General features: G+C 35.3%; 3 protein-coding genes, 1 long non-coding RNA gene and 2 pseudogenes across 4 annotated transcripts; 2 read left to right on the forward strand and 4 right to left on the reverse strand.

Moving 5' to 3' along the window:
- Positions 1-7,662: 7,662 nt before the first annotated feature.
- On the reverse strand, positions 7,663-39,310 carry LOC113772941 (annotated as a pseudogene).
- Positions 14,320-32,282, forward strand: LOC113772940 (disease resistance protein At4g27190-like). Its single transcript, XM_027317438.1, has 8 exons — positions 14,320-14,405; positions 15,380-15,442; positions 17,426-17,481; positions 20,181-22,988; positions 29,538-29,627; positions 30,046-30,874; positions 31,002-31,058; positions 31,863-32,282. Exons 4-7 carry the CDS (start codon positions 20,193-20,195, stop codon positions 31,040-31,042), a joined length of 3,756 nt encoding a protein of 1,251 aa, XP_027173239.1. The 5' UTR covers positions 14,320-14,405; positions 15,380-15,442; positions 17,426-17,481; positions 20,181-20,192; the 3' UTR covers positions 31,043-31,058; positions 31,863-32,282.
- Positions 39,311-43,539: 4,229 nt separating the features above from the next.
- LOC113775641 lies at positions 43,540-45,644 on the forward strand. The gene is made up of 3 exons (XR_003468911.1): positions 43,540-43,652; positions 43,967-44,175; positions 45,174-45,644. It is a non-coding gene; the product is annotated as an uncharacterized LOC113775641 (long non-coding RNA).
- A 279-nt stretch (positions 45,645-45,923) lies between these two features.
- LOC113773158 lies at positions 45,924-46,901 on the reverse strand. Its single transcript, XM_027317721.1, has 3 exons — positions 46,588-46,901; positions 46,130-46,198; positions 45,924-46,009 (listed from the first exon to the last, which is right to left on the reverse strand). The coding sequence occupies exons 1-3, from the start codon at positions 46,897-46,899 to the stop codon at positions 45,935-45,937; spliced, it is 456 nt and encodes a 151-aa protein (XP_027173522.1). The 5' UTR covers positions 46,900-46,901; the 3' UTR covers positions 45,924-45,934.
- Positions 46,902-47,002: 101 nt separating this feature from the next.
- Positions 47,003-48,843, reverse strand: LOC113773936 (protein FAR1-RELATED SEQUENCE 5-like). Its single transcript, XM_027318530.1, has 2 exons — positions 47,181-48,843; positions 47,003-47,022 (listed from the first exon to the last, which is right to left on the reverse strand). The coding sequence occupies exons 1-2, from the start codon at positions 48,841-48,843 to the stop codon at positions 47,003-47,005; spliced, it is 1,683 nt and encodes a 560-aa protein (XP_027174331.1).
- Positions 48,844-56,306: 7,463 nt separating this feature from the next.
- LOC113773937 lies at positions 56,307-67,976 on the reverse strand (annotated as a pseudogene).
- Between the last annotated feature and the right edge of the window lie 4,113 nt (positions 67,977-72,089).

Consider the following 72,089-nt stretch of genomic DNA (forward strand, 5'->3'; position numbering starts at 1 on the left):
TATTGCATAATGGTTGCCTCCGTCCTTTGCTGATTTTGCGCCATGGTTGTCATCACTTGTTTCATCATCTCTTCCAAAGATGTACCAGAGCTTGGGGCCGGAGGTGGTCGGGGTTGGTACTGCTGCTGGTACCCTGGTGGCTTATTTGGCACGAAATTAGACTGCCTGTTCGGTGCATAGTTGGGCTGCCTATTTCCTCCATAACTGAGATTCGGGTGGTCCTTCCAGCCGGGATTGTACGTATTCGAGTACGGGTCATAGGCTCTTCTTGGCGCGGGCGCGTGGCCAGCCATGTTCACCTGTTCTGCAGTCTCTTCCTGAAGCATTGGGCACATGTCTGCAGAGTGTCCCATACCCGTGCAAATCCCGCACACCCTGGCCTGAGTTGCTCTCTCTACAGCCATTTGCCTCACAAACGAGGTCAACTCAGTTAGCTGCTGCTGGACCGATGGTGTCTCTATCTCGTTCACCTTGCGTATTGGGACATCCTCTCTCGTACCAAATTGTTGTGAATTTTCTGCCATCCCCTCTATTAGCTCCCGTGCTTCCTGAGGGGTTTTGTTCACCAGTGCCCCTCCACTTGCAGCATCAATTATGCTCCTATCTCTGAATAGGAGCCCCTCATAAAAATACTGAATGAGCAACTGCTCACTTATCTGGTGCTGGGGACACTTGTGCAACAAATTCTTGAACCGTTCCCAATACTCGTAGAGTGACTCCCCTGGATGTTGCTTGATCCCGCAGATTTCTTTTCTTAGGCTTGCAGCCCTGGACGCAGGGAAATATTTATCCAAAAATTTCTTCTTCAGTTGGTCCCATGTGGTGATGCTACCTGGTGGCAGGTAGTACAGCCAGTCCTTTGCAGAATCCTTCAAAGAAAAGGGGAATGCCCTCATTTTTATCTGCTCTTCTGTAATGCCCGGGGGCTTCATGCTATTGCATACGACATCAAATTCCTGCAGATGCTTATACGGCTCCTCACCTGGTAAACCATGAAAAGAGGGTAAAAGAGAAATCAGTCCAGATTTTAACTCGAATGAAGTGTTTTCACTCAAACTCGGGAAAGTAATGCACAAAGGCTGCTGATTTAAATTAGGGGCAGCCAACTCCCTTAATGTTCGTGCATTAGCCATGGTGATTTCCTCTTGCTCTGAGTCACTCGAAGTATCACCAAATGAATCTGTTGGTTCAACTTCCGACTCAGGTCTCTGAGATGTAGCACTGGAGTGCTCCTCTCGGAGCTGTCTGGTCTCTTTTCTTGTCCTACGCGCAGTCTTCTCTACCTCAGGGTCAAAAACCAAATTACCTGTACGAGAAGACCGCGGCATACACTAGAAAAAATACCAGAAAATTAGCGCGAAAATGAACTTAATAAAGAAACAAATAATAACGCCAGTCCCCGGCAACGGCGCCAAAAATTGACAGGTCGTCAGCCTGTGCAATAATAATAATAAATATAGAACCTAGATACCACTAAAAGCAGTCAATAATTAATCCTAGGTACTGGAGCAGGGACTCTAGGTGTGCAATGGGTTACTTGATTCACCCTGTTCCCGAAGAGTTTGCTTAACCCGATATACCAGAATTAATTAGTTGACAAAAATTACTAAATAGTAGACAGTGGCAAGTAGGGTCGTTTCCTCAGGGACTGGAGATATCTGTCTCTTTTAAAGTCCAATTGATAAAGGGGGATTTCACCGGAATGAAACTAAAAATAATTAGACAATTTAACTAAAAATGAATAAATAACTAGCACAAATATAGCAGGAATTTAATCAGGAATAAATAAATTCTAGCCAAGGATGCAACTACTCAGGCACAGTCCATTTATCCGATCATTGATGCAGGAGAGGTTCACTTAATTTATTAATAGGCTAGTTATAGTCTGACGACCAATTTTTCCTTAAATTATTGATAACCAAGGTACGACCGTTGATTACCCCTAATCAGCAAATACTCCTAGGTACGACCATAGGAATTAATTTTCCAATTGCATTAATAACTAGAAAAACCTAGCCCTAATCAATAACACGCTACGAGGGTTATTTAAATTAGATCGCACGTTCCCCTAATGTGTAAACACACCAGTTGCCACTAATATTAATCAATCAAACAATTACGGATTTAATTGACTAAATTGGCACGAGATTAATATATCACATTGAACATCGGGCCCTTGACATCCAATTAATAAAATAATCCCATGAAAATTAAATCAGACAACATGCAAATATTAATAGATAAAGGAACACGTGAAAACTACTTAGATCTCACAGATTTTCGAGACTGCGCCGTCGAGTTGACCCTTGACTAGATGGAAGACTTAGCCACGCCGCATAATTAAATCACCACACGAATTAATGGATTGCAAAGGCAGAGCGTTTTTTACTAGAAAGCAAGGAATAAAAGATGTTTTTCCCGTTGGGGAATTTTGTCGAACACCTGGCGTGTGTCAGAGGCCAGTCAGAAGAAGGAAAAACTAACGCTACACTAAAAGACTAAAACTAGAGATCTCCCTGCTACTCTACGTTATCTCTATTTAAGCAATAAAAGAAAGATGACTAAAGCCTATCTAGGTGGTCCCCACACATGTGGACAAAGCCTTCAAAGTACTTCTTGCCCCAAGTCTCTTTCCGTAGCTTTCTTTTAAGAGCCCAAATGACTAGATGCTTTCCACTAGCTTGTGGTCCCCCACCAATTCAAGGGCCCAAGAATTAAAGCCCTTAGAAGTCTCCCTATTTTCCATAAAGTCCTTCCTTTTTTATGGTTTTCTGCTTCATTCCTGAAATTAAGTTCAGATACCAAATATGAGTAAATATCAGCAATTAACACAATATTTATCAGGGATAAAAGGGGAATTCAATAATAAAATTACTAACAAATTGTACCCTATCAGATCTCTTTTTTTTTTTCAAGAGATTTTGGATTTTAGATGAAGACTATATGATGAAGAAGAAGAGATAGGAAAACTGATGAAGAAGAAGAACAGAAAGGGCGACGTGTGATGGAGAGAAAGAGAGGGTAGAGGAATTTTGTATGTGATGAGTAGGTCCGTCATAAATGTTGTCCGAGGGAATAAGTCGAAGGTTTTGTCCAAAACCTCCTAATTTGATCGGGAATGGGATAAGTCCCATTTTTTAGAAATGATTCCAAAAATTGCATTCCAATAGGTTTAACCCAAGCAACAAATAAGGGATTTATTCCATTCTGTGATTTCCAAACTCTTTAACCAAGCAGCCCCTTATTTTTCTTAATGAAGAGTTTATAGAATACTGTATTAAAAATTTTTGTCCCTGCATCGAAGGCAAAGCACTTTAATCCTTCATCACAATCTTCTGGAACCTGCAGTAATCTTTGCTACATGGCATCTGTACTTTTATTGTTTTCCACAAGTCAATGGTGATTATAATTCTTGACAGCAAAAGGAACCTGCATTTTTTTTTTTGAAGCTGTAGAACACGTATTCTCTTTTTCTAAATTACTAGTCTTTTGCCACCACCCATTTGCGTGGCTCTACCCCGATTTGAGTGTGGGAAATGGTTAATATTGAGCTCTCCAAATTGTAAAGTTATACATTATACTCAAACTTCGATTACTGCAAGTACACGGGTGGTATAAGAGCACAATGAATATCTGAATGTCAATTCCATAGTCACTGGGAGAATTATGAGTTTAAATTTCCCCTACTCACTGAGTTGATCATAACGAATTGCACAAATTTGAAGAAATTCTGTTCCGGAAAGTTGAATATACCATTGCTCGAGAAAGTCACAACGTGCGAAGAAAAAAATAATTTTAAAGCTCATGTGGATTTAAAGATATTAATATCCTTGCTCTATTTTCAACCAATCCTTCTAATTTTGTCTCACTTCACTAGACTTATTTCCCCTAGAGTTGAGAATGTATATTTTAAATAATTATTGCTAAGCATATTATATTTTACAAGATCAAGAGATTTTATCCTTTATTGATCGCAATATGACAACATTATCGGCATATTAAGGTACATACATTTCTATATGCTTACAAACATCTTTTCCCTTTCTTTATAATTACAAGCCGGAGTAAATATGCTTTTGATCTATATGAATAAATCAATGAATGGTATTACATAACTGTGGAATCTCATTGATTACAAAATTATATGAACTCTCACGGAATTTTCCATTTGGATGTTAAGGTAAATACCTTTCTATATGCTTACAAACTTTATGTTTTTCCTTTCTTCTAATTTTGTCTTTACTTTTTTTTCATTTTTTTTGAGGTGAATGGAAGTTAAAATTACAAGTTGCAGTCTGTATGCTTTTGATCTTCTATAAATCAATTAGATTCTATTCTCATGTAGCATTATTCACTAATTCTTACTGTCTATGAACTATACTTCTATATTGAGTTCACATTGTTGGCTTTTTTTTTCATCTAAATAATACTATTTTAGAGTAAAGCTAGGCTGTTAAATCCTATTTTTCTCTTGGTTTTGCTTTTTTTTTTTTTGGCAATGTACACACTTTTATGAATTATTTTTCTTTCCATTTTTTAAAAAATAATTTCATATAAAAAATAATAATAATTTCCACTATGAAAATTGCAGCCTTTATATTTCAGCTTTCAAAGCTCTAATCTCTTCAAAGATATAAAAGTGAATATTCCATGTAGGAATCGGGGGAAAAAAAAAACCCTGAGTAGAGAAAGCAAAAATTAAACTAAAGCTGTAGGAGTGTGATGGCAGATTGATGTGGGAATTCCAATGCATTACCATGTACATTCGTTTTGGACACTATGACAGAGTTGTAATATTCATGCCTCTGTTTTCTTTCACAGAATAAATGTGATCCAATAATGTGGTCTAGTTATTATAGTCTTGACTGACTGGTGGACTGGGCTATCGGATATGGATGGAGATCTCAATTGGATTAATACAATAAGTGTGAAACTTATAAACGCATTATGTTTTGCCCGCTTTTATCATTGATTTTCAAATAATAAATGTATTATATGTATTTTATCATAACTTTGGAAAAATAAACATATTGTACCTATTGTATCATGAACTTTAGACATAAAGGATAAATCTATTCCTGTGAATTTAAAGGTACAGATATCCTAGTTCTTTTTCGTCTCTGAATTTGTCTTTCAGTTGCTACGCATAATTCTTGTGGAAATATCATTCAATTCCATATTTTTGCTTGGACAAGTTTCTCTTTGTGGCACTTTACATAGTTCTTGTAGAAATATCATTCAATTACATGTTTGTGCTCTGACAGGTCCTTCTCTGGCAAAAGAATGAGGTTTTTTTTGTTTAGTTATTTTTGAGTGAGAGTGTAATAGAGCTTTGAACCACTAGGATTGGTCCAGTAGCCATAGATGCATGTACTCCTATGTGTATATTTTTTTGGCTACCATATGCATGAATGCTTGTAATTATGAATGCATCAGTTACCATTAGTTTGTTAGAGAATATTAATTGACTAGGTTCAAATTTTTAGGCAAGCCATTAAGATTTTTTCATCTAATGTAAGGTAAGCCCCAAAAAGTTTTTCACCTACTTATACTAACTTCCAATGGACTATAATTCACATTTGTGCTAGCGGTAAAGGGAGTTCTCGAATTGTTTAACCATTTAATGCAACACTGCATTTTCCTTCCAAGAGGAAGAAGCTCTACAAGCATTTCCAAAAACCATATAAGATTGACTTCTTACATGAACATGAATTCCTGTGGCAACCAATGTTTTCAGAACTGGACTAGCCAATGAACCGGAGAAAGGACCAGTTCGCGGGTTGATCGTCCGACCGGCCAGTTCACTGGTTCACTGTTTTTTTTTTTTTTTTGGTGCATGCAACTTCAGTTAACATCTTTCTTTCCGGAAACAGTTGACTGCATACGGCTACAAGCTTAAACTTTGAAGGCTGTTGTCCAAGAACATGGTACTAGCTATTGTCAGGCCCAACTTGGTAATGATGCAATTCAAATTTGAGATGGGTCTACATGAGACTTCAGAGGAATGTGGAACCTTCTTGAAATAGTACTAAAAAATATCCAACTTGATATCCTCTATCAAAAGAATCTAGAATTTGTGTTTTCAAATTTGATATCCAGCCAGATACCAAATTTGTGTTTTCAATTCGGCCATTTTACTTTCTCACTCAGTCCATATTCATTGGAAAAAAAAAAGAAAAGAAAAAAAATTCTCCATATTCACATTTTTTGTCCACTAGAAAATTGTTATTAGCATCCAATTATTTATCAATATTCCCTTGTTTGATACTTATCTACTAGTCAGATAGGTAACAATATCCTTATTCAATCTTACTACCTATGATATTGTTTTGAGATTGTAATTGAAATTAAAATTTTTAAGTATTTTGTTTATTCACACAAATAAAAAAAATCAAGGAGTTATGATGTAAAGTACGAATATGTACAATGTAATTATAAATATTTTTTAAAATAATAATTATTTATCAATTTTTTCCCTAAATACTTGTCTACAATGTCGATTGAGCAAGAATATCCCTACTCAATCTTTCTATCTGTTATTGCATTTCAGCCACTATTTTATTATGAGATTGTAACTGAATAAAAAGTCTGAGTATTTTTATATATTTTCACAAATTAAAAAATCAAGGGGATTACATTAATAATCAAGGGGAGTACATTAACCAACATTGATATACCAACAATGTATTTATGATGTAAGGCACAAGTTTTTCTGATGTAATTAAAAAATTTTAAAATAATAACTTATCTAAACAATTTAATTTAGTTACTAAATTAGACCTTGTTTGGATTGTCATTATTTTAATTTTTTTTTATTTTTTTCACAAATCTATTTCTTGATTATTTTTATTCTACACACATTAAATCGTTGTCGTATATTTTTTTACAAAAATTAAAAAAATAATTTGAAAAAGCTATTTTATTAAAGGATTTTTCTAACGGTTGCCCTAACACCTTTAATATTCACCTAATTTATTATATATATATATACATATACTAACAATTATTACTATCTTTGCATTTATATATTTTTTATATTTAATCTTACCTAACTTTCTTTGCATTTATTCACTGAGGAGAATCCGTTGAACTGAAGCAAACAAAGAAATAAGTTTGATGTGTCTTGGGGTATTTTTAGTTTTTCACTTAATAAGTTAAGTAAATATCAACACAAAGGCTATGGTTCAATGGTAAGGGCTCCTTGTAACAAACGCTATTCTGGTGTTCAATTCTTGGTGGTCGCAATTTCGAAATTTATTTTGAAAAGTTTCAAAAATCGCCGGTTCACGGTCTAAGCGATTTTTCACGGTACGTTCGAGTCATCCGGTTTCCAGCAGTTTTTCATTACTCTCCAGCTTTAGCACTAGACCGGACCGATGACATGTCCGGTTCGCAGTTCAATCGGTCGAACCAGCTGGTCCGGTCCGATTCTGAAAACATTGGTGGCAACCCACTTGAAAGCACTCTTCTTCGAAGATGTCAAATGCTAAAACTCCCTTGCGCTATATTGAGTTCACATTGTCAACTTTGTTTTTCATCTAAATAATACTATTTTAGAGTAAAGCTAGGCTGTTAAATCCTGTTTTTCTTTTGGTTTTGCACTTTTGCTTTTTACATACAGTGTAAAAGAAAATATTAAGCCACAATGTACAACCCTGAGCTCACCTAAGATGGAAAAATTTCATTACTCGTAATTTGTTCAAAGAGCCACAAGAATCAAGAATTCAACACGAGATACATTATCCCCCTCCAGTTGAAATCAACATGCGATTCTGCTCGACATTTTGCCATCTAACAAGTGATCTCAAAGGGAACAACTCTTTTCAGATGTATTATGAGTAAAAAGGATCAGCATTCTCTTGTGTCCATTGTATAAACAGGTATCTGCCATGTCCTTGTACTCTTTTTTGGATCATCTGTGAGGCTCAGATCATTGTCGTCTTCCATCATGATTAGTCTCTCTACCATAAAGAGTTGATAGTTGTTTTCGACCACTGGATCCAAAATGCTGCTGTTATTTGATGGGTATGCCAATTTGTACCTGAGATTTAGGAAAAGAGATGTGTTAGTCATCCCAGGATCCATTAAACTTGACTTCATAAGGTCAACCACAGTCTAAGCAACAAAATTACAGAAATCATGAAGACAGTAATAACCAAACAGTATTACTAAACAACATAAGCAAAGATGGCTAGATCTTTTTGTCGAACTTGGAGCTTGGTGTAGAGAAAAAAAACAAAAAGAGGAAAACAAGGATTGGGAAAATTATCTTACCCGATGTATTTACGGTGTAGTTGCATAGTCATATTCATATAAAAACCAAATATGGCTTATTTAGAACGAACCTTAAATTTAGCTTAGAAGACCTCTGACAAGAAACACATCCCATTAATGCAAACCACGCATAAAAATACAGAGGAGGAAGTATAATAGTCTTCTAACGCAAAAGATGTCCTGATCAGGAATTTTATTTTTTGTAACAAGAGTTGAACCAAATAGGACAGTGAAATAACATTAGGATCGTCAACCAACTACTCCCTCCCTTTTTTTATAACTGACGTTTAAGAAATTTGCTCTTAAGTACTTTTATCTGTCGTTTTATTATCCCCATGCAGCATTAATTATTTTTTCACAATTTTACCCTTTTATCTCTCTTTTCATAATTGGTGGGAGTTAGTTTGCATTGCTTTTGGCCTAGTAAAACAGCACCATTTAATACTCTAGTGAGAGAAAATATGGGTGAATTGGACAATTAATGAGGGTACAAAAGGAAAGTAGTGTATAGATTTAAACAATGAAAAACTTTTCTTAATTGGTGTGCAAAACCTTAAACGTCAGTTATAAAAAAAGGGAGGGAGTAATAAATTGGATAACCAGAAAGTCCGAAAACTAACTTCAAGACCTACAGCTAATTTTTCTTTTGACACGTTGACTACGCCAACAGGATGACATTATTCTTATTTAAAAAAAGGACTTTGCAGCTGATTCTGCTCCTCTTACCACTTCTTCCATCTAACATTACCATCCCCACCCCACCCCACCCCCCCCAACCCCACCTAGAAGAAAAGGTTTAAGCAACATTGGAAGCAATAGTAGAGGACAACCACAATAATAGAATACCACTTCTTCCATCTACCTCCCACTCAGATTATTATGCATTCCAACTACTACTTTTATCATCCACATCTTTCTCAATCTATAGCTGGTCTTGATTTTTTTTTTTTTATCGCAACGATAATATCTTTATAATTTAATCTATCATATTCTAAGGGGAAGGGACCATACGAGTGCATGGAGTCACTGAACTAGGCAAGCCACATATAGTGATCACTTGATAGGAAACAAAATTTAAACCCTTAACTTTTCACCCATCAAGATCTTAGATGTCTTGTGGTGACCAATAGTCTAAATGGCTGTTGGCCTATAGATGGTCTTGATAGGCACTTGTTTTTGAATAGCTGTACAATGGGAGACAATAAAATATTGGAAAAAGCGTGTAACTTCTAGCTGCTGATTCAAACATAGAACAGGAGAATATCGGAGAGAGATGACAGGTTGTCGAAGCCTGTGCAATAATAAAACCTGCTCAAACTAAAAGTAATTTCTGTAGATAGTGGTAAGCAGGGTCGAATCCACAGGGACTGGGAGTAATTGTTTCTTTTTAAATTCACAGTGACAAGGGGGTGTTTTCATCTCAAGGGTGACAATTTAAGCAATCCAACTAAAAGTAAAATAATAAAAAATAAAAAAAACAACTAGAAATTAAATAACAATTTACTAAAATCAAAGGATCTAGCCAAGGAATAACTTCAGCAATGGTTCACCTAATTGATCATCGATAAGCAAATGCAATTCCAATTATTTATTAATAAATAGGTTATAACTACCAAACAAGCGATGGCAGTCAACCCCTCCTTACTGTGTCGGTGATCAAGGTACGCCCGTTAATCATTGCTTTAATTGAGAAATAATTCTAGGTACGCCCGTAGAATTTAATTCCCCAACTGCCTTACGTATTAGAGGAGCCCTATTCTAACCAAATAATGCACTACCAGGGTTATTTTAGATTAGCCCGCGTATCCCCCTGACACGATTCTAATCGTGCCAGTTGTCACTATTTTGAGGTAATTAAACAATTACGGATTTAATACCCCAATTAACAATAGATTACCCAATCAATTAATTATCCGGATCCAAGACAACCAATTAATTAAATAACCATAAGCTTAGCAATCAAGGAATATGCGAATACCAATAAATAAAAGAAACAGATAAAATTAAATCGATCTCACAATTTTAGGCGATCCAAAGCCTCCGTTGTTCCTTGACTAGACAAAGGGATTTAAATCATCCCTTGTCTACTCCTACCGAGAAGAAAAGAAAAGCAACTAAGAACGAAAGGAAAAGTCATCATCCAATTTGCTTGTTCCTAGTTGCTCCTGGCAGACGCAGGAGCAAAAGCCACTACAGGACGAAATACTAAGGAGAAAAGTTAAAAGAAAAGCTAAACTCCTATAGTGCTTGTTCTCTGCACAATTTATTCTAATTCCTATCCCATGCCTCCTTTCATGTGCGGCGGCTCCTACCAGCAAGAAGAAACCCTTTAGCCGTCCTCCCTTCGCATCATTTACCAAAATGGACATGACATCTTCTTTTCCAAAAATGTCCCTGGGCCAAACTCTGTTATTCGGACTCTTTTTCTATCAAATTGGCACTTGTTATCATATTTTCGTTCTACTCCCTGAAATAAATGTGAAATATCAAAAATGAGTAGAATCTAGAAATTAATCCACATCAGGTCAGATAATAGGGGAAATTAATAATAAAATAAATGATAAAATTGCAACCTATCAAGAGAGTATGGCAAACCAGTTCAAAGCAATCGGACAAGCTAATTTCTGTGAAATTCAACTACATAGGAGTTGCTTTTATGTCATTTTGCATATAATAGTACCAATACTAAATCACTCACAGTACAGTTAGATGAGTATTTGTACGTTAGATAATTATGCGAAAAGCCATCAACGGGTAATGCTACCTGCTCAGAGCAGCTTAGCACAACCAAACAATGATTTGATAGGAAAAATTTTCCACCTAAAAAGTGACTCATGGGCAGAATGAAAATTGACATCAGGAACAGTAGTCTTAGAACTCATGCAACTACCAAGGTAAAACAATTTCTCTTAATATTTGATAAGTAAAAGGCTTTTTTTTTGTCCTCTTGGTTTAGGGGAGGTGCAAAGGATACAAAATTTTGATATACTATTACTGCATAGTCAACAATCATAAAATGTTCAGGAGGATCAGAGTGGAAGATAGAATACCTCAAAGCAAGAGGAGGAAAGAAACCTGATGGGGACCCTTTTTGCAATTCTGCAGGAAATAAATTATGGACAGGTATCCCCGTTAAGATGAGGATGCAAAGACTGTCACATGCCCTCTGAGCTGTATGCTGTACCCTCTTTAGCTTTAATACGAAGAACACAAGACACACCGACTAAGAAGAATGGCGCCAAACAGTAATAAAAAGAGTTCATCCTGGTGGGACCCCTTTTGCAATTATGCAGGTGTCCCCGTCAAGATGAGGATGCAAAGACTCTCACATGCCCCCTCCTGAGCTGTATGCTGGACCCTCTTTAGCTTTAATACGAAGAATACAAACCACACCAACTAAGAAGAGTCCTCACTAATTACCATGGCTTTTGAGGTGTACTGTGGACTAAGGGTTGTAAAGTTAATAGTCGGGTTTCTACCAACTGACAAAAAAAAAAAAAAAAAGAAGAGTGGCGCCAAACAGTAACAGAGGACCACTGCTTACCCCAACACTGGTGTTCATTTACAGTCATGTCTAGAAACTTCACTGTTAAACAGGAGGGGAATTGATATAATTAAAAACTATTACAATTTCTCAACCTGTTAATGAAAAGACAAATGTACCTTACAGTTAATTTCAGTTGTCAAGCAAGCTTTTATGACATTAGTCTTTACCCTGCCATGGAGTGGTGAATTGTAGAAATAATTAGTCTTCTTAAGAGTTCAAAGGATGCATGGTTTCTGGGGTTGTACAAGTAATGGCAACTCGAGGTTTTGTTTTAAATATAATAGACATCATTAAAAAGTTAAATTTTTTATCATAGGAGATAGGAAAAGTTGAAGTGCGGAGGAGTTATCATAACTCATAAATGAGGGGCTTATATAATGACACGTATAGATTTTAACCTACTATTTTAGGTTTTTACGAGAACACGATTGTGAACGTTAATTTAGTGCAACCAATAATATATTTTTTTATATAAGTTTCATAATTTATGTAATTTACTCTTTAAATAACATATCTTACTAGGTTTTTAGTAAAAAAATATCACTTTTTTCTGAACTTACCAACTTTTATACAAAACTTACCACATTTTGAAAAAGAAAATTCCCATAGAGGAGTGGACTGGGGGAAGGGGTGGAGCTTAGAATATATAAACAGGCTTTTAGTATATCTAAACAATTGCAGAAGCCTTGTAGGATATATAAAGCAAGCTAAAATTAATTGCTTAGTTTAGCCATTGGCCACTTGTCATTAGTTAACAACCGCAGCCTTGTTCTCATTAATGGTGGAAGAAAAATATGAGAGAACCCACCAAAAAGATATGGGAACCCAACCTTAATGGACAAGTTTAAACTAATAGGTTTCAAACCCTTATTTAAATATTAAGCACTCTTTCTCAAACTCTTCAATCAATGTGGGATACAACTTCCTACCGATGAACCTAATAAGTAGTTATTTTAGGGATAATTTCAGAAACCTCCCCTGAGATTTCTGACAGTTTTACTGGTCTCCTCTGAGATTTTCAAAATATCAATTACCTCCTCTGTCAGATTGATGGGGCCTGATTATTATAGATTATATGGTGAAATGACTTAATTACCCCTATAACAAACGTGATATTTCGTGATTATGTTAACTGAATTAATTAAATCATCATTAAGTGTGCTTAACTGAAATAACGGCCATATGGGTAAGTCATTTCAGAAACCTCCCCTAATTAGTTTTAGGGGAGGTGGTTCATATTTTGAAAACCTTGAGGAAAGTCAGTAAGACTGTCAGAAACCTCATCCCTTATCATCACTAATCATACATGGGTAACTGCCCTTTAGTTGCGCACAACGGATCTTCTGTCCCACACTCTGTGCTACTCTCTGTCCCACCTTTTATTATATTGCTATTTCTCCTACATAAACATCACATTTTAGTTCTTTTTTGTTTTCTTAAGATCCAATAACTATTATTCTTAATGGCTCTAAATTACTCTAAATTGAAAAGCAATGTTGTATGATATTTTTTTTATTATTCTTTTAATCAAACATGCAACATTATTTAGATTGTTTCTTACATTAAAAAAATTAAAGTATTGTAAATTTCGAAAACAATGTAATAATACATGGCTCTTAATGTAGATTAATGATCTAATATTAGTGAGCGACATTTTACAAAAATATGAAAGAAAAATAATTATTGTGATTATATTGATTAAATGTTTTAATTTGCGCAAAAAGAAAAAAGGAAAAAGCCAACAAATACAAAAGCCATCAAAGTTACCCATAATTATCATATAACCGCTTGACCAAAAAGTCACTATTCATTACCCAACCCTCTCTTTTATTATGTAGATATAAGATGTTTAGATAGATATTATAGATAGATATCAGGGTTGCTTTTTTATTTTTTGGGGAAAAAAAATTTTGAAGATAAAGCTCCCTACAATCAGATTCAAGAAACCAATAGGAAAAGTTTGTGGGGCCGGTAGTGGGGATATACACATATGATAGATCCGAATCGACTGACTCCAATGACAATTGCGGGAGAGGAGTGCTGAAGTCATCGGCTGCTGGCTATTTTGTTGCCTATTGCCCTCAAAGTTGCTGAAAATTACGTTATAATCGCTTGACAAAAAATGGACTGTTCATTGTCCAACTCCCGCTTTTATATAGTTAGATAGATAGATATCTTAGATTATGGGCCTACCAAAACTTTCGGGGATTCTTTGGTCATTCTCTTATTTTTGAGGCTATTGGGTTATTGATTTGTTCCTGCAATACAAAATAGCAGTCGTGCAACACGATTTCCTTCGGAAAAGTAGAGCAGTAGGACAAAGAACAAAAGCAACGCGGTAATACAGCCGGAGCAATGTCCTTATTGAAGGACAATTATTGTGCCAGCAGAAGTGGGACTGCCATTCCCAGCTGTATCAGACAGTCATCTTATCTTCCCCTATAAACTTGCCCTGATGTTCGTTGGAGTTTCCCAACTTTCTCATCATTTTACCTATTGCTGATTCAAGACTTCCCCTATTTCTCTCACCAACTCTCTGCGTGTGATCATCACGTTGGTTTCTCAATTATTCAAACAAAAAGAGGTAAGTAATTTATATTTTCCATCACCCCCTCTTCGGTTCACAGCTATAAAGTATGTCTCTTTTTTTTTTTAGCAGTGTGCAAGCATAAATTACAGTTATGCTTCTGCATAATTTGCCATGATGTTTATGCATATTTTAAGTAGAATATAAGAACAACAAAGTACGGCAATGGCCTTATTTTTAGGCACCATGACTGCACTTCAGATACTTACACAAGGAACCCAAGTTTTTTGCCAAGTTTATCTGCTACAAGTTTTTTAAAAACTTTAGCTACAGTAATCTCAAAAAAGTTCTCAAAATTTTTAAACTATACACTTCAAAATATTCAAAAATCTACACATTTCAAAAATTTTTTAAAAAACTTCTACAGTTACAGTAAAGTTTTAGACAAACTCCCTAAAAACTCACCTTCCAAACAGGGTCAATATCTAAGGGCACGAGGTGAAGATTTCAAGGACGGAGAAAATTTATTACTCTTTTAAATGTTATTGTGGTAGTGTTTCCGTTTGTTGATTTAGTATCTATACTTACTATGCTATTGTCTGTAGTGCACGATACAATTATCATTGGCAATTAGAGGCCCTTGATCCATCTTACATGGCCATCCCGTACCAGTTAACACGACAGTTTGCCCTACCAAAGTAACTCTCTTCTGGTTTTTCCATCGTCTAGAAATTACGGGACTAAAATTTTTTTCAAGGATTCTTTGCTCCACCAGTCCATTGTTTGGAATATTTTGTTACCTTTTTGAGAGGCTTTTGGTTATTGACTAATAGTAGTCGTGCAACATGATTTCCTTCAGAAAAGTAAAACTGATGAGAAAAAGAATAAAAGTGGTATTTACCATTTCAAGCTATATTAGATAGGCATCTTATCTTCCCCTGTAAATTTGCCTTCACGTTCATTGTTGTTTCTCGCCTTTCTCACCATTTTACCGATTACTAATTCGGGACTTCACTCGTGTAATCTCTTAGGAATTCCCCGTGTCGGATTATCAGCTTGGTTTTTCAATTAATCAATCAAAAACTCAAAAAGAGGTATGTATTTATGTTTTTCATCTCTCTCGCTCTCTCTCTCTCATTGGTTCAGTTATAAATTATGCTTTTTATGGGCATAAATTACAGCTATACTTTTACATAATCTTCCATGATGTTTATGCATTTTTCAAGTAAAATACAAGAACAACAAAGTGTTGCCATCTCAAAACGGTTTTGTACCTTTCAACAAAATGTAAACACGTTTATTCTGATTAGAAATCGATTTAAACACAATATGCAAATGTAAATCATTTTTTCAACCCCCGCATATACATTGCTAAAATATGTATGTCCACTTAAGTCCTTAGCTAATGGTTCGAAGATGCCGCGGAAAGTCAGAAAGTCTGTCACATAAAGTCAACAGTAAATAATGTAATGATTGAAAAGCAAGAACTATATATCTTTGCTATTGAGAATTTCTTTATCGCATGGGTGCATGGTTACTCAGTACGTAAAGGTAAAAATCAAAAAAAAAAAAAAAAAAAGAAAGAAAAGCAACGATCCGTGGATGCACTTAGCATTTGGTATCATGCAAAAATATTGCTTTTCTTCTTTGACCGATTCAAGCCCTCTCTCACCATCCCCCGGGTCCTTCTCCAAAGGAGAAACGAATAAAATTAACATCACCCAATCAGTGGCGGAGCCAGAAAAAATTTTCAGTGGGGCAAAAGCAACCTTAAAATTTTTTACCTACATTTTTTTTTTAGTTTTTTAAGGGAAAAAAATATTCACCAACAACTACAAATGATGCATATATTTCATGAAAAACATCAAAAGACAAATTCAAAATTATTAATGTAATACTAATTTTATTTTAAAAGCAAACTAAACTATTTACAATTGCTCATGACGAATTTTCATATTTTGATAACAGTTTACAACCTTTTCATTTTATTTTTCACAAAGTATATTTTTCTCAATATAAGTAACTAAATAATTATTCATCCAAGTGTCTTCCATTTTATTTTGTAATCGATTCTTCATTATATTCATCATTGAAAAACCCTTTCTACAGTAGTTGTAACAACAGATAAAATCAAAGACAATTTTAAAAACATATAAACCAATATATACACAAAACTCTAGGGAGCACACTTGAAATTACATCAAATTTTTATAGGTATTATAGAAATTTAAGAGGGACAGTGGGGGCCTATAAATCAATAGATACACAAAACTACAGGGAGTACAGTTAAAATTATATCAAAATTTTATGGGGACAGTGGGGGTCCGTGCCCCCAGTGCCTCCGGTGTAAATCCGCCACTGCACCCAATTAATATCTAGAGAGTGGTCTAAGCATGCTAATCTTGAATGATAGTAGAAATTTTTTCGAAAGTTATATTAAAAGAGACAAGATAGACAAGATCAGTGATCCAAGCCTGTATGACCGTGGGGAGGAATCTCTTAGAAGTTATTCTAGAATTTGTTTGGATTGGCCTTTATTTCCCCAAATATATTTACTTACATCATCATTACAATTTCTAATACACCTTTTTACCTTCTCAATTACCTTTTTATCTCACATATACCATATCATAAAAAGTGCTACAGTAAAAATATCTCAAATAACTTACAATCCAAACAAAACCTATGGTAATGATGCCAATAGATAGACCATACGTATGATGTTTGCCATCCCCTGCTATTGACTGTATAATGTTTGCAAAATTGATAGAAGGTATTTTATGGTAATGAAGCGTGTCGTCCATGGCCATCCCCTACTACTGACTGTATGATGTTTGCCGCACCATAGTGACATGATTTGCCTTTAGAAAAGTAAAAGTGATAGGAAATAGAATAATAGTAATGGCTACTATTCCGATTATAATTATTGTTTTGCAAGTGTGGGATTACCATTCCCAGATACATTAAAAGGCATGTTATCTTCTCCTATATATTTGCCTTGATGTTCATTGTAGTTTCTCAACTTTCTCATCATTTTTTCTATTACTAATTCAAGACTTAATTTATTTATCTCTCAGCAATTCTCCGTGTCCAATTATCTTCTTGGTTTTTCAATTAATCAAAACAAAAAAAGGTACGTGTTTATATTTTCCATCACCCTCTCTTCGGTTCAGCTGCGTATGTTTTTTATAGGCGTGCAAGCATAAATTACAGTCATACTTCTACATAATCTGCCATGATATTTGTGCATATCTTGAGTAAAATATAAGAACAACAAAGTACAGTTATGGCCTTATTTTCTAGGCACCTAGACATCACTTCTGGTCCTCTGTCAAATCTTCCTGTTTATGGCATCAAAAATATCAAAGACTCCAACAAGCTCCCAAACCTATGAGTGTCTTGGTGACACATTAATTTCATAATATTAATTCACGGATATGTCTTCGATCATATCAGCAAACATTTAATGCCTCGATGCAGAAGTTTAATTGCATGGTGTAAATATCAAGTTGTGTAACTTAACTAGCATGGCTCCCTCCCAATTATTATTTTTTTTTTTTCGAAACGATAATTGATTGTATTGCTTGACAAAAGATATACTTGTAATAAATAGCAGGCATTGGATGTTTCTCAAGGAAGTAAGTGAAGTACCTTTAAACAAAATGGTATTAAATTTTTGTGTAAAATACAGAAAACTCCCATATGATTTAATATATGCACACTTTAGTTCCTTGTGGGTTGGACACCTACAATTCAACTTCTCGTGGTTGTAATTAAAGTGAGACTATTAGATTTTCCATTAGACTTAAAATGTTAAACCTAGTCCTTGTTTGGCAAGCAAGTTTTTGATCAAGTTTGTCTGATATTAGGTTTTTTAACAACTTTAGTTATGGTAACCTCAAAAAACTTTAAAAAATTTTTAAACTATACACTTCAAAATGTTCAAAAATTTACACATTTCAAAAAAATTTTTTACAATTTTTACAGTAAGTTACAGTGAAATTTTAAATAAATACCCAAAAAATACACTTGTCAAATGGAACCCTAGATTGTCAACCTTTTAAATAAAATTATTACAAAATCACCATTAAACTAAGGTTTGACATAATGTTCTAAACAAAATTTGATGCCAAAGTATACCTGTAGAAAATTTTAAGATAAAAATAAAATTTTAGGAAAAAAAATGTTTATAGTTGTAGTCAACATAAAGAAAAGTATATAACACTTTCCAAAAATAAGATAATTAATTCTGAGAAAACTTAAAAGACCGGATTTGAGGTTTTATTTTTGCCGGACAAATGAAAGTTTCGTAAAACCGCGCGTAGGATGCCGCGAGTAATTTTTATTTTAGTGACTATTTCTTCAATCTTTTTGATTTTCGGGTTGGTGAATTGAGCCTGATGTCATGTGTATATCGTGGCCTGATCTTTGCTGTTGGTTGGGTAGTTGATGACTATTTTAAATCTCATCCTTCAACTTATCCGAAATAGAAAGGTCTCCAAAATGCGATCCCAAAGAGAAGAGTTGCGTATGACAATTACTAGGGAACATTTATTATCCAAAGACATTATTTGGTGGCTAATGACGTATTCTTTACATTTTAATCGATGTCTATTTGAGAGGAATTGAAGACAATTTCTTGGAATCGTAGTTTTCTTCATGGGGTTGTAGCTTTTAAAAAGACAAAAAGACTTGTTGCGAAAACAATTATTATCTCATAATTATTTTTTTTTTAAAAAAAATACAATGTGTCAAAAAAAATACAATGTGTCATGCACAAGTACCAAATTCCCGTGCCTGCACCTTACACCGGCTTATTACACATAAGCACAATAACAATACTATATATAAGTGTTTGTTATTTAAGTTTAAAATACTATCTAGAAGCTTTGGTGGCGGTCACCACGATGATTGTGCACCAAACCTTAAGAAAGTTAAAGTGGTAGAGAGTGAGGGCCTTGAATAGCTTTTTACCTAACATGCACACTTAACTATACATCTTTAGTTTATTTTATGTTGGTGCTATCTTACATCTTTCTATATATAAAGCATGAGGAGGAAATTTGGTATTAGAATTTTGTGTCATCTTTTTGGTTTTTTAATTTTACCTCACAAAAGTAAAGATTTACTAAAGACAACCACATAAGTTTAGTAATTTTTAATAACTTCCACTTCCAATAACTTCTACTCTTTTTTTTGTTTGCCTAAAAAAATTCATAATTTCTTTTTGTTTTTGCCAAAAATAATTCTAATGATTTCTATTGGTTTTAATAAAAACAACTTAAATTTTTCCCCTTAATGTGCACAACCTTAAGATGTTCTTTTCCCACTATTACAAATAAAAGAGTGTACTGAGTAGTATTTGGATTTAGACCAACGAACCATGTAGATAATGTATTTAAATACACATAATAGATTTGAGATATACATAATGTGAAGAACTTGTTCATTGCTTTACAAAATGTTGCCAGAAACGACCGGTGATTTCTACAGTATACACGTGTTAATTTGACTAAAAGAACTCATTGTTAATTCTTTGATTCAAATGGAGAAGTCAATTAGATTTCCATGTCTAATCTCCCTTTAGATTTCTAAATTCTAAAATAATCTATGAGTTGGTGAGAAAAGTTTATAAGTTACTTTTTTCCAGAAACATTTCATTGAATTCAATTCAATGCCTAACATTTTTTTTCCTTCTTTGTACTTCTACTCTTACGAGATTATTATTACCTTAATTATGTATCCTTGAATCTTTTTCATATTTTTTTATGCAATTTATTAGATTCCTTTTTCTATATCTTTCAAATAACACAATAATAGAAATTTGAACAGAATTTTACAATAATGGCCATCCAAGAAATTGCCAATTCAATTTTGGGAACAATTGCAGAGAAGTGTATCGATCCAATTTTGCGTCAATTTCGGTACTTAATTTTCTGCAAAAGCAATGTTAAAAGTCTGAGCGATAGCATCAAAAAACTTGAGCTAAAGGAAACTGAGGTGCAACAATTGGTACGTCAAGCAAAAGACAATGCCGAAGAAATTAAAGCAACTGTTGTTGATTGGCTGAAACAAGTTGAGGATGCAAAGAAAGATGCACATACTATTTCTGAGGGTATGGAGACTGCTGAGGTGAATTGCTTTAATATTGTCGGGCTTCCAAATTTGAAGTCATGCTATTTGCTAGGCCGACGTGCGGTGAAAAGAACAAGTGTTGTTGAAAAACTCTTAGGAGAGGGCCAATTTGATGAAGTTGGAAACCTTCCTCCATTGGGGAAAATGCCTTTAAGTGAATTGACCCCATCCTTTGAGGAAGGCCTAGTTTCTAGGATGTCAACAAAGAAGCAAGTGATGGAAGCTTTAAAGCAGGAGAAAACTAGCCTATTGGTGATTTGTGGCATGGCCGGCGTAGGCAAGACTACTTTGGTCAAACAAATTGCTGACCAGGTTAAGTTAGAGAAATTGTTTGATGAAGTTGCCTTTGCAACTGTGTCTCAAAGTCCAGACATGAGAAATGTCCAAGATCAACTTGCTGAGCAGTTAGGGATGGAGATAACACAGCAAACTGATCTGCCAAGAGCTGAAAGATTGTATACGAGACTAATCAATAGTGACAAGATAACTCTTGTTATATTGGATGACATTTGGAAAGAGCTTGATCTTAAGAGTCTAGGAATTCCTGTCAAAGGTGAATGCAAGAGCTTAAAAGTCATACTGACATCTCGGTTATTAAATGTTTGTAGGGGCATGGGAGCTGAAATTTTTGAGGTGAATATCTTGCCTAAAGAAGAAGCATGGCATCTTTTCAAAAATGATGCAGAAATTTCTGATGATTCTGCTTTGAGTGGTGTTGCAAAGCAGGTTGCAGAGGAATGCAAAGGTCTACCTCTTGCAATCGTTGTTGTTGCCGGGGCATTAAAGAGCAATCATACTCTAGATGACTGGGAACAAGACCTTGAACAACTAAAAAAGTACACAATTAGAGACATAGACGGAGTTAAAGATTTAGTGTTTTCAACAATTAAGTTTAGCTATGACTATTTAAAAAGCGATGAAGCTAAGTCACTACTTTTGCTTTGCAGTTTGTTTCCAGAGGATTATAGTATTCCAATCGAATGTTTGGTTAGGTATGGTGAAGGGCTAGAATTGTTCAAAAATAGATGGACGTTAAAAGATGTAAGATACTGGGTAGGCAAGCTTATTGGTCACCTGAAAAGCTCCTATTTGTTGCTAAATGATAGTGAAAAAGAAGACTCTGTAAAATTGCACGATGTCGTGCGAGATGTGTGCTTGTCAATTGCATCAGAAGGCGAGCATGAGTTCTTAGTGAGCAATTCTGGAGTAGGAGAAAAGAATTCTTACACGGCGATTTCGCTAGTATCGCAACATTCCAATCATGATCTACTTCCATTTTGCAAGGAATATCCAAGGCTTAGGCTGTTGCGCTTGGTACTCCAACCAGGAGAACTCAACCTACCAGAAGACTCTTTCATACGAATGAAAGCTCTCTGGGTCATGGAATTAAACCACTCGCAAATTGAATTTCCACTGTCATGGCCTGGCCAAATGCTAAGGAGCCTTCGGACACTGTACCTGGATTATTGTGTATTGGGCACTGGAATGTCGTCAATGCTGGGACACATGATGCAATTGGAAACTTTGAGCGTCTTTCAATCCAAAATTCTGGATGATCGGTTTCCAGCTGAAATCGGTCAGTTGAGTAATTTAAAGTTGTTGGATTTGAGGGTTGAAAGTAGCCTCCATCCCTTGCCTAGTGGTATCTTGTCAAGCTTGAAGAAACTAGAAGAATTGTATTTGGGATCTCATTATCAGCTGCGGCTAGGGAAAGATGGAAAAGAAGAAAGAGGATGCCTAAAAGAGATCTCATCAATCTCTAACCTTGCATGTCTCCAAATTGTTTTATATGACCTTAACATCTTACTTCTATCTTTGCAAGGATTTGATACTCAGAGGTTGTCAAGATTTCACATTGCAGTAGCTGATTACAGTAAAAGAGAAGCACTGACAAATGTCATCAAAAACTATCAATTTCGGAAAAGCTTTGAGCTTCATTTGTTAGATCAGGATGATGAAGAGTTGAACCAAGTGTTTGATCCTAATGTTACTAGCATTGTCAAGAGAACCGAGAATCTCACTTTGGATCTTGGTAGATCATCATGCTTGAGGAATCTTGTGCCTGGCTTGTGTGCAGACGGGTTCATCTATTTGAAAAAGCTTTATCTGTATAGAGGACAACATGAATGCCTTATTGATTCTACCGCCAACCTTGTTGCTGGATCTGTTTTTGCAAATTTGGTTTCCATGACGTTAACACATTTGGAGTTGAAAGAAATATGTAAGGGAGTTCTTCCACCTCGATGCGTCAGCTTCGGTCAAGTTCAAGAGGTGAGACTTGAATTTATAGATGCTTTAAAGTACTTGTGGAAGGGACCAGTCGAACATTCATCGCTTTGCAACCTCAGATCTATTCAGGTACTGCTTTGTGATCAAATTATGACTCTCTTCTCACAATCGACACTGAAATGTCTAGTGAAACTCCAAAACATAAGCGTATCTGGTTGTAAAAATTTGGAGACAATTGTTCTGAGGGAGGAAAGTCTGACAGAGGAAGAGCTTGAACTGTTAGGGTGGTTATCTAAATTTAACCATTGGTGAAAACCATCACCTATTGAACCCAAGATCTATATGGCGATTATTAAGAAATAAATTAACAAGAAAATTGCGGAAGCGTACCTGAATCCATATTGATAACCTTGATACTTGAATCCCTAGAGATTTGGGGTGGCCTTCCAGATCAACAGGTATTCACCGATCCTTTGAGAGAGGCCTTTAGTTTCTCTCTGGTATCTTTCCTGACGATGGGATATCAGGGAAGGGGTATTTTGTGGTATTAGGAAATACGACAACTAAAACGATACCTGTGACCTGGGGACCATAACCCTATTTATAGGTAACATTCCTGTTACCTTTGGAGCCCTATTTCAGCCCATCATTGAAATAGGAGCCCATAAGTTTCTACACATAAAAGGGCCCACATCCTATTAGATACATTAAACCCAAACTATATTTGATCACTTTAATTGGGTTTAACCTTAATTGACAGTTTGCAATACATAATTATTCACATATAAGTCCAATGTTGGATTAAGGATCCAACAATCTCCCACTTGGACTATATGTGTAACCTTATAATTATATTTTGCAATTAACCGTATGAGCTCAACTTTACTGTCATTATCACAATGTATCTGCAACCAATTCGGTCCATCAATTACACCAATATAGGATCAAAGCGGCCTTTGTTACAATTTCGTAACTCGACCCATCAATGGTCACATATATCAATGCAATTGAATGACATGAATTATGATGTGGATGTGTAGCATGAAAATTTCATGTAATGTGACCAAAACATGCCTATTTCCAACTGGTCCACCTTAAATTTTATGAGATCAAACCATACCAAAATTAGAGTGCAAATAAATCCAAACTTTATTTATGCATAAAATATCCTTAAATCCTTAATAACTGAAAAATATCATAAGAGCATTTAAAATAACAAACTCCCACAAAAACTATACATCATTTAACACGACACCCATATGAGCAGTATGCTCATGAAACATTTTGGGTGGCAATCCCTTAGTAAGCGGATCCGCAACCATGGAGTTTGTCCCGATGTGCTCTATTGATAACTGTCCATTCTGCACTCTTTCTTTAACAGTCAGGAACTTGATATCTATATGTTTAGATTTGGTCGAGCTCCTATTGTTATTGGAATATAAGACTGCTGACTTATTGTCACAGAATAATTTGAGTGGTCTTTCAATGCCATCCACTACACGTAATCCTGTGACGAAATTTCGCAGCCAAATTCCCTGGTTGGATGCCTCATAGCAAGCTATAAATTCTGCAGCCATAGTGGAAGATGCTATGAGGGACTGTTTAGCACTCTTCCAGGATATGGCACCTCCAGCCAACAAGTAGACATAGCCTGACGTTGACTTCATAGTATCTTTGCATCCAGCATAATCGGAATCAGTATACCCAATGATCTCCAACTCATCTGACTTCCGATACGTGAGCATGTAGTCTTTTGTTTTCTGTAGATACCGTAAGACCCGTTTGGTTGCTTTCCAATGATCTAATTCAGGATTACTCAAATATCTACCCAACATCCCAGTAATGTACGCAATATCCGGACGCGTACATACTTGAGCATACATTAGACTCCCTACTGCTGAGGCATAAGGAATCTTTTGCATCTCTCTTTCCTCAAAAGCATTCTTGGGACACTGCTCAAGACTAAATTTGTCTCCTTTAGCCACTGGAGTGTCACCTGGTTTACAATTTTGCATGCCATATCTTTTGAGAACCTTTTCGATATAGCCCTTTTGTGATAGTCCTAGAATACCCCGAGAGCGATCACGGTGTATTTGTATGCCTAACACAAAAGATGCATCACCAAGATCTTTCATCTCAAAATTCTTAGTTAGAAATTTCTTGGTTTCATGCAATAGACCAATATCGTTGCTGGCAAGCAAAATGTCATCAACATACAATACCAGAAAAAAATATATTTGCTCCCACAGAACTTATGGTATATACAATCATCCACTAAATTCATCTCGAAACCAAATGAGATGATCACCTGATGAAATTTGAAATACCATTGTCGAGACGCTTGTTTGAGCCCATAGATGGATTTTTTAAGTTTGCAAACCATATTCTTTGGATCTCCTGATACAAAGTTTTCTGGTTGCACCATATAAATTGTCTCATCAATGTTACCATTGAGAAACGCTGTCTTTACATCCATCTGATGTAACTCAAGATCGAAATGTGCCACTAATGCCATGATAATTCTAAAAGAATCCTTTGAAGAGACTGGAGAGAAGGTTTCTTTATAGTCGATACCTTCTTTTTGTGTAAATCCCTTAGCGACAAGGCGAGCTTTGAATCTTTCCACATTGCCTTTCGAATCCCTTTTAATTTTAAATATCCATTTACAACCAATGGGTTTCGCACCTTCTGGCAATGGGACAAGATCCCAAACATCATTGTCCTTCATGGATTTAATCTCCTCATTCATGGCATCGATCCACTTTTGAGAATTTGAACTTTCCATGGCTTGACGGAAGTTGATTGGATCATCTTCCATCAATCCAGAGTCATCCTCATGTTCTTGGAGAAAAACAATGTAATCATCTGGCACTGCACTTCTCCTTTCTCTAGTGGATCTTCTTAATGGCACTGGTTCTTGAAGAGGAAGAGTTTGTTCTTCTATAACAGTTTGCTCTTCGACATTGTCTTGATTTGTTGTATCATGATCAAATTCAGGAATAGGGTCCTGAGCAAGAGTAATGACACCTGTGGGAATATTAATATATTCCTCTTTAAAGACAATGTCCCTTACTGTATGTTCTCCCCCAAACTCGACATCCTCAAAGAACCGGGCATTTCCTGTCTCAAAAATTGATTTGGCTGTGGGATCATAAAACTTGTAACCTCTGGATCTTTCAGAATATCCAATAAAATAACAACTAATCGTTCTTGAATCCAGTTTCTTTTCATTTGGCCTGTAAGGCCTTGCCTCAGCTGGACACCCCCAAACATGCAGATGCTTTAAACTGGGCTTTTTCCCTGTCCAAAGCTCATAAGGGGTTTTGATAGTTGCTTTAGTTGGAACTCTGTTAAGAATATATGCTGCAGTCTTAAGTGCTTCTCCCCAGAGTGACTCTGGTAAGGTGGAATGACATATCATACTCCTTACCATGTCTTTAAGCGTTCTATTTCATCTTTCAGCTACACCATTCATAGTGGGTGAACCCGGCATAGTGTACTGTGGAACGATACCGCATTCCTCTAGGTATTTAGCAAATGGTCCTGGACGTTGTTCACCTGAACCGTCATATCTACCATAGTACTCACCACCACGGTCAGATCTGACGCTTTTAATTCTTTTGTTGAGTTGATTCTCAACTTCGGCCTTAAAATTTTTTGAACACGTCCAGTGACTGTGACTTTTCAGAAATGAGATATATGTAGCCATATCTTGAAAAATCGTCTATGAACGTTATAAAATATTGTTGACCATTCCAAGCAGATGTAGGAAATGGTCCACAAATATCTGTATGTATAAGTTCTAAGACGTCTAAGGACCTATTGGCTTCAAATCTCCTTTTATTGGTTTGTTTCCCCTTTATACAGTTAATACAATCATTAAAATCTGTAAAATTCAAGGGGTCGAGAATTTCATTTGACACAAGTCTTTCCATTCTCCGTTTGGAGATATGTCCTAATCTCTTGTGCCATAATGCAGCTGAATTCTCATTGGCTAATTTTCTTTTAACTCCTCTAGTACTCAAATGCAGAGATTCATTAAATGAGACAATTGTGTCAATTAAATATAGATTATCGTAGTGCATTAAAGAACCAGAACCAACCAATTTTGAATCATGAAACAATTCAAATTTTCCATTTCCAAATGAACAAAAATAACCAAATTTGTCCAAAGCAGAAATAGAAATTAAATTCCGTCTAAAAGACGGTACAACAAATGTCTCATTGAGATCCAAATAAAATCCGGTCTTTAACAATAATCTAAAAACTCCAATTGCCTCAACTTGAACTGTTTTGCCATCGCCCACGTAGATATATCTTTCACTATCATTAGGCTTTCGGCAATTCAGGCAACCCTGCATAGACACACTGATGTGAGTTGTTGCACCAGAATCTAACCACCATGTGTGTCTAGGTACCGAAGTTAAATTAACCTCAGAACAAACCAAATTACTATATTTCATTGAAACAAGGCGTGTCAAGAGCGTACTAACTTCAGCCTTTTCGTTCTTGACAAACCTTTTTTCAATGTCCTGAAGGAACTCTTTAGCGGTTACAGTCGTTTCTGACATTGTTCCCCTAAATGCTTTTGGAACGGCCTTTTTAATGATCATCAGACACAAGCGATTTGATCTCTCCCACCTCTCATTATTTCTCTTTTCATCAGAGGTACTCTGATCTGTAAGAGGTGGGGGTGAATCATTCCTTAACGCAAGGTCGAGATCCATTACTCCAAGTACTATCAAGAGATTTTCTTTCCAGGACTTGAAATTTGTGCCATTCAACATAGGAATATTATTGATATTGGAAGTAATATTTGTAAGATCATTCGCAACTGAACAGAAAACATAACATAATTAAAACAAGCTCACATAAATCAAAACAATAATAAATTTAAATAATGGTAGTCCCATCTCAAGATACCGATATTCCATTAATATTTCGTCTTTGGACAAAAATATTAACTAGTGAGTGATATCTTGGTGCAGTAATAAATGCTGATAATAATAACATGTCGAAAATAAATTTTCCTTTGGGCCAATTTATAAATCACATGTAAAATCCAAATAATTATCACGCATTTATTACCACAAGTACACATGTAATTTCATTAAATATTGACCTTCCTTTGGGCCGATCAATATTCATAAAATTACTAGTGCCCAACTAATTATATTTTAAAATAAATTAATTTCCATAATAGAGGTCACTTTGGTGGCATATTATTTCAATTAATTTATTCCAAAATATATATAATCATACCAATATTCAAATTTAAAATTATCCAAATAAAACAAAAATTTTGATCAAAGTCAACTTTGGTCAACTTTGGTCAAAACGTGGTCAAACATGGTCAAATTAATTAAATTAAATCATGACTTATTGGACCAAAGGTCCATATCCATAATTTGACCCAAAATTAACATCCAAGCCCAAAATTTTTTCTTGAAATCCATAAGTACTTTATAAAAATTACACATTTAATGGGCCATACATATGGATTTTATAGGGCTTAAATGTCCTATTTAACTTTATTAGGGTTCACTTAAAGTAAATAAACCCTAATTTTCTTAATATATATACATACATATTTATAAATAATGAAACAGGCCAAAGAAACCAATTATTGACAAATTGAATCAATATAATAAATATTAAATTAGCCAAACCAAATCATCATAGTATAATTCGTGGATGAACTACTGCCATGAGCACTAACATATGCAAATAATCAAGACCGAATAGCATTTGACCAAGAAAGTCTTATGAAGACTTGTTCTTTACATTCGTGGAACCCACGAATTCATGGTCTGAGTTGACCAAACCTGTGAAGATAACATGATTGATACAAGAAGCATTCAGGTGGACTACAAGAACTCACGTGGCCAGAAAAGTGATGGCCATTCAAGTGCGTGTTAGCTAATACCAAACAAACCAAAGCTTTGTTACCATGGGGCCCGAAGTCATAAGAAGGCAACATATCAATTATGACCAGACAATTCATCACGGATGCTGGATTCATATTGTGATTTGGCCAGACCCACGAAACCAGAAACTAAAAACATTAACAAGTAAAAAAACTTTACCGATAACATAACTAAAGCACTGGATTCTATGTGCCGCTTCGGTTCATGTTTCAACACAAATTAAAAAATATGCATACATCCACAGCCGAATTCAAGAGGCACATATATGTGTGTGTAACCATATGTATATATATTAACATAAATTATGAAATCCAAATTATTTCCTAATAATCAACCATATAGGCTCTGATACCACTTGTTAGGGTGGTTATCTAAATTTAACCATTGGTGAAAACCATCACCTATTGAACCCAAGATCTATATGGCGATTATTAAGAAATAAATTAACAAGAAAATTGCGGAAGCGTACCTGAATCCATATTGATAACCTTGATACTTGAATCCCTAGAGATTTGGGGTGGCCTTCCAGATCAACAGGTATTCACCGATCCTTTGAGAGAGGCCTTTAGTTTCTCTCTGGTATCTTTCCTGACGATGGGATATCAGGGAAGGGGTATTTTGTGGTATTAGGAAATACGACAACTAAAACGATACCTGTGACCTGGGGACCATAACCCTATTTATAGGTAACATTCCTGTTACCTTTGGAGCCCTATTTCAGCCCATCATTGAAATAGGAGCCCATAAGTTTCTACACATAAAAGGGCCCACATCCTATTAGATACATTAAACCCAAACTATATTTGATCACTTTAATTGGGTTTAACCTTAATTGACAGTTTGCAATACATAATTATTCACATATAAGTCCAATGTTGGATTAAGGATCCAACATGAACTACCCCAACTCAAAGTGTTAACCTTAAGCGGGACAAACTTTATTGGTTTTGGCTCTAAAGATGATAAAGCTGTGGCTTTTATTGACCAGGTCTCTCTTCTCTCTCTCTTTTAATTTGTGTAATTATATGATATACTTAATACAGTCAAATTCAAGTGAACACCGAAAACACACTCAAGCACTTTCTTTCTTAATATGTTAATTATATTTTCAAAATTAATGTTTCATCAGTTGTATTCTAGGCCTTCAATGAGTTTGCCCAAAAAAAAGAAAAGAAAAAAAAGGTTGTTTGGTGTAGTACTAGTAATTAAAAGTCCAATGATGATGAATAAAAATAGGGTAATAAAAATATTGATAACAATAATTTTGGTGCTCTAATGACGTGGTGGTGTGTCTGTTACGTCATCAAGTGTAACAAATGGATTGCTAGCAGTTGGATGGATCCGAACACTACTATAACTGCATGTTGCATTTTGCATTATGGGGCTAAGTTTGCCAAATTTTTCAGGTTTCACTCCCCTGCCTGGAAGTACTAGAGATTATTGATCCTGGTGATGGCCCCGAACATCTAATAGGAGGGAAAAGGCCAAGTGGGTCCCTCGACAACTTAAAATCCGTGAGGCTCGGGGGATGTGACTCTATTCGATGCATTGCCAAAGCTGATACGGTTACATTATTACAAAACTTGCAAGCACTTCGCACGCTGAATTGTCATGGGATGGAATCCCTTGTCGACTTTGAGGGTCTAAAAGTTCGTAATACTCCATCAGAAAAGACACTTGAAATTCTCCCCAAACTAGAGTCACTGGACTTGCGTGGCTGTCTAAGATTAACCCATATTTGGAGGAATTTTCCTAAAGGGGTTCGAGTATTTCAAAACTTAAGAAGTCTATATGTGTACAAGTGCCCTTTAAACTGTTTGTTTCATCCTCCTAGTGTGGCTGACATGCTCATAAGCCTTGAGGTATTGACAGTTGATAAGTGCTCGGAAATGCATGAAGTTATAGGTGAGGAAGATGAAGAGGTCAGCCAAGAAGATAATGCTCAGCATCATGACGTTGGAAAACGTAGAGAAATTTCACTGGGAAGAACTAGCAAGGAGTTCGTGTTTCCTAGATTAACCTCTCTGCAATTGAAAGCGCTTGAGAATCTTCAAAGTTTTAGTGGTAGTCACCGGGAGGATTATGAGTTTAAATTTCCCCTACTCACTGAGTTGATCATAGTGAGTTGCCCAAAGTTGAAGAAATTTTGTTCCGGAAAGTTGAATGCACCATTGCTTAAGAAAGTCCAAACAGTGCCAAGTGATATAGAGAATTTTGAAGACCGTAGATTTAAAGGTACTAATATCCTCGCTCTATTTTCAACCAACCTTTTAATTTTGTCTCACTTCACTAGACTTAGTTTCCCTAAGGGTCGAGAATGTATATTTTAAATAATTATTTCTGAGCATATTATATTTTACAGGATCGGGCGATTTGTCCTTTGTTAATTTGAAAATGACATGATTATTTGCATATTAAGGTACGTACGTTTCTATATGTTTACAAACTTTATTGTTTCCCCTTCTTTATAATTACAAGCCGCAGTATGCATGCTTTTGATCTATATGAATGAATCAATGAATGGTATTACATGATTGTGGAATATCATTGATTACAAAATTATAAGAACTCTCACGGAATTTTCCATTTGGATGTTGAGGTAAATACCTTTCTATATGCTTACAAACTTTATGTTTTACCTTTCTTCTAATTTTGTCTTTACGTTTTTTTTTTTCATATTTTTTTTGAGTTGAATGGAACTTGATCTTCTATTAATCAATCAGATTCTATTCTCATGTAGCATTATTCATTGATTCTTACTATCTATAAACTATACTTCTATATTGAGTTTGCATTATTGGCTTTCTTGTCAACTCTTTTTTTTTTTTATCTAAATATTACCATTTCAGAGTAAAACCAATATGTTAAATCCTATATGGTTTTGGTTTTGCTTATATTTCTTGCAATGTATGCATTTTTATGAAATATTCTTCTTTTCATTTTTTGAAAATAATTTTCAATAAAAAATAATAATTTCCACTGTGAAAAATTGTTGCCTTTATATTTCAGCTTTCAAAGCTCCAATCTCTTCAAAGATATAAAATTGAATATTCCATGTAGGAATCAGGGGAAAAAACCCTGAGTAGAGAAAGCAAAAAATAAACTAGAGCTACACAAGTCTGATGTCAAATTGATGTGGGAATTCCAATGTATTATACCATCTATATTTGTTGTGGATGTTATGATAGAGTTGTAATTTTCATGCCTCTGTTTTCTTTCACAGAATGTTGTGGGAACCATCAAATTCATCGAATTATGTGGTCTAGTTACCATAGTCTTGACTGAACTGGTGGATTGGGCTATCAGATATGGATGGAGATCTTAATATCATATACTATAAGTGTGGAACTTATATAAATATTATGTGCTTGCTTTTGTCATTGATTTTCAAATAATAAACATATTGTGTATATAATATCATGGCTTTTAAATAATAAATGTATTGTACGTATCGTATCATAGACTTTAAACATAAAGAACGAAGCTTTTTTAGTGGATCTAAAGATGCATATATCCTAATTCTCCTGACTATTCTTTTTTGGATGATTGGTGAGGCTAAGATCATTGTAATCTTCCTTGAACATTCTGATGAATGCCATGGCTCCCATCATGATTAGTCTCTCTACCATAAAGAGTTGACATTTGTTTTCATTTACTGGATTCAAGACGCTGCTGCAGTTTGATGAGTATGCCAAGTTGTACACAGTGCAATACATCCATGTTGAACTCTCTTCTTGTTCAATCTATGCAACAAAATTACAGAAGTCATGAAGACAATAAAAATCAAACACTATTGCTAAACAACATAGCGAGGATTGCCACATCTCTTCGTGACAAACTTGGAGCTTGGAATATATCAGATAGATGGTTTAGAGAAAAAGAATATGAAAATTAATCCAGGATGGGAAATTAATCTTACCATATGTATTTATTTACAGTGTAGTCACACAGTCATATTCACATAAAAAAAACCAAATGTGGTAAACCAAATGTGCAATATTAGTTAGCACAAACCTTAAATTTGGTTGAGAAGAACTCCAAGATCAAACGCACACCGTTAATTGTAAACCACACAAACAAATACAAAGAAGAAAGGACAATGTTCAAAGGAGTATTTGTACATTAGATAACCATGAGAAAGACGCAAAAGGGTAATGATACTTTTCATGAGTAGCTTAGCACAACCAAGCTACAATTCAAGAGGAAAAATTTTCCACCTAAAAAGTGACTCCTGGCAGAAAGAAAATTGACACAAGGAACGGTATTAGAACTCATACAACTACCAAGGCAAAACAATTTATCTAAATATTTGACAAGTAAAAGGCCTTTTTCTTTTTCTTTTCTTTTTTTCAAGGGGGTTTGCAAAGGATATACAAAATTTTGATCTACTGTTACTCCCAAGACAGCAATCATATAAAGTTCAGAAGGATCAGAGTGGAAGGTAATATATCTGGGATGGGCAAATATGGTCAAAGAAACCTGGGGTCCTCTCATTTGAAGCAATAAAAAAGGTTTGTTCTGTGGGACCCATTTTACAATTCTGCAGGAAATAAATTCTGGACGGGTATCCCTATCAAGATAAGGATACCAAGACCAATCAACGCCGAACCTATCCTTGTGAGTTTTCAATTTATCACCTCATCTGACATGGATAGCATCACGATCACCAAGAAGGGAAACCTCACCAATCATATTAAATGTCAATCACTTAAAAACAGAAAGTTTTAAAACAAAGCAATGTTATAGCTGACTGCAATAGAACACTAGCCATTCGAAAGCATCAATGATGTCATATTAGAGCTTTTGACTCCCATAAAGAAGGTATTCAAACAGGTGCCCACATATGGATGACATGAGACCACAATTAGGCAAAGTGACAGATGAACCAAACATGCGTATGAAACTTCTCTAAATACATGTAGAACACAAAGGTACACCCAAAACTTTTTTTGGTACACACTCTTGACTCTCCAACTATAAATGCAACACCAACCAATGATCAGCTAGCAGAAAAGAATGGCTCTGAAACAAAAAGAAATGGCAAGCCTTACACTGTGCACCAAGGTTCATTCTCAGATCTCCTATCAAATATTCAAGCCCTACACTGTGCACCAAAATTATAATCAACCAACCAACCAAAGGAGCCCACTAATAAAGCATGCAGCAGCAGTGAAATGGCAAGCCTTCTTGTACAAATTTTAAGTGTAACTCACAAGCACAATACAGTCTCTCTATGTGGTGAATTATCACCCTCATCTATATGATTAAGCCATATAAAAGAAAGAAATTACTTATCAAGGACTCTCACTTGTCCCTTGACATGTATGCTAGACTTCTTTCAACGCAAAGAGCACGTGACGCACCTATTACGAGTGGTGCCAAACATTAACAGAGAACCTATGCTTACCCTGACACTAGTGTTCATTTACATATGCAGAAGTTTCAACTGTCAGACAGGAAAAGGAAATATTATTTTTTCTAAAAAAAATTAAAAGTTCACAACTTGTTTACCAAAAGTGACAATGCACCTTACAACTAATTGCAGTAGTCAAGCTTTTACGACATTAATGTTTACCCTGCCAGGGAGTGGTGAATGGTAGAAATAATCAGTCTTCTTAAAGTCCCATCACCAAAATGACTACAAAAGGGGAACATATTTCAAACTTCTTGTAGAAGCACCAACCAGAAATCTTCCAATAGGAATAGCAATTTTACGTATCACTAAGATATCATGACCAGTTTTTCCTTCCAAACAAGATCCACAGTATTCTCAACATCAAGTTTACTACAAGCCCAGGTTCTACTCTTTTCAATAATCCAAACTATGATAGTCAACTCAAGAAAGCAACGATACATTTGCAGTGTGCAAATAATGTAACGAGCATATAAATTTCGGCTACCAAACATAAGGACAACTTATCGGCTATCTTCCCCATAATATTGAGCAAAACACATTTATGCAAGGGCATTATTAAGTATCACACCTATGGCAGACCATTGTGTTCCCATATTTGACAGAACCCTTTTTTCTTTCCTCCTTTTTTTGATTTGTTTTGTTTAGTTTTGTTTCTGTCTGTTCTTTTCCTCTTCAGCTATAGGAGAGGAAGGAAAGGGGAAAACTCATGGCAATAATTCCCCGTGTCAAAAAAGTTCACACCATATATAGCACCTTCAGGAGATCATCAACAGAAATATATGCAATGCTCCTATCATCTCCAAGTCAGATTAGCAAGAACATGGACAAATGAATTGCCACATTGTAATTGTACATTTACAAAAATGACCAAAAACAACTTAGAGTACATAATGGATATAATAGTGTGTTTGGATGGTAGATTATTTGGGATAAGTTTTTGAAAAATTACTGTAGCACTTTTTTGATGTGATGTATGTGAGATAAAAAGGTGGTTGAAAAATGTGTTGATGATCCAAGAAAATAAATTTTGGCAAATAATTCACTATCGAAATAAACCATATATTATAATGCATCAAATTCAAAAATCAAGAATGGCTAACATAGGGAGTTTGAAAGTTGGAACAACTCTTAACTTCTTGATAGGCTTTTTGAAGACCTTCAAAATAAAAAATCAACTGATCGACATTTTTTACATCCACTTTTAGACAATAATGAAGTTAGTTTTCAGCCTAAATGTAAGCTTGTAATTAAGCTTACTTACACAATTTACAAGAACCAATGAAGGCAGCGCTCTCAGACAATTAAGAGACTCCAATTAGTTAGTAGACTCTGAACGAGTATTAGTTGATATAAAACTTGTCATAAACAATTAAAGCGCCAAGAGGGCTAGAATTAGACCAAAAAAGACTTCTTGATTATTTAACTAATCTGATGGTGGGAATTTTTCCAAAGCAACCTGAATTACTTCAGTCTAAAGCTCACATTTAAAGAGAAGTTTATTCTTCTTTATCTACAAGCCACCTCTTTCTCAGGTTAGAGACAAGATGTGGTCTGATTTTTACATCATAGGCAGCTATAGTGCAAACTTTAGAATCATGTCATTCCAAGGTCCAAAGCTCACACTGTGTACTTGAGACCACGAAACAAGACCCCAAAACAACTCAACAAATGATTAGAAAAGTATATTACAAATAAAAGGAGGAAAAAAAAGAAAAACTTAAAACTCCGGAATATAGCCTCCACTTAATTATGTTTTAGCCTGTTGCTAAACTTAAGTATCATAAACATGAGTGGGTAAGGTCCTGCTTTGTCAAAGACTTGAAAACATTACCATGATAAGTGGGTAAGTTAAAAACAAAATAGCATGGCAAACTTTACCAATTGCATGGGCATAAACCAGAAAAGATGGTATGCTAATAAGAAGTGTTATCTGCAAACAAGTTAAATTTCTAGGACAAGGGAAAGTCCCACAGCACAATAATTCGTATTTCAACGGTCACTGATAATAATGACAGGAAACAGAAAATGGAACAAAATACTGCATATAGCACCATGAACCAACCTTTTCTGCTCCAATCTTTGACTTCATGCCAGCCACTAAAGGAAGAAAATAATATGACGAGAATAGCACTACGGTTATTCTGATCCTTGCACTTCATAAACTTGAATGATTACCATGATTAATACCTGCAAGAAATTTATCAAGATTCAAAAAACTAAGTCCATTGAACTTCACAAAGAAATTTTTGCAATGAAATTGTAATCCTCAGTGAACCTAAACTTAGAGGGAGAAAGGGAATGACCAAACCAAGCACCATTCAACAAGTTAAAGGGCTAAAAACTTAACCCAAAAACAATATTAAAAGAGCCTTCAACAGTATGTAACAAAATCCTAAAGATTGACCATTCTTAAACAAATAATTGAATGCAAGAAGGATGGAGAATGTTTAGAACAAAGCAAAGGCAAAGGCAGTACAGAAGTAAAATTACCATGACAGAGACATTGCTGTTCGATTTACGAGTAAAATATTCGAATACAAACTTTTTGATCTGAGGTCCTCCCGGCCACATTGGCAGTCCCTCAGGATTCCAATTTCTTGCTTGTCAATAGCATCTGATGCCACTGTTACTAGCCATTTCTGATATGAGATCAAGATAATACAAGGAATACATTGAGCAAGAGCTAGCTGCCCCCCTAACAAATAAAATTAAAAAATGTAGATTAATCATTAAATGGCCACTATTTACTGACGTATGTTATCAGGCACTTAAGGAAAATACAAATGGAATAAAATAAACAAAACTCACAAAAATTTTCAGCTGCATCAATTTGTTTTACTCTTTGTTGTTTCATTTTTGTTTTAAAAGCATATGTAAGCAATTAGTGATACTGGAAAACTCGACATCTTGCATCTTTTGGTTCAAACAAGTAGCACCTGGAACAAAACTGCAAGGCCTTTTTTTTTTTTTTTTTTGCAAAATTTTGGTCTAAGAAAGGAACAAAAACTTGGAATGCTAAGACCACCAATTGTCAAAACAAATGGTTTTCTTGTGCTTGAGCGAGCAAATAGAGTCAAAGAGGCCATGAAGTGGAAGGTCCACGAAGCCTGAAATCCAGTAGCACCAAAGCATAAAGCTAGCTGCTGCAAGTCTTTTAAAGATTACATCCATAAAGACAGACTTCCAACTGAATGTGGAAACAGGTCCTCCAAGTGCAAAACACTAAGAAGAATGGAAAGTCTTAAAATGCTAAATTTTTCCAGGGTAAGCTAAAATCTCGGAAGTCAAAATGCAGAACATGCAGGTATGTTCTATCATAATTGTAGATCAAGTCCAACTAAAATTTTCATTAATATGTAACTAAAGTTGCATGCTACCACAGCTCACCATGTTCTGGTTTATCTCTGTATGCTAAATTTCATCAGCTAACCTCATAATCTTGCAAAACCTCAAATAGTATTTTAAATCATAAAACAACATTCAAGGAATGCAGTGTGAACTTGTGTCACCCATAATTAGTACTCTAAAAGTCTCCTCTTCAATTACAAGTTCCCGTCTTTCCCAACAAATCCCTAGAGGATTATGGGACTAATAGTAAATTCAAATCCAATAATACATACTCAGGTGAAAGCAATATTCTTCTACTCCCCTAGGCACAGAATTCAATTGAAGGCACTTAAATCTCCATTGCAATTTTCAGACATCACCCTCTTTCCAAATGATAAAATCTATAACTTTCTCAATCAAATTCGCTCAGAAAAAGGGGGAAAGGAGAATAAAATGGAGGATGGACATTTCTTTTATATCAGTAATAACAACAGTACTTACCAAGAGAAAATCAATCTATCTCAAGGTAAACTAAACCAGATTTAACAATTCACTTCTAGTTAATACCAAAAAATGATGCAGCTTTCCACTTTGTCAATACCAAACCCATCTTACAACCAATCAGAGTCACAAACGGAACACATTGTATGCCTTCTGTGTAAGCAAATTTTCTTACAATACTATTATGGTAGTACACTTGTACTTTGTGTTGCCAATGTTGTATATAACCATATCTTTCCTGATCAGTAAAATTTACAACTTTCTGAACCAAACTGAGTAACAGAAGGGGACAAAGAAACGGGAAAATCAAAGGGAGATGAACATTCTTCTATATCGATATTATATGCATTTCACTTACCTAGAAAAAACGGACCATTTTAAGACAAACTACATCATAGATAAAGAATCAGTTGTACATAACACTGCAAAAAGATGCAGATCTCTCTCTTCTTCAAAATTAGATCCATTCTATATCCAATCAAAATCACCAATAGACCCATAATAGACATAATGTATAAGCAGAATTCTTTAATCAATAACATATCGAAATTCACTTGTACTTTTGCCAATGTTGTACTTTACCAATACCTTCTATCATGAACCTTCATCCTTCCAGTTGGATAATGAACCAGAAGAGATAAAAACGCAAAAATTTCAAAGCCATGAATAATCAAGAATATTCCTCTCATTCTCCTTATAGTAACGGATCAGCCAACTCTCCTCTCCCCTCTCAAATTTTTAACACATCCAATCAAAATCATCAGCAAATCCAGTAATATACATGCTATACGACCAAAACTCTTCCTCTATTACCATTATAGCATCTCTCTCGTACACTGTGCTGACAAGATTGTACTTTGATATATCATGCACAATAAAGCTCCATATTTTACAACCAAAACCCCTCCAAAACGAGAATTAACATAATAAAGTAGCAAAAGAACAAAAACCCACTAGTCCAACCATTCATATAATCAAGATTATTTTGTTTTCTCTTTTTGTATTTTTACCCCCAAAAAAAGGTATTTACCTCTGAAGATACATTATTGCTTCCTCAAGAGCACGCCTGAGGCTGGATTGCTGGTGGGCAAGGCCTTCACAAGACTCACAGTGCTTCCCAGGACAGTCAATTCTGTTGCCCCAATACACGTACTTCTCAGAATCTCTATGATTCTTAGCATTTTGCTCTGCATACTTGTTCCTGTGATGGAATAAAAGAATCCTTTTGTGGAAAAGAAAGAAGATGCAAGGTAGAAAACAGCAATGCAGCCAATTGTAAGAATGACAAGAATAGAAGATCTGGGTAAATTACGACTACAGTTAATTACATTTACCCCGCTAGTGATTTGTCCTGGTGTGGAACTGTGTAACTTACGATTACAATTAATTACATTTACCCTGCTAGTGATTTGTCCTGGTGTGGAACTGTGGGAGCCCTTGACAGTTCCCATTTGAGGGACGTATATAATCTCTCCTCTCCAAACCTGATTTTCTCGAGTGTGACTAAGAATAGGAAGCATGTGATAGGCAGAATTGCCAGAGATCTAAGATGTGATAGTAATGCTACTGTTGAAGCTATGAATGCACATTTAGATGCTACACGTGTCTTTATTTATTAACAAAGGTTAGGATTAGTCAAATTTAAAAGGATCATATCATTTCATTTATTAACAAGGATTAGAATTAGTCAAATTTAGAAAAAAAATCTTCTAATTCTAATCTTCATTTATTAGGAAAGAAGATTTTTCTTTTAAATTTGACTAATTCTAATCCTTGTTAATAAATGAAATGATATGATCCTTTTAAATTTGACTAATCCTAACTTTCGTTAATAAATAAAGACACGTGTCGCGCATCTAGATGTGCATTGTGAAAAATTGAGAGAGAATCTACTAGATAGGAGCCAAGCCGTCGGTTGGAAGATTTAGCTCCTCTTTAATGGATTCTTTTTCCATTTCCTATAATGTACATCTAGATGTATGATACGTGTCTTCATTTATTAGAAAAGGATATGATCATTTTAAATTTGATTAACGTAACCCTTGTTAATAAATAAAGACACGTGTCATACATCCAAATGTGCACTGCAATAAATGGAGAGAGAATTCACTGGAAAAGAGCCAAATCCCTGGTTGGATAGCTGTACTTATAAAAAAAACATGTACCTAAAATACATATCTATAATAAACACCTCGTAAATATTACTAAAAACACCCAAAAACATCTAAAAATATCAAAAAATTACTAAAAAAAGCAAAAAAAAGAAAAAAGAGAGCAAAATACATACCAACACACACACCTCATCATCATCACTCTTCCCCTCTCCACCATTATATTCCTTTCCTATTAGGAACCTCTATTGAGCCAATAGCCCTATTGTCCATCACCTATCCCCACCTTCCTTGCAACTTCTCCCATCCATCCTTCTTTTCTTGCTCATCAACCCCCTAACTTCTATAATGGAGAGGAAGGAGGTTTGGCGATAAGAGAAAGGGGATAGGATTTTGACAATAGAAAGGAATGGCTAGTGGGGAAAGGAAAGGAGTGAATAGAGAGAGGACCTCATGGTCAGGGGTGAGAGAGGGGAAGGAGATGAGGACGGAGAAGGGATGGCAAGTCCCAAGGGAAAGACAAGTATTCCAAAAATATCTCAAAAACTCTAAAAACAACTTAAAGCCTCACATCTAAAAAGTTTTTAAAAACATATTATTATCATTATCATTATCATCATTATTGTTATAAAAGTTATCATGTGTTTTGGTACCTTTGAATGTTTGCATTTTTATGATCTTAGTTTTGTTATCCTAATTGTGCCCTTACTAATTGATGATTAATGTTCTATATTCCACTCTTATAATTTATGATGATTTAAATTCATTATAGAAAATATTGGTTGATGACAAGATAAAACATTAATTGATGATTATGTTCACTATATTGCGTCATACCATTTTAATTTATAAAGAAAAATCTCCTAAACTTGTAAACACAAAATGAGTTGAGAAACGTTCAGCAAATAGATGAATTATATTAGTTGTATCCATCCAATTCAAACAAAAGGGAAGAATTTTGTATGTCACACCCAATGTGACGATTTTACTTTAGAACAATGAATCCTTGTTAGTTAGAAGTATAAGAAAAAAATTGGTTTTAGTTTTTATGATTCCAAAATTACTATTTTCTTCAATAATTTAAAACATTTTATTGCAATTCAATAATAATCAATATCAATTAATATGATTCATGAATACGGTTACAAAGATGAAACGTCCCTTTGAGTGATGGTGTATTAAAACTCAAACACTCATGTTAAAAGATAGTCTTATAACTGAAATAGCAATATACATCATTTACAAGTCAATATTAATAGTAAACAAAAGAAAAAAAAAAGAAACACTAAAAAAAGACCAAAACTAAAAGAAAAAAATAATATTACATAACGAATAATAAATGTTACCCAAAAAAATTGTAAAATTCAATTCAGATGTCATAAAAGAGAACATTAAGATCACCCAAATCGAGGAAAAATATAAAAAATAAATATAGATGTAAATGTAGATACTTTTTCACTGGAAAAAATCGACTTTTCGTCTTCAAACTTTGCGTTAGGGACACATTTCATTCCCAAATTTTTAGTTGCATCACATTTAGTATATAAATTAATTATTTTGGGCCACATTTAATCCAAAAACGGTAAAATATTTAATTTGGATGGAGAAAACTGATGTGGCGTTGATTTTGACTGAAATTTTTTTTTACTTAACGGCCACGTGCCAAATACGTGACTTTCTCTATCCAAATTAAGTAATTTACCATTTTTAGACTAAATGTGGCAAAAAATAATTAATTCATGTACTAAATGTGGTGCATCAAAAAGTTTGGGGATGAAATGTGTCATTAACTCAAAGTTTAGGGACAAAAAGCGGATTTTTTCTCTTTTTCACCAATAGTACCAGCTGTCTCAGTCAAATTAAAGTGTTCGTGTAATTGGTTTTAGTTTTCAATGATGTCCAAAGTACTCTACATAGAGTGACACAAAGAATGACAAAAAATGACAAAACGTTGAAAAATTCAACTCAAATGATGGATGTTTTGATACCGAAAGTATCAATAGTCTTAGATTACAATGTTTGTAAAGTCTAGTCTTAGTTTTTAGTGATGGCTTAAGTACTCTCTTCTCAAATAATATTCATGCGCTTTTCATCCCTAATGTTTGGGTGAGTGACCAATTTCATCCTCAAATTTTCAACAAGAACACATTTAATCCTCAAACATTATCAATTTTGGTTAATTTAGGACAATTGACAGAGAACTCTTGAAACTGGATAGAAAGTGGTCAGGTGAGAAGCATACTCTGTTAGTTTAATTTATTGCAGCCAACAAAATGGGGAAAACTGTCTTCTTTTTTCATTCGTGTCTCCTTCTTTCTTGAGCATATGCTATGTTTTTTCTAGCCCTAAGTTTTGCAGGCAAAGTTTCATCATGCTCAATACCCATTATTCTACTTGTAATAGCGAAGGCCATGGAGAACCTAGAGTGCTAAAATACGAAGAAGAAGTTCTGCTTCTTCGATTTCATCAACACGTGTCTGCAATTGTGGGTTGAGGACAAAACTAACAACTTGTTAGCAGGGCGACAATTTGAAAGAAGATTTCTTAGTTGTTCTTTGTGGCCAGTAGGAACTCATTGTAATATTGACACACCAGTAAAACTTTGATTTTAACAAATTTTTGAATTATGTTTTATTAGACTCGACAGGTGCAAGCATTTTGATAGGTTGATGAGGAAATTGGTCCAAGAGGAAGGGTACTTATACCTGGTTTGCCAAAAAAGGGTGAATAAGTTGGAAGAAATAGTTGAAAAGATACGAAAGAGGGAGAAAATTTTCATCATCATTATTGTGGTCCTAATGGTGTTGTTGGTTTTGAGTTGGAGGAGAACAAGCAAAGCAAATGGAAAGTGGGGCAAGCTGTTGCTAAGTTTAGTAAGAAATGTTGCTAAATTTACCAGACTGAGATTGTATTTTGTGGAAACAAATGTGTTTGCTAGAATGCTAGTTGGATAATCCTTTATTTGTAAAAGGTAGGATTTAAGATAAACTTAGACTAAAGTAGCAGCAGAGAAGTATGAAAACGAGCTGTTGATTGATCAATTATGTACATTTTGTGTATGGAAGTGGACATTTTCTGTTTGTAAGGAAGCTATTTTGTGTATGAAAACTTGGTGAAATCTCAATTTTGACATATGATTCTGGTCACGTAATTTGTTCCCAATTTCGTACAATTGCAATCTCAATTTTGATAATAGTTACACATATATATTCTTAATGAGTTGTATCCTATTGAGTTGGGGACCATAAACAAAAAGTAAATCCAAAGTCAACAATGTGCAAATCCCTATTTTGAGCGCAACGGATCCTCTGTACCACAACCCTGTCTCACACCCTATCCCACCCCTCCTAAACTTGCCAAGTGTCCTTTTATTAACCCAATCATGAAACAACCCAACTCGAACCATGTTTATTTAGTTAACCGATTAATCTAGCTTGGGTGACTTAATCTCTATAACCAACATCAATTAAAATAAAAAACCCAAAAATCAAAATTAGAGATTAAACAAGGCACAAAAAAAATACCCCACAAGTTTCATCGCAACGCAGCCCTCCTCAAAAGCTTCATCGCAACGCAGCAGGGCTGTCCGAGTTCATCATCTTCACCATTCAGCTTTGACGAAATATTCACGGATGAAGCTTCGAATCTCTTCCCAAAGGTGAGTAACAACTTATTTCTTAAAAACCTTGGTGGGAAACCTTCGAAGCTCTTCGCAGGCCAATTTGATGTGATTTGCTAAGCTTAGGCACGTGATCTAGTTTTCAACTTCAAATTGGTCTGTTGATACACACCAATTGAATTAGTTTTGCTATATCCTCAATTGCAGGGAAGAAGTAAGAAATTGGTTATATTCTGTAACAGATAGGTATCTCTGTTTTAGTGTTTTGGAACTTAGGTGTAGATGATTTTGGGAGGGTAACAAGTTTGCGTTTATCTTTTGCTGATTGAGTGAATTTTTCTTCTAATTTGCAGCTTCCACTCCGAATGTTTCATCTGTTAAATTGTTTGAAAATTCGGTATCTGCTGGACGAAGCACACCACCTGTTCGATCAAATGCCTAAGAGGAAGATGAATCAAACTGTAAGGATAGTGCCAATAAGGATAGTGCCGATGAGGAAATGCAGATAAGGATAGTGCCGATGATGAGATTTTTGGTGGTGACAAGAGAAAAGTGTATACAGGTCCAAATCCTCTTCACAACAGATAAGTAGCAGAAAAAAAAAGCTTGATTCACTCATTCAAGCTTTGCCATTTTTCCTTTTTGATTTTTCTCATTATCTTTGTTCTTTCATAGCATAATATCCTACTATTTCTTTTTTTTTTCCTCTCTTTTTTTTGAAATTTTCATTTGCCTTAAAAAAAAGAAGAATAACCAGTAAGGTTGTATATGGAAGTTAGTTTGACATTTTCTTTTTTCTTTTTCTTTTGGTGAGCAAATACTTAAATTGTTTGAAGGAAAATCTGTATAACCAAAATATTTGTTCAGGAAATACTTTTAGCTGATTATTCTGTCACTATTAATGCCATTAATGTGGTTGTTGATGTAATTAATATTACTCGTTGCTCTGCTTCCTTTCCATTTTTCTGGTGATTATTCCTTGCAGTTCTTCATTAATAGCATCACAGGGTGGAGAAAATTAATTCATTTCTTACATAAAACAATCAAGCAAAGAAGACAAAATAGCACGACTCCTCTGGGATATGTTTCACTATTCTGGGATATGTTTCACTATTCTTTGTTGGCTTTAATATAGTGCTGCTCACCTTGTGCCCCCTTAAGCTGTTGAGATGTTTTGCATCTTATGCATTTTCTTGGGTCCTATATACCGCACACACAAAAACATCTCCAAAAATCATAACATATGATAGGTGTTATAGACCTTGTAATACTACTACTATAGAAAGTAGTACATTGGCATTACCTCTCATTTGCCTTGGAGAACCTGCCTCTCTTGATTTATATTTTGTTTTTGGTCATCGAAATTTGGGCTTAGTGTACCAGCAGTAGACCTCTTCACTATAAGGTTCTGTGTAATGTAACTAAAGGACTTCTGGTAGCTTCACCACTACTGCAGCTGCGTATGTTAATCCACTAACTTGCCCTCTCGACTACCGTGATCTTTGCATTGCTTGATTTATTCCAGGTGATGGTAAAGATTGGCTAATGTTTTGCTTTCAGGGTATCATTATTATTAGAGATGAAGAACCAATTATATCACAAGTAAAAGATCTTGCCCCCAAGTTTCTTTGGGACATTGAAGTGCATCTTTTGGCAGATGATCAGACAAGACCAGCAACTCAGTTTTATTTTGCCGGAAGAAGGTTTGGGCCATTGTTTAAGTTGCAGAGCTTCGTGGCCGGTTGTTGTTCTTAAGTAACTACATACAGATCGATTCCTGTACTATAGAAAAAGTCAAACCAGACTTTTTTAGGTAAAAGTTATCGTCAGAATAGACTGTTTATTGATCATTAGTAGATTGATTTTGTAAATTCTTAGGTGCAGCTCTTTTTTCATGGCACCAGGAGGAAGGTACAGAAATCTCTGTTTTTTTCAACAGAATTGTAACTTTCGAATGAATTCTGTGGTTAGAAGCCTATGTAGCATCCAAACAATTTTTTTCATTGTTCATTCATGCAGCTTTTTCTTCTTGTTTGATGCTTTAAAGAGAATTTATTGCATATTAAAGACACTGGACCCGAGAACAAACAAATGAACCCATTGAGAAGACCTACGGCCCAAGATTTCATTCAGATGGGAATGATGTGTATAAAAATCTATGATCCCTCTTCTACAAGGGAACAGAAAGAAAAGAGTGGATAGATTCCGAGGTGTATAAATGTATAACTTCACACCATCCAAGTTTTTTGCACTGATCATTCATCTTTAGCAACTTGTTGATCACTATCATCATTATTTCCCAGTTCTTGTCCCTACAAAACTCATTGACGCTGGTGGTGTGCTATTGAACTTGAAGACATCAAATCATAGCCTTGGGTTAAGTTAGGGTCCAACGTCTGCCCAAAAAATAAGAAATAGAAGACCACCCTTCATTATAAAAATAGCTATAAACTTGTAAAAGTATAATACTAGAAAAAACTGCAATAAACTTATAAGTAAGCATACTATTTACTTACTTGCAATAATTGTGTCATGTTTGTGGGATTTCGCCTATTGTAGATGTCTTCTATTGAAATTCCAAATTCCTAATATAATTAAAAAGAGACGACCACAAATTAAAATTTTCATTGAAAAAACATATCGTTAATGTACTTTAGTCATCTAAAGAATAAATTATTCAAATAAAATTTAAAATAAATTACATATGCACTATGCTATACAAGACAAATATGACGAATAACTATACCTGCTGTGGCGGTAATTCTGGAGCAAAACCTTGAATTGTAGCAGAATCCATACTTGAATTAACAACATTATTTCCCAATTCCTACAATCATTTTTATCCAAATTATAAATAAGGATCCTAATACTATTTCTATACTCATCATTCATCATACAACCAAAGAACCCAAAAAAAAGTAATAGTCAAACAATCAAATAGCATTGTTCACATAAATTAAATAAATTGTCAAACCTGTAATCTTTTCGATGAAAACTTCTCCTTCACCTTGTACTTGCGTTTCTTAGTAGCCATTTCTAGTGCACTCCTTGGTCTCTTGCTCGACTTGTAGGTGACTTTTTCTTTCACTTTGATGCCTTTTATTTTATTATAGGCAATTTCAGATGGATTAGTGTCAACATCTTGATACACACTACAATGTTCTTCAATACGCACTTCTTTCATTTTCTTTTTCCCTTGACAACATACATCCATTTGTTCTGACATTTTCCAAAATCCATCTTTAGCAATTTGATAAGCTTCATCACATTCAGAAGCTTTTGTCATCAGCTGCATATATAGATAGGATAATTCTTTGTAACGAAAACTTAATTTTGCCTTTAACTCCATTTCCGGGCTACTTTCACTGGAAACATGCACATTTCCTGTTTTAGCTGCTTTTGTCCATCTCTTCAATATATATGCATCCGGAATTGTTACAATATTCAGAGTCATCAATATTTTTAGTGCATGTGAACACAAAAATCCAGCAAATTCAAATTTCTTACAACTACAACAAATTGAATTCGTGGATGAATCATAAGTTACAAGATGGTGGGAAGTCTTACCATGTGGTGTAACTCTGTAACTCATTTGATTTCCTAAGTCACCATCAACTTCCCATTTACAATCAATCCCTTTGCATAGCTCCTCCTTAAAATTTTCATACACTTCATGTGTATATACACTTGCTGCATGCTGTAAAATCCTACAAGAAAATGTCATTGCCGGCGTACTTTGATTGCCTTTAAAATCTGCTACAGATTCATTATAGCGACGATCATCTAACAGCCTTTGGAAGTGTTCAAAAAATTCAAGTAAGCCATGTTTATAACTTACATACTTCTTTATCACACTGTTCATGGACTCACTTCGTTGGGTTGTGGTCATATCAGCACAAAAGGTTTCTCTCCCATACACTAAAGCCCATTTCTCTTTTATATCAAACATTTTCTTCAACCACTTGTTGTCTTCCAGACCATACGTTTTTAGCATTTCACTCCATCCCTCAAAAAAATCATCCTCATTTTCATAGTCATATATGCAGTGACTAAAATCTGTCGCAAAATTTTGAAAATCTTTAAAGACATCAGCTAGATGCGTTGCTGCATTTTGATAGATATGCCATATACATAAGCGGTGATACGTTGTTGGCCATTGAGAAGCCAAAGCTGTTGCCATTCTTCCGTCCTGGTCTGTAAGAATAGTTCTTGGTATTTTTCCCATCATAGCCTTAGCAAATGTGTCAAACAGCCATTCAAATGTCAGAATTGTCTCGTCATATAATAAAGCAGCCCCAAAAACAGTAGTTTGTTTATGATGATTTACACCAACGAATAATGCAATTGGCCTCCCATCTTTGTGTTTTCTATAAGTTGTATCAAAACAAACCACATCACCAAAATGAGCAAAATCCGTTCTCATCTTTGCATCAGCCCAAAATATGTTAGTTATCAAGTCATCTTCATCTACTTGAATGGCGTAAAAAAAATTTGGATCCTCTAATTGCATGCCTTGTAAGTACTCTAAGACTCCTCCTGTGTCACCTTGCATCATTGGTATGGATCTTTTGGATCGTAAGTAATTTTTTAAATCATCTCGAATGAACCCAAGATTTTCTCGTCCACCAACTTGTTTCGACATCAGTTCAATCGATTGTTTTGGTGTAATTCCGCAACTTCGGGCCATATCTATTTCAGCTTCGTGTGCCATTGTCAGATGTCTATGAGATCTGAATAAATGAGTTTTGCTTGGAGTTGATAGCTCATGATTATGTTCAGCAACAAATTGCACAACACGGTATTTTTCACCTTGTCTACAGCTAATTTTCATCCTTGCACTGCAATCACATCTTGTTTCTGGACGAGGACACTTAACAATCATATTGCGTTTGTCTTTTGGCTTTTTTTCTTCACGGGAGCAGCAAAAAACCCTGTCCAACATCAAATCACTATTTTTGTCTTTATGTCCCTTACTCAATCGAGTTCCAAAACCAGATGCTTTAGCATATTTTTGGTAAAAATTTTTGGCTGCTACTTCAGTATCGAATTCCATGTCAAGTTTCGGGACCAAGTCATCCGGTATAGCCAAAGGAAGAAAAATTTGATTTCCTCGATTGCCATCAGTAATACAAAGAGGTAAGGCATTATCATTTATCTCCTGCAAGTCAACATCTTCAAAGTCCAATTTGCGACATGATTGGACTTCATGAGTTGGCAAATCATTCTCCATATTCCCCCAAAACCGAACAAATGACCTGTATCACATAGCCAACCGAATTTCACTAGAATAAAATAACCCATGCAAAAGTACTCGACCCATGAATGAAAAGTAGATATCCTCAGAGGGAATGATCAAACAAAGAGCAGATAACTTACTGTATAAACACCCAAGCTAGAATATTAAAAAATAAATAATAAATAGAAAAAATGAAACCGTCTTTGAGTATAATGTGTAAACCAATCTAGACCAATCTGCCGTAAAACTTATAGCTTAAGTCGACCTCTATCCGGTGCCTTTCAACCTTGCTTTAATTTGCTGAAAAGCTTGAGGCCCAAAAAAAAAAAAATCTCTTCCATAACTCACCAATCTACACCACTCAATTCATATATAGTATTACCTTTTTCTTTGCCATAATGTTGGTCTCGAGAGCATTGCCCTTCATAATTATGATCTAAATCGTAATCATCAAATTGAAGTTGAAAGCTGGCTGCCTAATTCTTTTCAGGAAAAAAAAATATTGTCCATGAATTATACTACCAGGCACTAGCATATGTTTCTTTCATCAATTTCGATGCTGGGGATTTAAGTTTGAGTTCGACATAATGGACTTACCCGGACGGATATGATGAAGAGTAGTAGTATACAGCAGATTAATGAAGAGTACTTGTGGGGCTGCGTTGCGATGAAGCTTTTGAGGAGGGCTGCGTTGCGATGAAGCTTGTGGGGTATTTTTTTTGTGCCTTGTTTAATCTCTAATTTTGATTTTTGGGTTTTTTATTTTAATTGATGTTGGTTATAGAGATTAAGTCACCCAAGCTAGATTAATCGGTTAACTAAATAAACATGGTTCGAGTTGGGTTGTTTCATGATTGGGTTAATAAAAGGACACTTGGCAAGTTTAGGAGGGGTGGGATAGGGTGTGAGACAGGGTTGTGGTACAGAGGATCCGTTGCGTATTTTGAGGGTGACCGATCATTTAATTCCTTCTTTTGTAAGGACATTTTTCTTCAATGGAGTTCTACATGGATCCACTTTCACCAATCTTCTAGCTAGTAGCCGGCCGATTGTCCGATTGATGTCAGTGAGAATATTGGAAAAGTTCTTCGTTGTTAAAAGAGGACAAAAGAATGAAAAAGAAGACAATTTTTTTCTTTTTTGTTGGCTGCAATAAATTACACTAAAGGAGGAGCATGCGTCTCATGTGACTACATTCCATGCAATTTCAAGAGTTTTCTGTCAATTGTCCTAAATTGACCAAAATTGACAATGATTGAGGACTAAATGTGCTATTGCTAAAACTTTGAGGACGAACTTGGTCCCTCATCCAAACACTGGGGATGAAAACTGCATTTTCCCCTAATATTCAATAATGGTAATTGTTACGAAAAATGAAGCAGCAAATTTGAATTATGGAGACAATTAAGATAATAAAGCACTTTTATCTAAAACTGTCCTTTTGCGTTTTACTCCCAATTTATCAGTTAATGAAAAATTCTTGATTATCCACAATTGTAATTCCAATTCCAAGATCATCAGAAATATAGATACTACAAAAAAAGTTATTAATATAGATACTACAAAAAAAAGGTGATGCTAGAATCAAAAAGTTATTCTTGCTTTTGCTTAATTTGTGAAAATAAAGAAGGACAACTAGCTAACGATTCAAAGGCATCTACAAGAGTGAAAGAAAAAGAAAAAGAGAAAAAAGTTAGATAAATATTTCAAATTATCTAATCTATTGACATAGTATATGATCAGATGATTAATTGGACTATATAATGAATGTAAAATAAATAATTTAGTAGGTTCATATGATACTATTGTTAAAGTATGATGGTTGTTCATAATAGCTAAAAAAGTATTATATTTTAGGATTTTACAATCACATGTAAAATATGTGAAGTATTACTAGTCTACAATAAATTCTCTCCAAAAAGAAAAATTTAACTCAAACAGGCACTCAAATTTTGCCAGCATGTGTTCTGGACCAAAAGGTGATTAAACAATAATTTTAAAATTTAATTGGGCTTACCTTCTTGATTTTTCTGGGAGTGTTTTTAAGAAATTTTATTGAAGCATGTTCCTTAATTTATAAGTGTGTTTCTACAATAAAAATGTGGTTGAGTTTGTCTTCTAAATGGGCAGAATCTAAAATATATATTGTTCAATAGAGATTTTTATGGTATTACATTACTGCTAGAAGTTTATTCTTACAAAAAATTAAGTCTTGACACCAATATAAATACTAAATACTAATCAAAACTAAAACATTTTCACCCTTTAAATTCAATTCTACGAAGCAGATAAGTCGCAATGCTTATTTTTAATTATTTTTTAATAGTTCCTTAATGTCGCATGCTGCTAATTTTGGTCACATAGTATAGTGAAACGTATTACCTTAAACTTTTACTATTGCACATGGCTTTACTATTGATCTATCTTGAAAAAAAAAAATTACAAGGATCTTACCCTGTTTCATATTTTCCAAACGCTTTTCCGGACTTGATAATTGTACAAAACTACTACGCTTTTCCTGACGAACTCATGTTCTCATATTGGATATTGGTGACATATAGAACTTTCATTCCTTGTGAATATTTTGATATCTAATGATGCTTTGGGATGCTTGATTGAATTATGCCTTCTATATGTGGGCGAAAGTTGCAAAGAAATTTTGTAACAGCATGACACTTTTCGGATTCCAATAACAGGTTTTTCTTCATTCATTATTGTGTCGAGTAGCTATTCTTCTTAGCTGTTGTAATTTTTCACTTTAGTCCCATTTCAAGGTTACGATGACAAATTTGTCCAACTAAAATAAGTTGAACAAACTGAAATGCTTCCTTTTCACTTTACTGTGCAATCCATCGCAGGAGCCAAAATGAGGACAGAACATATACTTCCAGACACCAAATCATATGTGAGAGATTTTTTTCCGGAAAGAGGAGAAATTAAATGAACAGAAAGTAGTTAACTGCATCAGAAGTTCCTTGAAGAAGGGAAAGCAGAGCTGCAACAGATGGGAGTCCAACCAATATAGTTCGAACGCTCAAGAAAACATTTAAGTTATAGAACTAAGTAAAAATTTATTAAGAAGTTAAGGTAGCCAGGGTACACAAGGGATACACCCAAAGCCGCAAAACTTACTGCAGCTTTAAGCTATTTTCTAGTCCTAAATACAATTTTAATATCTATCATCAATTGTAAGATGCTCTAAAATTTTAACGCTGGAGGAAGAGATACAAGGAGAACAATGAGCAGGAGCATACCACTGCAAGAATAAGCTGAAATGGCTTTGAACTGACAAATTTCAGCTACTGCACTGAAAGCGCCCTGCGACTGCATTTAACAGACACTTCTTGCCTTTTACGTGCTATATTAACAGTCAAATCTGTAATCCTTTGAGACGCTGCTAATCTGTTGATTAAGAGAAGCATTTGAGGGATCAATCTGAGTAGTTGGTGGTTTCAAGCCTTCTGAAATGTTCATGGGGAACTCCATGCAAAAGCCTCACAAATCCCAAGAAACTGAGTTATCAGAATGCCGTATCCAGTCCTGCAGAAATTATAATTCAGTCATCGGGACTGACGGACTAAGTCCGAGATTCTGTGTAGAAATTATAATTCAGGAGTAGCATTAAGAATGCTATCATTTAAAGAACTACTCATCAATCATAAAGTCAAGTGTCAGGAGATCCTATTGCACAGGGCTACGAGGCATGTACTTTGGTGCTGCTATTAGCATCATGACACAAAGCAGTATTCTCAACCATTTCTCTAAGTAAACCCATGTAGGAGTAAATCTGTATCAGTGGCTAGCTGCTTCTAGTCAATGCATTTTATTACATGTGGATTACTAGTTCTAAAGCAATTAAAGGGATCACATTTCAGACGTAAATTTGTACTTTAGAGTGAGAATTCCCAGTTGTTCATTTTAGCTATGATGGATCTCTAATACATCAAATTCCTATTGCCCCCTTCAAATGATATGTAACAAGTCATGCTAATTAGCAAAATAGACAACCTTCAAGATGGTGCACATTTATTGCAGCTGCACAGAACTCTTCAATGTCCATTTTCTGCGCTGAAGAGAACTCACCTACGTAACAGATGAAGTGCATTTAGCAAAGTGGGAGATAAAAGTATATTTGTAGAATTTAGATAGCTTGTTTTGCCAGTCCTTTTTTTAATAATAAAATGCATCTATGTATTGTGTTATGCCATTTTCTTAAGCAATGTTATCTTTTAATTTTAAATAATAAATGTATTCTAGATGTGTCTGGAACTAAATTCAAAAATTATGTTTACTCTTTAGAGGGGATCTCTTGCGGCAATTGGAGTTGAAGTCTTTCGTAGCTTCTGTTCGCATAATTGCTCTACCTGCTGGTACGTGGCATCCTTGGCAAGAGAGACAGGATTTTCCCGCAGTATAATTATACTTATATATGGGCTGAGCCCCAATCAGAGCCCAAGCATGATTTAAGTTCGACTCACAAGTAATTTAGACTTAACATCTAGGCTCAAACTCTATCTAATTCAATTAAAAATTAGGTTTACTTATATATGGGTTGGGCTCCAATCAGAGCCTAATATGATTTAAGTTCGACTCATATTCAATTCAGACTTAACATTTAGACCCAAACTCTATTTAATCTAATTAAAAATTAGGTTTACCATGCTTTTTTTTTTGGGCAAGCGGGTTGACAATCCTATTTATATTTCTTCCAACATTTATTTTTCTTAATGAAGAGTTTGTGGAATACTATATTAAAAATCTTTGTCCCTGCGTCGAAGGCAAAGCACTTTAATCCTTCATCACAATCTTCTGGAACCTGCAGTAATCTTTGCTACATGGCATCTGTACTTTTATTGTTTTCCACAAGTCAATGGTGATTATAATTCTAGATAGGAAAAGGAACCTGCATTTTTTTTATTTTGAAATTGTAGAACACGTATTCTCTTTTTCTAAATTACTAGTCTTTTGCCACCACCCATTTGCGTGGCTCTACCCCGATTTGAGTGTGGGAAATGGTTAATATTGAGCTCTCCATGATTGTAAAGTTATACATTATGCTCAAACTTCCATGACTGCAAGTACACAGGTGGCATAAGAGCACAATGAATATTTGAATGTCAATTCCATAGTCACTGGGAGAATTATGAGTTTAAATTTTCCCTACTCACTGAGTTGATCATAACGAATTGCCCAAATTTGAAGAAATTCTGTTCCGGAAAGTTGAATATACCATTGCTTGAGAAAGTCACAACGTGGGAAGAAAAAAAGAATTTTAAAGCTCATGTGGATTTAAAGATACTAATATCCTTGCTCTATTTTCAACCAATCCTTCTAATTTTGTCTCACTTCACTAGACTTATTTCCCTAAGAGTTGAGAATGTATATTTTAAATAATTATTGCTGAGCATATTATATTTTACAAGATCAAGAGATTTTATTCTTTATTGATCGCAATATGACAACATTATCGGCATATTAAGGTACATACATTTCTATATGCTTACAAACATCTTTTCCCTTTCTTTATAATTACAAGCTGGAGTACATATGCTTTGGATCTATATGAATAAATCAATGAATGGTATTACATAACTGTGGAATCTCATTGATTACAAATTATATGAACTCTCACGGAATTTTCCACTTGGATGTTAAGGTAAATATCTTTCTATATGCTTACAAACATTATGTTTTTTCCTTTCTTCTAATTTTGTCTTTACTTTTTTTTTTTCATTTTTTTGAGGTGAATGGAAGTTAAAATTACAAGTTGCAGTCTGTATGCTTTTGATTCTATTCTCATGTAGCATTATTCACTAATTCTTACTGTCTATGAACTATACTTCTATATTGAGTTCACATTATTGGTTTTCTTATTAACTTTTTTTTTTCATCTAAATAATACTATTTTAGAGAAAAGCTAGGCTGTTAAATCCTATTTTTCTCTTGGTTTTGCTTTTCTTTTTCTTGGCAATGTGCACACTTTTATGAATTATTCTTCTTTCCATTTTTAAAAAAATAATTTCATATAAAAAAAATAATTTCCACTGTGAAAAATTGCAACCTTTATATTTCAGCTTTCAAAGCTCCAATCTCTTCAAAGATATAAAAGTGAATATTCCATGTAGGAATCGGGGAAAAAAAAACCTTGAGTAGAGAAAGCAAAAAGTAAACTAAAGCTGTAGGAGTGTGATGGCAAATTGATGTAGGAATTCAATGCATTACCATGTACATTCGTTTTGGACACTATGACAGAGTTGTAATATTCATGCCTTTGTTTTCTTTCACAGAATAAATGTGATCGAATAATGTGGTCTAGTTATTATAGTCTTGACTGACTGGTGGACTGGGCTATCGGATATGGATGGAGATCTCAATTGGATTAATACAATAAGTGTGAAATTTATATAAGCATTATGTTTTGCCCTCTTTTATCATTGCTTTTCAAATAATAAATGTATTATTGTACATATTGTACCATGAACTTTAGACATAAAGGAGAAATCTATTCCTGTGAATTTAAAGGTACAGATATCCTAATTCTTTTTCGTCTCTGAATTTGTCTTTCAGTTGCTACACATAATTCTTGTGGAAATATCATTCAATTCCATATTTTTGCTTGGACAAGTTTCTCTTTGTGGCACTTTACATGGTTCTTGTAGAAATATCATTCAATTATATATTTGTGCTCTGACAGGTCTGTCTCCGGCAAAAGAATGAGGTTTTTGTTTAGTTATTTTTGAGTGAGAGTGTAATAGAGGTTTGAACCACACTAGGATTGGCCCAGTAGCCATAGATGTACTCCTATGTGTATATTTTTTTGGCTACCATATGCATGAATGCTTGTAATTATGAATGCATCAGTTACCATTAGTTTGTTAGAGAATATTATTAATTGACTAGGTTCAAATTTTTAGGCAAGCCATCAAGATTTTTCATCTAATGTAAGGTAAGCCCCAAAAAATTTTTCACCTACGTATACTAACTTCCAATGGACTATAATTCACATTTGTGCTAGCGGTAAAGGGAGTTCTCGAATTGTTTAAACCATTTAATGCAACACTGCATTTTCCTTCCAAGAGGAAGAAGAAGCTCTACAAGCATTTCCAAAAACCATATAAGAATGACTTCTTACATGAACATGAAATCCTGTGGCAACCCACTTGAAAGCATTCTTCGAAGATGTCAAATATTGCTGAAACTCCCTTGCGCCACATTTCAGAAGTTACATACAGTGTAAAAGAAAATATTAAGCCACAATATACAACCCTGAGCTCACCTAAGATGGAAAATTTTCATTGCTCATAATTTGTCCTAAGAGCCGCAAGAATTCAACACGAGATACATTATCCCCTCCAGTTGAAATCAACATGCGATTCTGCTCGTCATTTTGCTATCTAACAAGTGATCTCGAAGGGAACGACTCTTTTCAGATCTATTATGAGTAAAAAGGATCAGCATTAATCTCTTGTGTCCATTGTATAAACAGGTATCTGCCATGTCCTTGTACTCTTTTTTGGATCATCTGTGAGGCTCAGATCATTGTCGTCTTCCATCATGATTAGTCTCTCTACCATAAAGAGTTGATAGTTGTTTTCGACCACTGGATCCAAAATGCTGCTGTTATTTGATGGGTTTGCCAATTTGTACCTGAAATTTAGGAAAAGAGATGTATTGGTCATCCCAAGATCCATTAAACTTGACTTCATTATAAGGTCAACCACTGTGTAAGCAACAAAATTACAGAAATCATGAAGACAATAATAACCAAACAGTATTACTAAACAACATAAGCAAAGCTTGGTGTAGAAGAAAAAAAAAAACAAAGAGGAAAAAACAAGGATTGGGAAAATATCTACCATGTATTTCGGTGTACAAAGTTGAATAGTCATATTCATATAAAAACCAAAATGTGGCTTTATTTAACGGCACCTTAATTTGGCTTAGAAGGCCTCGCAACAAGAAACACATCCATTAATGCAGAACCGCGCAAAAATACAGAGGACGAAGGACAATGTCTTCTCACCAAAGGCGTCCTATATCAAGAATTTTTTTTTCCACGAGTTGAAACCAAATAGGACAGTGAAATAACATTAGGATCGTCAACCAACTAATAAATTGGATAACCAGAAAGTCCGAAAACTAACTTCAAGACCTACAGCTAATTTTTCTTTTGACACGTTGACTACGCCAACAGGATGACATTATTCTTATTTAAAAAAAGGACTTTGCAGCTGATTCTCCTCCTCTTACCACTTCTTCCATCTAACAGTTACCATCCCCACCCCACCTTGAAGAAAAGGGTTAACCAACATTGGAAGCAATAGTAGAGGACAACCACAATAATAGAATACCACTTCTTCTTCCATCTTGCTCCACTAAAAATTTAAAGCAACCAGACAATTAATTATGCATTCCAACTACTACTTTTATCATCCGCATGCTTTCTCAATCTACGCTAATCCTTGTACACACAATCTCTGCATCTCACCATTACAGTACAATTCTATTAGATGGTCTTGATTTTTTTTTTTATCGCAACGATAATATCTTTATAACTTATAATTCTATCATATTCTAAGGGGAGGGGACCATACAAGTGCATGGAGTCACTAAACGTGGCAAGCCATCACAATGATCACTTGATAGGAGATAAGATTTGAACCTTTAACCTCCCACCATCAAGTTTCTTAGTTGTCTTGTGATGACCAATAGTCTAAATGGCTGTTGGCCTACAGATGGTCTTGGTAGGCACTTTTTTTGAATGGTTGTACAATGGGAGACAATAAAATATTGGAAAAAGCATGTAACTTCTAGCTGCTGATTCAAACATAAATAGAACAGGAGAATATGGGAGAATAAGTATGGCAAACCAGTTCAAAGCAATTGGACAAGCTAATTTCTGTGAAATTCAACTACATAGGAGTTTGCTTTTATGTCATTTTGCCATATAATAGTACAATATTAATCGCTCACAGTACAGTTAGATACGTATTTGTACGTTAAGATAATAACGCGAAAAGTCATCAACGGGTAATGCTACCTGCCAGAGCAGCTTAGAACAACCCAACAATGATTTGATAGGAAAAATTTTCCACCTAAAAGTTACTCATGGGCAGAATGAAAATTGACATTAGGAACAGTATTAGAACTCGTATAACTACCAAGGAAAAACAATTTCTTCTTAATATTTGATAAGTAAAAGGCTTTTTTTTTTTGTCCTCTTTGTTTAGGGAAGGTGCAAAGGATACAAAATTTTGATCTACTACTACTCCCTGGACAACAATCATAAAAAGTTCAGAAGGATCAGAGTGGAAGATAGAATATCTCAAAGCAAGAGGAGCAAAGAAACCTGGGGTCCTCTCCTTTGAAGCAATGAAAAGAGTTCATCCTGGTGGGATCCATTTTGCAATTCTGCAGGAAATAAATTATGGACCGGTATCCCCGTTAAGTAAGGGTGGGCAAAAAAACCCGCCGATCCGATCGGATCCGATCTGATCCAAAAAATAGGATATCCGATCCAATTTTTCTTAGCGGGGCAAATGAGGGTCGGGTAACCCTGAGCTGTATGCTGGACCCTCTTTAGCTTTAATACGAAGAACACAAGACACACCTACTAAGAAGAGTGGCGCCAAACAGTAACAGAGGACCTGTGCTTACCCCAACAGTAGTGTTCAATTATAGCCATGTCTAGAAACTTCAACTATTAAAGAGGCGGGGAATTGATATAATTAAAAACTATTAAAAGTTCTCAACCTGTTAATGAAAAGACAAATGTACCTTACAGTTAATTTCAGTTGTCAAGCTTTTATGACATTAGTCTTTACCCTGCCATGGAGTGGTGAACTGTAGAAATAATTAGTCTTCTTAAGAGTTCAAAGGATGCCTGGTTTTTGGGGTTGTACAAGTAATGGCAACTCGAGGTTTTGTTTTAAATATAATAGACATCATTAAAAAGTTAAATTTTTTATCATAGGAGATAGCAGAAAGAAAAAGTTGAAGTGCTGAGGAGTTATCATAACTCATAAATGAGGGGCTAATATAATGACACGTATAGATTTTAACCTACTATTTTAGGTTTTTACCGAGAACACAATTGTGAACGTAAATTTAGTGCAACAAATAATATATTTTTGTACAAATGATATAAGTTTCATAATTTATGTAATTTACTCTTTAAATAACATATCTTACTAGGTTTTTAGTAAAAAAAATATCACTTTTTTTCTGAACTTACCAACTTTTATACAAAACTTAGACATTTTGAAAAAGAAAATTCCCATAGAGTGGACTGGGGGAAGGGGTGGAGCTTAGGATATATAAACCAAGCTAATTGAGGCTTTTAGTATATATAAACAATTGCAGAAGCCTTGTAGGATATATAAACCAAGCTAATATTAATTGCTTAGTTTAGCCATTGGCCACGTGTCATTAGTTAACAACCGCAGCCTTGTTCTCAGTAATAGTGGAAGAAAAATCTGAGAGAACCCACCAAAAAGATCTGGGAACCCAACCTTAATGGAAAAGTTTAAACTAATAGGTTTCAAACCCTTATTTAAATATTAAACACTCTTTCTCAAACTCTTCAATCAATGTGGGATACAACTTCCTGCCAATGAACCTAATACGTAGTTATCTTTAGGGATAATTTCAGAAACCTCCCCTGAGATTTCTGACAGTTTACTGCCCTCCTCTGAGATTTTCAAAATATCAACCACCTCCTCTGTAAAATTGATGGGGCCTAATTATTACAAATTATATGGTGAAATGACTTAATTACCCTAGAACAAATGTGATATTTCGTGATCATGTTAACTGAATTAATTAAATCATCACTAAGTGTGCTTAACTGAAATAATGGCCATATGCAAGGACGCCAAAAATGATTCTTTGGTCTTTCTCTTATTTTTGAGGCTTTTGGTTATTGATTTGTTCCCGCAATGCACAACAGCAGTCGTACAACACGATTTCCTTTGGAAAAGTAAGAGCGATAGGACAAAGAACAAAAGCAACGCGGTACTACTGCCAGAGCAGTCATTAGCTGCCATAGCAATCTCCTGATTGAAGGACAATTTCACCCATTGCCAAAGTTTTTTTTTTTTTTTTGAAGGACATTGCCAAAATTTCTGACTCAATTATTGTGCAGCAGAAGTGGGACTACCATTCCCAGCTGTATCAGACAGTCATCTTATCTTCCCCTATAAACTTGCCTTGATGTTCATTGCAGTTTCTCAACTTTCTCATCATTTTACCTATTGCTAATTCAAGACTTCCCCTATTTCTCTCAGCAACTCTCTGTGTCTGATCATCACCTTGGTTTTTCAATTAATCAAACAAAAAGAGGTATGTAATTTATATTTTCCATCATCCTCTCTTCCGTTCAGCTATAAAGTATGTTTTTAATGGGTGTGCAAGCATAAATTACAATTATGCTTCTGCATAATTTGCCATGATGTTTATGCATATTTTAAGTAGAATATAAGAACAACAAAGTACGGCGATGGCCTTATTTTTTAGGCACCATGACTGCACTTCAGATACTTACACAACAATATCTAAAGGCACGAGGTAAAAATTCCAAGGACAGAGAAAATTTGTTGCTCTTTTAAATGTTATAGTGCTAGTGTCTCCATTTGTTGATTTGGTATCTACACTTACTGTGCTATTGTCTGCGCTGCACGATACAATTATCACTGGTAATTAGAGGCCTCTGATCCGTCTTACATGGCCATCCCGTACCAGTTAACATGACAGTTTGCCCTACCAAAGTAACTCTTCTGGTTTTTCCATTGCCTAGCATTTAGTACCAGTCATGGACTTGTCCCCACAATAGTAGTCGTGCAACATGATTTCCTTAAGAAATATGAAAGTGATAAGAATAAAAGCTACGATTACTATTCCAGTTATAACTATTGAGCAAAAGTGGTATTTACCATTTCAAGCTATATTAGATAGGCATCTTATCTTCCCCTGTAAATTTGCCTTCACGTTCATTGTTGTTTCTCACCTTTCTCATCATTTGACTGATTACTAATCCGGGACTTCACTCATATCTCTTAGGAATTCTCTGTGTCGGATTATCAGCTTGGTTTTTCAATTAATCAAACAAAAACTCAAAAAGAGTTATGTATTTATGTTTTTCATCTCTCTCTCTCTCTCATTGGTTCAGTTATTGATAGGTTGTCGAGCCTGTGCAATAATAAATACCTACTCGAATTAAATATAGATTTTGTATCTAATGATAAGCAAGGTCGAGTCCATGGGACAAAGCTTATGTCCACTCGACTTTTATGAATTTGGAAGGGCTGGTGTAATCCAGCTCCAACAACTGCACTGGATACCTGACCAATTGAAGTAACCTAGGCGTGCCTCACATTTGGCACACAACAGCTTGCCCTCAAAGTGCACCTTCTTCAACTAAACATGGGAAAATATGGAGATTCATCACTCCATAGATTCAAAAACACACATTCAGACAATATGCCAGATGACACCCTATGGATGAGTTTCATTCAACTAAAATCTCAAGTACAAAAAACAGGGCTGATTTATGCGTCATTATTTTTGTCATGGATAAAGGCTCTTCTCGAGAAAAAGATGCAGGATTAAAGACAATACGCAACATTTTTTAAGATAAGTATAAATTCTGATTTCTCATACAGCCTACTAATGCCTCAAACCAGCCAGTAAAAGTGCAGTTGCAACTATGCAAACGAACCACATCAGAATAACATGATCAAGGTGACACAAGGTCTCATAAATCCCAGGAAAAATGAGGTATTGGAGTGTTTCATACCTGTTGTCATCCAGCCTAGAGGCTCAACAAAGATAGATGAACACTCTTTATCTTCAGGCTTGTTGAAAGGGTTGCCACTTCTCCTCTTGTTCCACTCAAAGGATGTTTCACCCTCTCCCGGAAGATGATAGACAACATTCTCTCGCAGGGCAACAACTCTGCGACATTTCTTACAGCGGTATAAGGGAGAATGAATTCCAGCTATTTTAGCTTTAGTTTCAATCTCAAAAGAGATTTTTGCTGCTGATAAATCAGGATCGGTCCCAAATTTTGAACTGTCTATTCTTTCTCCACAGTTGTAAGAATCACCTATCACAATTCCTTAACTGATGTTAGGAAAAGGAAAGCAACAACTCAACCTTTCTGCTACTCCAAAGGTAAAAGTGAACAGATGGAGGATTTTGTCAATCAAAAAATTGTTATGAGGTAAATCTATACTATTTGGGAAGTAAATCATATGGATGGGGAACACAACGTCAACTATGTACCTAATTCATGGCTAAACAAAATTAAACCAGATCACATTGCATCCTATCTAGATTCAATCAATTAAGACCTACAGTAGTATAAGAAGGACCAATACTTAACCTACATTCCCTTAAACTGATAACCATTGCAAATTAGCCAACTCCCACAGTAATCTTGACCAGAATCAGCAAGAAAAGATTAATGTTTGCTAAGCCAATACATATTTAGTTACTTTCCAAACAGGCACAAGGCTACGTTAGCTTTATGAAACAAATCAGTAGTCTAGGATGAATTTGACAAGATTTAAGGCCTTAATACTGCAGGGAAAAAATTGGCATGTATAAACTTTGTCTTGGAAAAGAAATAAGATTAATAGAAACTTTTAATGCACCTCACAACAAAGAAAATCTTTTATAGATATGATATGAGAGATACGCCACAATTCTTAACAGAAAATGGAAACAGGCAGTAACTCAGTGCAACATTGGCAAGGTTACTAATAGACCATTTGAACTGTTAAAGTATATTAAGCAACTACTGTTCGAAAATGAAGTAACGTATGGTGTGAACAATGCATCTGCAATTAAATCACAAGTAGATTCGTGAAGGGGAGAGAGGGACAGATTAGCATAAAATGAATCTTAAAATTGTAAATAATAACGATGCGACACATAAGAAATCCTAGTATTACAAGGTATTAGTGCAAAATCAGATCATCAACAAAATGTGTAGAAAACAGTTTGTTGCAAAAACATATGAAATGAACTTACTGAAATCATTAGGCACAAGCTGTGGATGCCATTTTTCACATACATGTTATGCAATTTTTTCTCAAACAACCAAGCAAGGTGTAACAATGTTTGCTAACTTGAAACACACAGATCCAGTACACAATCTATAACTCCAATAATGGAAAATGAGTAACGGTAGCATGCTAGACATCAACACAAAAAAACTATTAGCAAAATCATGCAGTTCAAGAACCAAGAAACATAATAGGATATCAATGAAATACTCTACCTAGTACTTTCAAGCGAAAACGCTTGTATATGGGGCTAGCGTAACCAAATCTGAAACCCATTTCTTCAAACGTTTTGAGCTGCAAAATAAAGGACATAAAGCTTGTTTAGACCACTAATATTACAGTGGAAACCAACATACAGACAACTTAAGGGCATTATATCAACCTGATCGAGAAAGCCATCATTTGGGCAGACAAATTCACAGCTTTGCCTTAGTGATTCAAGCGCATCTACAGAAATGCAAACCCATCTAAGAAGAAAGAATGAATTTAAAAAAAAAAAGAGAAAATAAAAGAAAAGAAAGGTAGAACACATAAAAAATGGAAAGAACACTATCAGTGTTCCTTGTTCCAAATTAACAAAAGGTCAAGAAAGATAAGCATAGAAATCAAAACAGATCCACATGCACACCTGAGAAAAACAACAAAGCCAAACAAAAGTGAGATTGTTCAAACCTTCGTGGGATAGCTGTTCAGTCCTCATCAGATATGCTGTAATAATAGCTGCACTGCAACCAAAACAGTCAAAGGAGTGTGTAAAACCTTGGCGATGACCAAGCATGGAAGTAAAGTGTACCACATTCTTGATAAATTCTTGCTCACAAATAGATAATGAAAAACATAGAAACAGGAAAACAAAGAGTTCCATGGTTTGATTACAAACTAAATTAAGAACTAAATTTACAAGGTCAACTTGTTAAAAGTCCAAGTCCAAACCATGATCTATCCATCCAGTGCATGTGAACTGACGAAATTAAAATGCCTTTATCTAAATTGAACAGAAATTACAAACACAGTGACATGAAAGCCAGACTGCTGTTATTCCACGCAACAGCAATCTCTACATAAGAACATTTTAGATCATGTTGAGTAAAATGGATTAGCTGCTTCAAAGTAGCAACAGCAATCTCTACATAAGGTGGCTTGACGTCTGCCATTTGGCCTTTAGATCCATAGGGTGATTCATCTACTAAAAAATGGCTTTTCGTAATTCTGGACATATTGGAGAAGGTTACTCCAAAGATTTCACAGTTGATTAAAATCCAAGCAAATGAAAGACAATAATATCAACCAGGAAATAATCAAAGGAGCAACATCCTTCAAAGCATGAACCCACCGTGCTAAATATGAGAGTTTCATAAAGGTATTAGCTCATTTAACACAAATGTGAGTCGCATTTGGGATTCTGTCACCAACTTGGAGAAAAATAAGGCACTAACAACATAGACATTAATTTCTGGAAAAGGAATATCCATGGACATCATCATATGTAATAATGCATTTTGAAAGAAGGGCTTTGAAGTTGACAAGCTTTGTCATTGGTAGCTTGTCATTGGTGATAGCAGTGAAGAAGAATCCAGTACAAAATTGGACATATTGACTACAGATTCCTAAAATGGACTTCCATTATTATAGAATACAAGATAAACAATATTTCTAAGGGACTGTTGTCTGTCAAAAATTGTCATGCTTACTATGTAAATACAAAAATGTGGGCCCATATGCAACAACCAACAAAACTGTTACACCCCAAGACACAGAACAGCAGACATCAGTTCAATGAACACTCATTATTCTACCAGCAAAAGGAATTTGAAAAGTACCTCAGCTATAAAGTGGGAACAAGCAAAATCAGCAAATGAGAATTATCTTCTTGATACACCAGCAAAGCAGTGAACCAATACAGACCCTTCTTGCCTACTACGGTCAATAAAATCTAAACAAACATCCAAGTAATCCAATAGATCCTCACTCTCTGTATCTCTCAATGGTACAACCATCCTTACAAACTTCAAATCCTTCCCTGCTTTCTCCAAGGAATACAGCACCTTTTCTGGTGCCAGAGAACTCTTGGACCCATCACCTGAATCATCCTCTGTTCCTGAACGCCCAACATACACCTTACGAATCTCTTCTAGGGATCAGAATCTCCCTTCGCCATTCTGAGAAAAATGAAATTGATGTGGAGCTGAGAACTAATAATATAAGTGTAATTTCACCACTACCATGCTGGAGAACATCTGCAGCATCTCCAGTATTGCCAATAAATAGATTCTCCCGCACCAGGTATGGCATATCACACAAATGATATTGCTGCTTCTAGAAACTCAAATCTTATGTGCCTGTTATATTAAAAGATTAATCTTTCTTAAAAAATATGAGCCAGACTTGACATTTCATCAGTACCTCATTTGGAGATGTAAAATTAATTCAACAACCGTAAATTGGATATTTGCTTTGATCAAATTGAAGGAAAGTACCTCCCGCCCCCAACCCAAAAAAAACCCCAAAAAAAATGATCATTATCATCAGATTAGATAACTAGCAAAATAACTAAAGTACATGACGGGTTAACTTTTTACCAAAAAGAGTAACTTTACACGTACCATTATGATTCGGGAAATGATGCACCAGGGTGTTAATTATTAGTTATTTTATTATTAATTTTTCTCTTATTCCTGCCAAATAACGTTTTAATTATTAATATCTACTTATATGTGGTATCTGAACTTAATTTCAGAAAATGGAGCAGAAAACTAAAAAAGGAGGGACTTTCTAAAGTAAATTACTTCACACGTAGGAGTCTTCTGCAAAGACCCATCAACGTGGCCCACAAGAGTGAAAAAAATGAACAGATTTCCTTTTTGCTTTTGGCTAATGAAGAGCTGCTGAGTTGGAGTCCTCAAAGGGATGGAAACCGAAGAGAAAGGGAATTCGGCAGAGCCTCCCTTTTGGTTTTTGACTTTTAACTTCGACGGGGACCACGGAGATTGAAGGCATTAGTCTATTATTTAGGAAGAAACGTACAGAGGCTAGGAAGTCCTACTATCGATAGGAAACAAGAAGAAATTCGGAGGGTCCCATCTTTTGGATTCTTTTCTCTTCTTATTAGGTTAGGAGACTAGTCACGGGGGATAGATGGAATTAGAGGCTGTTAAGCCGCAAGTCTGAGTTTTTTTCACTTTCGACAGCATCATGTTGGGAATTTCCTCAACAATGAAGAATTGAATTCTTATTTTCTAGTCAAGGGGACAACTGATGAATTGGTTCGACAATTACTGTGAGATCTAAACCGCTTTTACTTATTTTTCTCATTTATTGATATTTATATATTTCCTGCTTTTAATTGTTATAGCTCTTGTGTATGATTGATTAGTACGTAATAATTAATTATTCATATAGGCTATTTTGCTAAATAGGGGTAATTGAATCCATAATTGTTCGTTATCTCTATCCCAGTAGCAACTGGCGTAATTGGGTTTATGTCGGAGAAACATACGATCTAACTTAAACAAACCCTCTTAGTGTGTTTGTTAGTTAGGATTGGACCTTTCTAATTCTTAATGCAATCTAGAAATTAAATCCTACGGTCGTACCTAGGGTTGTTTTTGGGTTAGAGAAATAGTTAACGGTCGTACCTTAACTATCGAGAAAGTAAGGAAAGGTTGGTTGTTTATCCCGTGCATGACAACTATAACTAATCTATTAATAAATGTTGGAATTATCTGTGAATCGATGATCAGTGCATGAACCATTTCTGAAGTGTACCCTTGGCTAGAGTTTCTCTTAATCAATTATTTTCTGCAGTTAATTTATTTAGTTAGCATTTAATCCAAGAACCCCCATACTTTGGACTCTAGAAGAAACGAATTATCCCCAATCCCTGTGGATTCGACCCTACTCACCGTTATATACAAAATATGTATTTTTCTCGAGTAGGTATTTATTATTTTACAAGTTCGGCACCTGTCACTCTCATTTGCTCGATGGTTATGGTATAAAAATAATTATGGAAGCAGAGTTTAATAAATTAAACACAACAATAAACCACCATGAATTTCACTTGTGAGAAATGTGCCCAAGCCTACTTTTCAATTGTCCAATATTTTCTCTAAAATCGATGTAGTGGTTCACAAAAGTTTATATATGCATACTAACAGGTCTATATACGACAAACCCATATATCCATTATGTCCCTTTCCTTTGACGAACTATGTAGCAAGAACAAGACAACTAATGCAAATGAGACAGCATCTATAGCAGTAACAACACTAAGTTTAGTTCACTTTCGAATTGAGTTCATTCTTTCAATCAATAAACCACAGGTTACACCAATAAAACACGAGTTCCTCCATGCATTGGGTAAAAGTTTCATTTCACGAGCGGATCCACATGTTGAACACCTAGTCATTTCACAAGATTCTATTATACACATGGTGTGAATCTAAAGCTACTTGTGTAAAAAATTTACTACTACCCTGATAGTGTATATAAAATCAAATCATGCAACACAGATATATGTCTTCTCCTTTTCCAATCTTTTCATTAGTCTACCTTCAAAGACACAAATTCCAGACACATACAACATTAAACAGACATGTCAATGTGCATATCACCCCACAAAATTCACTACCAAAAAGAAAGAACAGAAAAAAAATCACCAAAAGCTTCAGTTTTTCTCCTTTTTGCCCACAAAAAAAGATAAATGAAGCAAAACCAAACAAAAGTTGAATCAAATCTAAAAATATCGAAAACATGTCATCCAAAAAATAAGAATTAAACATACCTGGTAACAACCCTTCACCCAAAATTTTATTTTCCTTTCTTTTCTCAACTGTTTTCTAAACCTATTTATTGTATACAAAGTAAAAGATAAGAAAAAAAATGAAACTCAAGTACACAATCTTTGATTTCAATAAAGACCACACATGGGAGGGAAGGTTATAGGCATATATCATTGTATCTCTACCTGAAGAAGTTAAGGGGACTTACCGGTGGAAGTATATTCCGGCGAGTGAAGTCAGATTACCAGCGAAGGGTAAAGCAAAAAGTTCTTGGTATCACTAAATCCCTGTGTCTGTCCTTAGGGAATGCACTCTTGTTTTCTTTAATTTCCGTCTCATTTTCAAAGATTTTTTTTTTGGTCGATTGGGAGTTTCACACGTGTGACGGGGGCTGTGCAGAATCTTTGGCACATGTAGAACACAATGAAAGGAAATTGAGAGTTATTTCACCTCTCTGATTGGTAGACGTTAAGTTGGCTTGCATGTTTGGTCAAGTTTCATTTTCATGCTAGGGGAACTTGACAAAGTATAGACACTCGTAGCACAGTAGTACTGTTATTAACTCGATAGCCTAAAACTTCGATCAAGCTCGGTTCGCCAAGCTCGAACTCTCGACTTGTCTCCTGTTCAAGCAGTTTCATTGGACTTGTTAGTTAGGATATATATGTCATTTCACATTATATAGAAATAACATTAAACATTAGGTTGGAGTGTTTGGATAGCATTATTATCTCAAATAATATTTCGCTTGCATCATAAACACATTTCCCAACTCACCTTTTTATATTCCCAACCACCTTTTTATCTCACATACATCACATCACAAAAAGTGCTACAGTAATTATTCCAAATAATATTTCAAATAATACCCTATCCAAACAAATGATTTTTATCCAAAATTATTTCCTATTTTCCTTCCGAATCCCAATCTCTCCACTGCACCTCGCAATCGGCTCCACCAGCCCACCATTCAACGACTAACCATCTCTTCATCAGTTACTTCCAACCATTTCTTCAATCTTCACCAGTCACCTCTTCACTTTCACTGTTATCAATTTTTCTCCACCAAAAACCACTGCAAGCTTCTCCATTTTCATGCCCAACCACCACCATGCAAACTACTGTGACCGTGAGTTTCTCCATTTTTCACAGTCAAGACTAGTGGACCAACTATGATTCCACCTAGCCGTAGGCTGTAGCAGTCGCCGACCAATCAAATTTGGTTGTTTTCGCAAAATCACCGTGATTTCTAGTAAGTAGGACTTACTTTCAAGTCCTATTTTTTTTCTTGTTGAATGTTGACTAATACTTGTGTCATAGAAAATTGTGATGCTATGTTGTTTCTCTATCATTGGATTGCTCATTGCTATTGTTTAGTTATGTTGTTTTGCTTGCTTCTTTTTGTTACAACTTAGAAGGGGATAGCTTGCACTACAGTTGTTCTTGTGAGTTGTGATGCAGTGGAATTCTTGTGTGAGAATAAAAAAAATGAAAGTAATTTAAGGTGCAGTTATTTTGGAACGTTAGACAATCCCTGTTTTCATAGTATACATAACAAAAATTTCACAACTTGATAGGATTCTGAATATATCATTAGTGCTGGGATATATATGTTTCTTGGTTAGAAATTAGGAAGATCTCACTTGACTATGTTGTTCTAAACTTCTAGTCCTTGTTCCTACCTTATGCATTTAGTTCTTTTTTCTATACATGATGGAATATAGCATATTAATTAGACTAAACTGACAAAGACTTTTATCTTGATTGTTCACTACTAGATTGACGTATCACTGCAAATAAAGTACTAGATTGTTTGTATTTGTCTATTAGAAACTTTTCCGTATTATAAACTTTTGTATTACTGTAATGTTTCCTCTAGTTATGGTCTGAGATAGCTAAGAAAGGTAGAGGAAAAGTAACAGGGAGAAGAAACGTGAGAGGGAAGGGAGGAAGAGAGAATGCAGAAGAAGAAAACTGAATTTGTTTGTATCTGATTGCATGCCTCTTCACGTCCCTCTTAGGTTTATTTATACAGGATTCTTCCTCTAGATCCTTCCATGTCTAACCAATCTCTCAACAGAATGGTCATGCATGCATGCATGCCTTTTAACAACTATCTGACTTAACTAACTTTCTGAAATACTAACTAACTTCCTGAAAATGAAAGCATGACAGATACATTTCTGCTAAAAATATCTAGTGAAAATATCTAGGGTCATTACAACACCTCCCCCTTAAGAATCCTAGTCATTAGGATTGAGCTGGAAATTAGGAAACTGTGATTGTATCATCGTGACATCCTCCTAAGTTGAGTCTTTAGTGCCTAGGTTCAACCATTTGATCAACAATTGAGTCACCTTCTGCCTTTTCCTTATGATATCTCGAGTAGCCATCACTCTTTCAAGGGCAATCTTAATCTATCCATCCGCAGTAGTCAATGGTAACTCTTGAGTCACAACATGATCTTTTGCAGATGGTTTAAGCAAGGAGACATGGAAGGTAGGATCTATCAAAGAACCAGAAGGTAACTCCAGTCTATAGGTTGCATTCTTAATCTTCTGAAGGACCTTGTAAGGGCCATAATACTTGGAAGATAACTTTAGGTTCCTTCTGACTGCTACTGAAGTTTGTCTGTAAGGCTGCAATTTCATATAGACCCAACTCCCACCTGGAAACTCCTTTCAATTCTGTTTTTGTCAGCAAACGGTTTTATTCGATTCTGAGCCTTGATTAGATTTCCCTTCAGCAATTCATTCCATTTCCTTCTATCCCCTAGCCATTGTTCCACAGCAGCTACCGAAGTTTCTAAGGCATTGAGGCCTAATTGAAAGGGTGGATAACCATACAGAGCCTGAAAAAGAGTCATTTTCAAGGCTGTGTGATGGTTGGTGTTGTACCACCATTCAGTAGCTGTTAGCAAGGACTTCCATTTGTGAGGTTGTTAGAAACACAAACACCTCAAGTATGTCTCCACACACCTGTTCAACCTTTCTGTCTACCCATCTGTCTGAGGGTAGTAGGCTGGGGAATAGTGCAGCTCCGTACCTAGTTTTCCAAACAGCTCCTGCCAGAACATGCTAGTAAATAGCCTATCCCTATCTAATACAATGCTCAGAGGTAATCCGTGCATCTTGTAGATGTTATCAAAAAACATGTTAGCTACTGATTGTACTGTATACTTAGAAGGTAGTGCTAAGAGATGGCAGTACTTGGTGAACCTGTCAATGACCACCAGTATCCCTTCAGATCCTTGGGATTTGGGTAATCCTTCTATGAAGTCCATTGAAATGTGCTGCCATGCTTGCTCAGGGACAGGAAGGGGTTGCAGTAGGCCTGGTGTTTTGCAATTTTCTACCTTGCTCATTTTGCAAACATCACATTGCTGCACCCACTCTTCTACCTCTCTCTTCATCCCTGGCCAGAAGAATGGCCCCTTCAACCTCTGATAGGCTCCCAGATTGCCTGAATGTCCCCCAAGGTGAGAGTCATGAAAGCAGGCTATCAGCTTCTGTCTCAAGTTCCCTGATGCTCCAATGTACACCCTGCCTTTATACTTGAGCAATCCCCTAACAAAAGAGTAATTTTGGGAAGAGTCAGGTGCAATAGTCAAGGCTTCAGTTAGCTTAGTCACTGTACTATCCCCTTGGTAGCTTTCCAGGGCTTCAGACAGCCATGCAGGTTTCATGACCGAGAGACTGTGTGTAGAGCTGTCTTCTTCATAGCCTCTTCTGAACAGTGTATCAGCCACCAGATTTTCCTTTCCTTTCTTGTACTGTATTTCATAATCCAGTCCTAACAACTTAGTAAGCCACTTTTGCTAAAGGGGGATAGTTATCATCTGCTCCAATAGATATTTTAAGCTCTGGTGATCTGTCTTGATAATGAAGTGATTTCCCAACAAGTAATGCCTTCACTTAGATACAGCTGTGATAAGGGACAGTAGTTCCTTCTCATATATTGATAACCCCAAGTTTTTAGGTCCCAAGGCTTGACTGAGATAGACAATGGGTCTTCCTTGCTGCATGAGTATGGTTCCTATAGCTTTATGACTAGCATCTATTTCCAGAACAAAGGGTAAGGACAAATTAGGAAGTGTTAGGACTGGTGTGCTACTCATCAGCTGTTTAAGCTTTTGGAAGGCTAGCTCAGTATGTTCATTCCAGTGGAAATTTTCCTTCTTCAACAACAACTCAGTAAGTGGCTTGGCAATGAGTCCATATCCTCTCACGAACCTCCTGTAGTAGCCTATAAGTCCCAAAAATCCTCTCAGATCCTTTACTGATGTAGGTGTAGGCTAGTCCAACATGCTCTTGATTTTTGGGGGGTCTGCCTGCACTCCATCTCCACAGATAATGTGTCCCAAATACTCTACTTAAGACTATCCAAAGATGCA

The sequence above is a fragment of the Coffea eugenioides genome, chromosome 6, assembly GCF_003713205.1.
Source record: "Coffea eugenioides isolate CCC68of chromosome 6, Ceug_1.0, whole genome shotgun sequence".
Classification (NCBI taxonomy): Eukaryota; Viridiplantae; Streptophyta; class Magnoliopsida; order Gentianales; family Rubiaceae; genus Coffea; species Coffea eugenioides.

Coding starts and splice junctions, on each gene's coding strand:
- LOC113773936 (XM_027318530.1), bottom strand. CDS start 48,843: ATGGAGAATGATTTGCCAACTCATGAAGTCCAATCATGTCGCAAATTG. Junction 47,023..47,180: donor TTACAGAGTTACACCACATG/GTAAGACTTCCC, acceptor TATATATTGAAG/AGATGGACAAAAGCAGCTAA.
- LOC113773158 (XM_027317721.1), bottom strand. CDS start 46,899: ATGACAAAAGCTTCTGAATGTGATGAAGCTTATCAAATTGCTAAAGAT. Junction 46,199..46,587: donor TTTCATCGAAAAGATTACAG/GTTTGACAATTT, acceptor TAATTATATTAG/GAATTTGGAATTTCAATAGA. Junction 46,010..46,129: donor ACATGACACAATTATTGCAA/GTAAGTAAATAG, acceptor TTTTTTGGGCAG/ACGTTGGACCCTAACTTAAC.
- LOC113772940 (XM_027317438.1), top strand. CDS start 20,193: ATGGCCATCCAAGAAATTGCCAATTCAATTTTGGGAACAATTGCAGAG. Junction 22,989..29,537: donor TGACAGAGGAAGAGCTTGAA/CTGTTAGGGTGG, acceptor ATCCAACATGAA/CTACCCCAACTCAAAGTGTT. Junction 29,628..30,045: donor CTGTGGCTTTTATTGACCAG/GTCTCTCTTCTC, acceptor CAAATTTTTCAG/GTTTCACTCCCCTGCCTGGA.